The sequence below is a fragment of the Schistocerca cancellata genome, chromosome 8 (assembly GCF_023864275.1).
Source record: "Schistocerca cancellata isolate TAMUIC-IGC-003103 chromosome 8, iqSchCanc2.1, whole genome shotgun sequence".
Taxonomy (NCBI): Eukaryota; Metazoa; Arthropoda; class Insecta; order Orthoptera; family Acrididae; genus Schistocerca; species Schistocerca cancellata.
The window spans coordinates 446,088,411-446,160,499 of record NC_064633.1 but is presented as its reverse complement, the minus strand read 5'-3'; positions in this window follow the sequence as shown (position 1 = coordinate 446,160,499).

The window sequence follows — 72,089 nt, the reverse complement described above, 5'->3', positions numbered from 1 at the left end:
AATGTAATTTATTTCTAATCCATCGTTACGTCATTTTAATCATCGTTTAAAGTTGGATTTACTCTCATTTTTTCCTGTCAGTCTTTTACCATTTGGAATCTGTCCTCCTGGATTCAATTATTTTTATTTATCTATAATATTTAAACATTTGAAATTGCTGATCTATCGCTTAAAAACAAAAGACTAAATAATGTATATTGACTGTGCAGTAGTATGGAAAATGAATTTTTCGTCACAAGATACAAATTTTTTTCGATGGTGATCGTCATACACACATTTAAAACATAAATTCTTATTGCACTATGGGCAAAGTAACGCAGAGGAAGATTTAAACGAAAGAGGTGATAAGTGAAATAAAATGCAAACAAAATAAAGAATACATACAATGAATGCAGTAATATGGATGAAAATATAAGATGCTATAACGGAAGATATTAAATCGAGGAAAATACGTAATAATAATAGAACAAAATTCCAAATAATAGAAGAATCAAAAGAAGAGAACATGAGACCAATTCAAAAAGTTAATGCGATGGTTAAAATGACTTTGGTAAAGATTAGAAATAAAAATATTTAAACTAATTAACTGAATAAAAATAACCATCTAAATAATTTCGATAAAGAGTAAAGAATTTCAAATCACTTGACGTGATTCGAACCCACAACGCTTTGCATATTGGGAATCCACCTCCACCATTAAGCTGCACCGTCAGTATGTGCGCAGTTATTCTTTTTACTATCTCTAAAGGTCACACGAAATTACATTTTTTTTCCCCTGTTACTCACAAACTAGAGCCTACTGTACTGAATGGCTGCAGGGTGTGATCTTGGGACTCTAATCTGCACAGTCGTACAGATGGTCTAAAAAGTCGATCCCCCTTTGGGGACCACTCCTTGTAAACTCAGTTTTTGTGTTCATTCCGGCCATTGACTTACAGACAGCGGAAACGAAAAAAATCAGTAGTCTTCGTGTTCCGTTGACGTAAACGCGATACGAAATTTGATTAAATACTCCTCTAACTCCAGTAGCATAACAACTTATTTTCACTACACCAATTTCGTTACGACCGCTTCATAATGCCATGGAGTCGACAGCTGTAATGAAAATGAATAAGTTTTCAATCAACTGCTATTTAATCAGTTTAGCAAAAAAAGTTGCGGGTGCATGTATGTAATAACAAGATTCGAAATGCTGACAGATACAGTACAGTCACAAACTCCCAGATTTGCAACATCGCTCAGTCGCGCTGTCACACTCGCCGCCTCCGTCAAGTATCGATTTGCGACGCGTCGACTCGGCAGCGCGGGCGACGCGGTTAACCCCGGCACGTCGAGATGCGGATGGCTGTGCAATGGGCTTGAAAAAGACAGTCTCGGCCCGAATCGACATCTCTTTCGATAGACGCGGCAGCCCGCGAGCTCGCGTTGTTTGAAACATGCTAGCTTCATCCAATTCAACAGGTTCCACTGCAATCGAGAAAGGAAGCAACGGCGAAGCCTTATTAAACTAATAATTTCGATAATTAATTTTGGATATAGGCAGTGGAAGGAGAAAGCATGAAAAATACAACTGAGGAAAAATGCTACAATCGTCACCACTAGAGTCTGATTTTTCTCACACATTGTTTGCGTCGATAGGCCTACATGCGCATAGTCTCCGATGCAGCGTAGGGAGTGGATGAAACTAGACAAGACTTTTTAGTATTGTTATCAGTTTGACCTTTTGTGATTCCAGTTTCAGCACGTTAGTCTTCTTCACTTAGATGATATCAAGTCTTATTAATGTCCTCGTCTGTTTAATAGATTTCCGTAGATATATTAAGCGGAGCAGAGCGGTTTCCCAACCCCAACCGCCTTTCTCTCATCATATCTAGACGCCCCGTTTTCGACTATGCCAGACTAACGTAACCTTGGCTGTACGTATGTCTCTTTTCTCTGAAATCGAAAACGATCCTGTACCCAACACGAAGTCGTTCTTCCAATAGCTGACGAAGTAGGATATGTCTGTTACGGTCAACTTCCATTCTGTTGCTAAGCATATAGTTCACATTCCCGTTATGAGATTGTGACAGCACCTTTCAACGCTAAAGAAATACTGAGCATCTCTGAGATGTCTTGCCAATAGAAAATCTGAAGCTGAAACAAGTGTTATTGGTATTGGTAGCGGAACTTTCGAAGATTTAGGTCGTTAGATAAAGGTTTGAAATTAAATAAATATACACAATGTTTCCTGGAAACTGATTTCTGTGGAAGTTGTGAAGCACTCATTGTGTTCATTGGTGCACAAATAAATTAAGGACAATTTTCATTACTGATCGTATTACAAAGGCGAGAAGAGAGGACATTTTTCATGTAATCAGCTATCCAGTGCATACATACTGTATAACAGTTATGAGCTGCTTCATTTTAAATGTAAGACAGTTTTCGTCAACCTGACATTGCCGGCGCGTAACTGTTTATTATTTATCTCACATGTAGTATTAGCTTATGGTAGATTCACGAGGGAACTTAAAATTTTTCTCACCCGAAGAGCATTGCGCAACAAGTGCCGCGTTGTCAGAAGAGATATCTTGATCTTTGATTTCTACAGAGACAGTTCTGCGACGGGGCGGATAACACGTACGTCACAGTGTGGGAGTGAAATAGCGTGTCAAAAGTACGCGGGACACTGAGATTCTTTCGGACAAACCATTTAAATTGCAAACAGATTCACCATGAAATTCTGGCGGTATGTGGACGACATGCAGTCTTATTCCCAGTGGTAGTGAAATAGTGCTAACGGTTTGACGAAGGCTGCATTTACTCGGTTGGTGCTGGTCGGGAAGGGAGGTTGTCGACATAGACCACAGACGATAATCTTCAGGCAGTCGAGAAACTAATTCGCAGCATTTCCAAATTTTCCTACGACGAGGATGTTGACGGAACTGTTTTCGAATGGTTCCGTGATTAAGGAACTGATTTCTATCCTTCGGTAGCAGAAAGATTGATAGAACGTTCTGCCCGTTGTTTACGGAGACATCCACAATTTATTGGAAAAAGGTGTCATGAATCAAGCATAGTACCGCATTCAAAAAAGTTAGTCACCCTGTCGAAATAACTTGTAATTTTGTAGGAATTCCATTGTAAATCGTCTCGCCAGTGAAATGAAATAGCAAATGTGTAACATTGCAGTGATCGTGGAACGTAAGCTGACCAGGCGTATAGGGCATAAGACTTGAGTGTAGATGCACGGCGCCCAAGAAACAAATTTGTAAGAGGCTAACCGAACAGCCTACTCTTACCCTTCAAGGTTCGCATTCCATCAGTGAATGATGTTGCCGTAGACGTATTCTGTATATTTGATCTTGGAATTACGAAATAATTAATCTTAGATTAGATAGTGTCAGATAAGGAGCTATCGAACGTTGAATTATTGTATAGTTGATGATAAAGTCCAGATGACATAGAGTTCAGAACATGACCGTATTTTTTCTTCATTATACTGTAATAGGATTTCCTGGTATTAACAGAAGTAACTTCGCAGCAGATCATGATAAATTAATGCTGTTACATTCGGAGAAAAATCTGGAGCAGTAAATCAAAAGTAAGAAATTAGTACCTGCAACTGAACACCCTTGACCAATAAAGCTGGACGTAGGCGACTGCGTCGTGCGTCTCTCACGACCAATCACTTGAGACGATTTTAAATGACAGTGGCAGCGTCTGTGTTGGGTATGTAGTGTTAGCATGTCTGACTGTCAATCATTGTTGCGGCAGCCATTTGAACGTTCACGGTTGAAAGCTGACAATTGGAATTTGCTGGTAGCTGTCAGGTATCTTATTTCGGCGCAATAATACAGGATTTACTCTTCTAAAAGGTGGTGAAGTTGATATTACGTATTTTTCTCTGCACGGATTGTAGTGTCACTCTTCACCGTCGGTGACCAGTCTTGATAGTCGGGAAAGATGGATTTGGGTTTAAAGACATTAATTGCAGTACAGCTTTGATTTACAATGTACGATTACCACCCTTCAAACCTGACGCGAAGTGAACAGCACGGAATGCGAATTGTACGCTGTCCAACCGATTCTCCAGCACAGAGAATTAGCCACGAGTAACGTGGCAGAGACCCCCGATGCTGGTAGCCGTATCTCATTTCGACATCATGATCCAACTGGGCTAGTGCTCCATCGCTAATGACCTTGATGTCTATGAGGAGCTAAACCCATGACCATCTTTCCTCTTCCAAAGGAAAAAGGAAGAGAAGAAAATCAGTTCCTAAATTTTTCTACGGTTTCTTTACATTGTTACATCACTTTTGTGTGACTTTCCCATTTTCTCCAAATTGAACCAAGGTGCTGGCTACACCTTAAAATACTTCGCTGCACCTGTAGCACTAGCAATTACGATAATCACGGACGCATCTAAACTAGTGTGTCCTTTTTCCTAGTAGAAAGGTCCACCTCCCACAACAGAGACCCAGAATTTAAGTAAAAATTGCAGCTCGACTACCTTGTCAGGGAGCAGTCGCTTACGCCCCCATAGTGTGTACTCAGATCTGTCGCGATTGATTCTTTGGACCGAAAGATTCAGTAAACCCCGTGATGTTTTCCACCTATTCCTCGTTGTGCTCGAAGCATTTCCCGGTTCAGAAGCGATACACATTGGCGGCTCAGCGGTTGATGGACGAACCGGTTTTGCGTGCATACATGAAAGGTGCAGGGTGAACCACGTCCTTGGCGAATGGATGCAGTGTCTTCACTGGTGAATTGGTGACCATCAAATGAGCACTTAGCTATGCTTGTTCTTGCACCGGCAAGAAGCTTCTAATCCGCAGGGACTCCCTGCGCAGCCTTCAGGCTATAGACCAGTGCTCGTGACTCAGTAGTCACGACTATCCAGTATCTTCAACCATTTACATCAAGCTGGACGGCCAGTCTTCTGTTTCTATCCGTGGACACGTTGGGATCACAGAGAGTGAACGTGCCGACGACTCAGCAAATTTGGCTACCAGGATGCCGATTTTGGAAATGGGGCCACGGAACTGGACCTTCAGTCGACTCTACACCATCATTTGTTGGCTATCTGAACTCTGAATTGTTCGTCCTGCACTCCCGAAACGAATTGACCGGCAGCAGTGCCCTCGAGTAAGGTCGCTAAGTTTGATCTTCATACCGAAGTCTCCCTCTCCATAACCAAACTGATTTCTCGATGCCTCGTGTTGTCCTGTCAACGGAACCGAACTTTGCTCCTGCATTACGTTCCGATAAATATTCGATGGCAAGTGGCTATTGCGAGGGCCACGCACGCCTGACAGTATCGGAAATGGCATACCATTCATTCGTAGGGGAAGATGACAGTTTTGCCATGTGTAGCTGTTTTGTGTGAGCGTGGCACGGGCATGTCGCTGGGCATTGGTTGCGGCCGGCGGGTAGTCAGAATTGCCACTGTGGCGCGCGCAGCGACGGACGTCCCGCCGGAAGTGTTCGTTAATGGCAGCGGCGCGGCGCGAGGCGGCGCAACGACCCACTTTGCGGCCGGGCAGGTCGAGCCCGTGTATGCGGTTCCAGCTGGACGCGGCTTGTCTTCACCCTTCACCTGCACCGCAACTTGCCAAAGACGAAAGCCGCCTTTCGGTAACAGATTTGTTCCTCTCACGGCAACATCCGAGGCCTGAACGGATTTCGCTAGCCCAATCAAATATCGAGCGTCCATTATTTTATACGAATTGTCTATATATCAACACTACCACGGAATGAGGTCATCAGAAGCGTCATAATTTTTAAGAAAGGAAAAGCGCGATTTTCATATGGATGTCAGTGAATCTTCTTCTCCCTAGGCTAAAGCCTGTTTCCTTCAATACGGGAAGGTGTCGTCGTTGAGTGACTGTAGGAGGATACAAGATGACTCGCACAGGATTTGTGATTGGTGTAAAGAATGGCCGCTAACTCTAAATATGGATAAATATAAATTAATGCAGATTAAAAGGAAAAAGAATCCTGTAATGTTTGAATACTCCATTAGTAGTGTAGCGCTTGACACAGTCAAGTCGATTAAATATTTGGGCGTAACATTGCAGAGCGATATGAAGTGGGACAAGCATGTAATGGCAGTTGTAGGGAAAGCGGATAGTCGTCTTCGATACATTGGTAGAATTTTGGGAAGATGTGGTTCATCTGTAAAGGAGACGTCGTATAAAACACTAATACGACCTATTCTTGAGTACTGCTCGAGCGTTTGGGATCCCTATCAGGTCGGTTTGAGGGAGGACATTGAAGCAATTCAGAGGCGGGTTGCTAGATTTGTTCTGGTAGGTTTGATCATCACGCGAGTGTTACGGAAATGCTTCAGGAACTCGGGTGGGAGTCTCTAGAGTAAAGGCGGCGTTCTTTTCGTGAATCACTACTGAGGAAATTGAGACAACCAGCATTTGAGGCTGACTGCAGTACAGTTTTACTGCGGCCAACTTATATTTCGCGGAAAAACCACAAAGATAAGTTATGAGAGACTAGTGCTCGTACAGAGGCATATAGGCAGTCATTTTTCCCTCGTTCTGTTTGGTAGTGGAACAGGGAGAGATGATGATAGTTGTGGTACGAGATACCCTCCGCCACGCACTGTTTGGTGGATTGCGGAGTACGTATGTAGATGTAGAATACCCCTCAGTGTATCATAAGGTTGTCGCTCCAACTTTTTCCTTGGACGGCCAGTATTTCTTTTACGAGCTGATAATATATTTCTTAAGATTTTCAGTTTTCAGATCATCCATCCTGTCTTTGTGTTCGGTCATTCATGCTTTCTGTTACGTACCTACTCATTAATGGAGTCCACTTTACATCCTTTTCTAATATTTTCACTTCTCTATCTCGTAGTGTATTCCCTTTAATATTAAGGAATATATATAATTTTCCGTTAGAGCACGGTTTGTTGTCTGTTAGAGCATGGTATTTCGGAGGGGAAATAAAATTCCCCCATAGACAAGGAAAAAGGAAAGTACTCATCTCTGATGACTGGAGGTCTTACTTTCTGTTCAGAATTGTTACGAACATGTAACCTTACGGCAAATAGATGTTTCATTTATCTGCAACTGGTTTAACATAAGCTCATCTTCACACAACAATGCATTCCGCGTGCAGTACCGTATTGTTTCTCAAGCGGATATACCACGTATGTTCTGAGGAAAACAGGACAAAACTTGAAACTTCCTGGCAGATTAAAACTGTGTGCCGGACCGAGACTCGAACTCGGGACCTATGCCTTTCGCGGGCAAGTGCTCTACCAACTGAGCTACCCAAGCACGACTCACGCCCCGTCCTCACAGCTTTAATTCCGCCAGTACTTAGTCTCCTACCTTCCAAACTGCACAGAAGCTCTCCTGCGAACCTTGCAGAACTAGGACAAAACTTGCGAGAATGACGTACAGAGGTAGTTTCAGGAACGCCAAGCTTCGACCGTACGAGAATCGCATTTAACTTACAAGAGGAATGATCACAAATTAGGTACTCCTAAATCAAGCATTCATTCGATGAGTAGGAGTTCCATTAACCTGTTATTAAAGGGAAGTAAATCTTGGGTTAGAATGTGAGATGTTCCGAATTCGAAGAATCCTCCCACATATGGAACACGATCTTCAGCGTAATAATACCAGATCAGTTACAAGTGCTGCTAGACCTGCAATAATCCGACGCCATCGATCATCCTCCTCACAGTCCCGACTTGGCGCCATCCTCGTTTCATCTGTCCCCAAAATTTAAAGAACGCCTTCCTGGACTACACTTTGATAATGATGGAGCGGTTCAAGCAGAGGTGAGGTTATGGCCCCGTCAAGTGTGTTAATATTCTGCAGTGACTGTATCAACAAACTGGTCTCTTGTTGGGACAGATGTGTTCGTCATAAGGGCGTCTGTATTGAGAAATATGTAGACACGAAGAATAAAGATGTAGTGTGTTAGTAACGTCTGTTTTGTTTAAGAAGCTTTAAGAGTTTTGACGTGGGTTCGGAAGCATTACTCTTCAGCACGCCCTCGTAGGTACGCAACAGTCGTGCAGATACGAGAGTGACATACGAGCGTCGAGAACGGCAACAAATCAGTGGTTGGACTAACTGCAGCAGCAGCAGCAACAACAACAACAATAGTACTACTACTACTACTAATAATAATAATAATAATAATAATAATAATAATAATAATAATAATAATAATAAATTTTAATTTGTCAGTCTATTGCATCACACCATCTGCTGTCAGTAGTATACGAAGGAACGATTTAGGTTCCCTTCTGTACTCCTAAGTGGCATACATACCTAAGCGGTGAATTACTTAAGAAAGATGAGAATAAATAACGGTGCGTGCCGGAAGAGTCGCACGAGCTGAGATATTATTCATAAAAGCTAACTACTACAGTAAAATTTAACTAGTTAATACCTCTTAGTACGGCCCTCGCTCGGGGGGAGTCTGCTGGTGCAGGTGGATGCGATGGAAAGAGTCGCCACAATACATTCCTTTCTCTTGAGAGATTGAAATCTTGACTTTCTATTTTGTGTAGTGGCAGAGTTCATAGACAGAGAATGTCTCGACTGAGATAGTGTTCAGTTTGCAGTTAATGGAAAATTGTACAATACGCTTCCTCTGCTCATTTGATTTCGTATTGAGGTCCGAAAGGTATTTGGTAATACTATGGATTTAACGTGCTGAACTGTCAAGTGTTTTTAATTTTTTATGCAATAACCACATCGTCATCGTCAGAAGCAAATTTATATTATTGTGCTACTGGCAATGTCACATCTTTGTAGACTGACTGGAGGATCCGGTGTACACCCTTGAGGGAAGTCGTTCAACTGTACAATACACTTTAATGTTTTTCAGTGTGTATTTTCTTTCCCAGTGTCTGCGTGAGAACTCTGTAAACTAAACACATTTTAGTCTAGTACTGCGACGGCACTGACCTTTCCAGCCGTATGGTTTAACGTGTTTCTCATAGAAGGCTCCAAAATATTTTACGTAAATTTCCTCAAAGTTGTTTTCTTGCTCCATATTTACCCACTGAGCAGCGTCTCTAATTAACATGTTGCCGATACAGCTGGAATAAAAGAGTGCACGGTAGGAAACTCACTGTCGGTTGAATTTGACACTCGTTATTCTCGTGTCGACTAAGCCCGTCGGAGCATCGCCGCGGCGCGCCGGAGAGCCAGTGTTCGGCGTGTGGTCTCCGTAATTGCTGGCCTGATTGCAGAGCTGAACTTTCCCAGGCCCGGCCTGTCACAGGCATAGCTCTCCGTCCGCGAATTGCAGGTCTGCGCCTCTGACGCTTACGAAATACGAGGAAGGCCTGCGCCTCTACTCGTGAAAACCGACCCCCACTCTTCGCCGGCAGTTTACCACAGCTTCCCACGCGGTGCGTGGCTCCAGTTAGAAGGGTGCCAACCATCCCGTTACTGCACGGAGACAACTCTCACTGTATTTATTTTCCCGTCAGTACGACATAATTCATTGCACTCTGTCACGCGAGTTTGACATGGAAGAATGATAAGCGGCTAAACGTTGTATGAAAGGAGCGTATGCAACGGTATTCCGCACTGTTTATGCTCGTGAATGACCGATTAGTGATAAAGGATGTGTCAGCAATGGGTGTCAGATGGAAACCGTACGGCAATCGGATTTTTGTATTGTTAGTATTCTTTAAAGGAAACCTTATAGGACTAATTTGTCTCTGTCCTTTCGACTGTTGAAACCTCTTTCTCAGTAAGGGAGGACGTATTGAGTTGAAATTTATGCCACATACTAAAATCTGTGGTCCCTTGGTAGTGTAAAAAACAGAAGCTTCTAAGTCAATGCAATCAAAAGATACGGCCATTAATTTCGCATATTTTGGTATCTTGCCAGTATTGATATCGATAACAGCAAAAATCGGTGAAATTCTCGATTCCTGGAATTGATGAACTGTCCATATGCATAATTAGTTTGAACGAAACCCTCGGTGCGCGAATCCTACTCCTACGTACCCTGATTTACTTTATCTGCGTTGCGTGAAATTCTACCAAAGCAGGTAGATGAAAAAAAATCTCGCGAGATAGTCGATTGGAAGTTTCTCGAGTGTCTTCAGTATACTAATTCAAGGTCATTGTTCCTAAGCGACAATGTGGCTCTGTGATAGAATGCTCGCCTGTCACTTCAGCGGCCTGGGCTCGATTCTGGGAAGGAAAAAATTTTAATCAAAGGCCGAAGTTCTACTAGCATTTCCGCGAAAGCGTGAAATACGTGAAGTTGAAAAAGTTCATTTTGTAATATTTTTTAAATTTCAACAATCATCAAGAGCGGTACTTAGGAATCTCTGCAATGAATGCTGAAATGTTGTGTATGTTGTGTAACTGGAAATAACAAGACGTGAATTTTTTTTGTTACAATGACAGCTATGCGCTAAACGGAACATAATTGACGAATTTAATGTTTAAATGGCGTACGTAGTCGAACTGAACGCAAAAATAGTAACTGAAGCTAAACTCGATCCAGCGATTACCAGCCTCGCGTGCTGCCGGTTTTTTCCATCTAACCTGTATTTATAGGTTCACGGTAATGCCGGAATAATACGCACCACTGTTCAAAAACCTGCTTCGTGTGACAATCGAACCTGAACCACCCACTAGACAGGTGAAAATTGCCACAGAGCCACGCTGCCCGTCGAAAAATGGACCGTACTTTCGGGTGTTATACGTGCTCGGAAAATGTAAAAGTCACTTATCTCCATGATTGAGAGTTGCATCGAGATCTTTTGAACTTTTCTCGTATCATATACATTAAAAAATTTACAAAAATCAGAGTGCCTTATAGTCTGCGTGCTGGTTTTGTGGGCTAGCTCAGTGGAGGAGTGTCTGATTGCACATCAGAAAATTCTACCTTGGACCCATAATCTGGTGTGAGATTCTTTTCCTGACACATTTATTTATCAGTGTGCAGAATGCGAAGTGGTTTGGAGTCCCCATTAAACTGAAGGTCGCCCTGTAGCTGGTTAGGCAAGTGTGTTGAAAAGTTGGAGGAACACAAGGGCTTGGCTCCTCAAACGGAATCGTGCCTAGTAAAGCTTAAACGTGCCTTTGGGTTGAGATACAGCGTTGCGGTTAATTGAAAGCTGTGTCATGTTTCGAGGTTGCAGCCGATCGTAATTTACTTCCGTGTTTAATAGTTCACTTGGTCATCCGTCAGTCATCTTTAGGTAAATCGTTCAATACTTAAAGTTTCCCGTGTCGTACATCGTTATAAAATCAGTAGAATTTAAATGCAGTCGTGTGAGTGAGTGATTTGGTATTATAATGATGTACATGCTATTGTAACTTTCATAAGGCCAAGGACAAATCTTCACTGCATCGCTTAAGTTTACGGGACGGTGTGACCGAGTTACAAACTAGAAAATAAGCAAAATATGTGTAATTTGAAATGAAAAATAAAAGTGAATTGTTCGCAGCGAAAATAGTTTTTATTGAACTGTAAACGTGAAAATACCTAATTATTTCGTAAAAATGACATGTGAATTGGCGTTTTTTCTTCTTTCTGTTCTCTCCTTAAAGCATGTGTTCAGTTTCTAATCCGATGAACTGCCGGTGTTACGTCTGTAAAACGATGAACCATATGTAGTACCCAATCACAGCGATACACCAGTTGCCGTCATACCGTCTTTCCTTCGCTTTGATCACTTGATGAAGGCGTTCACCTTGTACCTCGCAAGCATCACGCAAATTTTCGGGATGGGAGTATTCCGGTTGCTGAAAAAGTATATCTTGAGCCGCAGCAAACAGCCTAACTACAACTCTTCTCAAAACAAGAACAGTGCGTCACCTTTTTGCTATCTGAGATCACAATAAGTCTCTAGTTGAGTGTATAGATTCCAAACGTCGGATCTAACAGTTTTAGTGTGTCAGGGCCGACAAACACACCACGTGTAAATTTCATTTGTGATAAACCAGAAAATTTCTCAGAGAGTTACTGGAACATACTGAATCTTTGGGTAATATTTCCACAGACTCCTGGATTATGCCGAACTTAAGGTGTCGAGCTGAATCAAATACGTTCTCTCCTGCCACTAGAGCGAAAGAGGTTGTCGCAGTAGTTCCGATGTATACTAACCAATACAGAAGCTTTATCATATTAATAACGGAAATAATATTTAAATTACAATTAAAATTTGCAAAATGTTTTTAAATGCCGTGTGGTGATTGGAAAAAATAGTGATACGATTTCTTAATGTTAGGACACACTACACTTAACTACAGTAATAATACATATTCGTCCCTTCTTCGATATCCTATATTCTCGGAGTGTGTCAGTTACACAAATACATTCGCAAAATGTAAAATGTCTAATACTTCGCAGTCGATTATGTCAATGGATACGTCTAGCAGTTTAGTAAAACGGGATCACTTAGACCAGAAGAAGAAAGCATTGTCGGAATAATTCGTTGCGGCCACGTCATCAAGTTGAGTACATTTCTCTTTTTGTCAGTGAAATGGATAAGTAGCAGTAGTACAGTCCACAAAAGATAAGTAGCATATGTACACATCGGACGTCAAAGAGTAGCCGGCGGGTTGCTGGAATAGACGGTATAGGGAATGGGTAAACGCTTTAACGTGGCATCACTGGACACGAGTGCTTGTGAAGTCCAGAGAAGATGGATGGTATAGTTTTCTCGAGAAAGAACGAGGGCACTCGCTAAGATTTTTGTGTAAGCCGTCGACTGCAGGAAAGAGCTAAGAGAGTGTTGTGACGTCGGACGGCGACACAGATGCAGGGAGGCGAGCAGTCGGCATGCAGAAGGCCTCAGCACTGGCAGCGGTCCTGGTGGCCAGCCTTGGGACGCGTTTAGCAGCTGTGGTCCGGGTGGCGGGAAGGGAAGGGGAGGGAAGGAAGGGTAACAAGAGAGCGGCGCGGGCAGGTGTCGGCGGCCGAGCTGCCGTGTGTCTGCGCACCTGGCCGCTGCCTGCGCGGCTCCATCACGGCTGCTGCTGCTGACCGACCACACACACTCACGGTCACTTTTTTAGCCTAATCTGCTGTCATCACGTATACGCGCCACATAAATACAGGAAGACGAAAGCCGAATTTCGCTCCCGTGTAAACGCGTGTTGGGGTTGAATTGAATTTCCAATACGGATCAAACACCGTTTTCCCCAGTGTCTTTTGTTTTACACAGATGTGCAAATCAGCTGTCCCGATTCCGTCAACACGATGAATTGACGTCATCCTAACATCTTATATAAAGACAGGTCGTTGTTCAACGTTGTTACCAAAAATCTAGAAAAGTTCTTCATCGATTGACTTCAAATATTGACACGATGCTTTAGTAAACGTCGGAACGGACAGAACAAACACTGGTAGCAGTTACTTCTGTAAAATATCTGGGAGTATGCGTACGGAACGATTTGAAGTGGAAAGATCATATAAAATTGTTGGTAAGGCGGGTGCCAGGTTGAGATTCATTGGGAGAGTCCTTAGAAAATGTAGTGCATCAACAAAGGAGGTGGCGTACAAAACACTCGTTGGACCTATACTTAAGTATTGCTCATCAGTGTGGGATCCGTACCAGGTCGGGTTGACGGAGGAGATAGAGAACATCCTAAGAAGAGCGGCGCGTTTCGTCACAGGGTTATTTGGTAAGCTAGATAGCGTTACGGAGATGGTTAGGAAACTCAAGTGGCAGATTCTGCAAGAGAGGCGCTCTGTATCGCGGTGTAGCTTGCTGTCCAGGTTTGGAGAGGGTGCGTTTATGTATGGGGTATGGAATATATTGCTCCCCCTTACTTATACCTCCAGAGGAGATCACGAATGTAAAATTCGAGGGATTCGAGCGCGCACGGAGGCTTTCCGGCAGTCGTTCTTCCCGCGAACCATACGCGAGTGCAACAGGAAAGGGAGGTAATGACAGTGGCACGTAAAGTGCCGTCCGCCACACACCGTTGGGTGGCTTGCCGAGTATAAATGTAAATGTAGATGTAGATACGTTCTTAGCAAAACTTTCCAATTTCTTGACCAAATTGTTCCAAACTTTTACAAAATATACAGTTGAACGCAATAGGCAACATTTTTTTTAAACAACATGACTAATTCTTCTTGGCCTGTGACCGCATTGTCAGTATATGAAGCAGCTTCCGCCCATTCCGCCACTGTTGGAAGTGGTCTTCCTCAGGATGACTGTGACAATGGACGCGGAAATGTATGATTACATTTAACGATGTACAGGTTTTCTGATAAAAACCAACTGCTAGGAAGATAAAGCTGCGCTCTGAAAATGCGGGCTTTCGTTTTCTTTCTCGCAGTTTTAACCTTAAGACAAATTCTCTCTCAAATTATCCTTCTCCTTACACGCGACTTAAAACAAAAATTGTCTGCACAACTGCGTACTGTTTTGTCTCCTTTCTCGCAGTCGGTTTTAACAGAAAAGAGGAAAGTTCTATTTGTGGTGCCGGCCGGTGTGGCCGATCGGTTCTAGGCGCTTCAGTCTGGAACCGCATGACCGCTACGGTCGCAGGTTCGAATCCTGCCTCGGGCATGGATGTGTGTCGTGTCCTTAGGTTAGATTTAAGTAGTTCTAAGTTCTAGGGGACTGATGACCTCAGATGTTAAGTCCCATAGTGCTCAGGGCCGTTTGAACCATTTGTATTTGTGTTTTATAGGTTTGTGATAGAACACTGCTGCGGAATCTGAATCTTTCGAAACTCGATAGCTCTAACAGTTTGCATATTAAAACTGTGTGCAGTGCTGTCATTGCACCTACTATCGTCACAGATCCAATAATAGGAGGGGCCTCTTACACCCCGTACACAATGATCCCAACCGATTTACCCGTTCATTTATGCGATATCACTTCTCAATCAACGGTTCGTTGGCAATAACAATAATCAAGGCTTAGGGTCAGAAAGAGGAGAGAAGCTGGTGGGAGGGGGAGGGGGGATGAACAGAGCGAGGAGGAGATTAGGACATTCAGCGTAGCCAATCCCCATACATATCTAGCAACTGCGAAGCATTACCGGATTCGCTTGTATTTTCTAGAAAGAGATTGTACGATTTCTTTACGAATGCCTGTGAGCGCGTACGGAGTAGCACGAACAGCCTGTACAAGAAGAGATGTTTAAATATCTTACTCAAACCAATTAATGCAATTCCAAACTAGTTCATTGCACCCATCACCACCATCCGCATTGTAGAAAAGAGCCAACGATAAAATAGGTGGAATAATATTACACTGCATTGTTTTGGAGCCTTGGAATATGTAGAACAATTTCTAATGAGTGAAGACACACACTTAATTCTTTGTCTAGACATTCTTAATGCCTTACTGCAACGCATTGATCGTGCACGGGACGCTTTGTCTTTGAATACGAAGATGGGTGTACAACGCAGGGTATACGATAGTAGCCAAGCAGTTTGGTTTTGTTGATCTGTTATGTTTCAGCATTTTTATGTATCTCCTGCTAGCGAATAAAATGTGGTTTTAGTCAGTTAAATAAAGGGCATTAATAAATCCTTGGCTAGTTTGTATTTACTGTTCTTCACGGCTCACAAAATAACTACCAACGAGATCCATTGTTTTAAGAAGAAAGTAGCAACCTGAAAAACCCAGTCACGACTGTGTGTGTGTGTGTGTGTGTGTGTGTGTGTGTGTGTGTGTGTGTGTGTGGAGCCGAAAGCAGATTTTTTGAAGCTTGAATCTGACAACTAGAATCTAAATGGGAGTGTTTATATGGGTTTCCTGTAGCCTGTGCCCAGTGAAATCTGCTCCCAGAAAAAGTCGAGGGAAGGTCCACTAATCCCTCCGTCTGAACTTCGAAACTCCACTGACCAGCAGAGCCGAGATATCTTAAACGGTGTTTCACTTGGTAACTACTGCTCATGAGCACTGGAGATGCTTGAAAAAAAAGTGTAATTCCAGTACTTCTACTGTCAGAAGTGATAATTTCTCGTACAGCCATCTTCGCTTGTTTTTGCCCAAGGCTAATGTACTTTCAAGCCAGCGTCATCCGGAGCTCCACCCTCATCTGAAGCGCCACATAACACAAAAGGCCCACGAACTGAATTTTAGTTGCACTAAGTGTGAGCCTTTAAGCTGTCAGACAAGGAAACTCGGATTGCAGGTATACCGTAACTCGTAAGGTTTGTGTACGATGGACGAAGACATTTTCGGTGCAGATAGACCTGACTTCGTGAACAGGCCGTTTCCAGGAGTACTGGACGCAAATTTCACAGATAATTGCATGGTTACAAATTTTACTGGGCGCAGTTTCCTTCTGTCCGTTTTCTTGACCAGCCAGAGGGCGGAATTATGAAATCGTATTACAAAAAACCGAGACTTTTAGCCCATTAAATGTAGTACGTTACACAAATCGTAGACATGTACATTGTAAAACGAAAAGTAATTTCTTTACGTGTTTATAAAACTAAAAGATCAATATAAATTAATCTTACGAATTCACTATGGTATTAGCACAATACTAGCATACAAACAGCCAAAGGACGGAAGTTTTGACTCGCATTAGGGAGGCTGACAGTTACTAAAATAGACGCCCTGTCATCCAGGTTTACCATGTTTTCCACCATTCCTCATTGCTGAAGGCAAATATCCCGGGTGGTTTTTTGAAAATTACAGGTCCAATTTTCATTTGAATGCTTCTTCAAATCCGTCCTCGTTGTTCGTCTTAAATGACTCGTCGTCTGCGGATATAAAAGCAACCACTGTCGAATCTGGTGATAGGCACCAGTGTTGTTATCGTCTGAGAAATGTTTCATTATTTACTAGCGGGATGATAGTCTCTCTCTCTCTATGTAATTAATTCCTAATAACTGACAGGGAATCTCATTCTGGGTAAGTGCTAAAGACGAGTTGGAAATATGATTCATGTCCATGCATCAACCAACCCTAACTGAAGATAAGTTGGAGTAACGAATTACGGCTGATGCTGAATCGTACCGAATCAGGTTTTCCTAAGAATTTTTTTTCCTTACCTTTTTTTCCGCCAAGACTGTCGCGGTATGGGTATTTTTCCCTCTCTGTGTTAGTGTATACACCTTTATACGAGGGTTGGAACTTACATAGTGGCAAATATTTATTCACAACCCATACAAAAGAGCTACATGTTTGCACCTGTTACTGCCCTTCAAAGTAGTCACCAGCGTTGTGTAGAACCCGTTGCCAGCGATGTGGAAGGCATAGTATACCGGAAGCAGAGCCAGTTCTGTTGATAATGCGAATGCAGCGGCCTACTTCCTATCGAATCTCTGGAACAGAACGAAGTGGTTACTGCATCTTCGGAATCAAATCAAAGTCACAAGGAGTATGGTGGATGGTACAGTACTTCCCAGTCCCGTCGACCGAACAGAGCGGCCACAGCTTGCGTTGTATGCGCCCGCCCGCGCATTGTCGTGCAACATGATAGGTGGGTTGCGCAGAAAGTGTCGCCGCTTCCTTCGCAAAGCTGGTCGCAGGTAATGCTCAAAAAAACGAACAGTAATAAGATTTAAGGCCTTGTGACTGATTCCATTCCGAAGATGAAGTAACCACTTCATGGCATTAGCTTCGGAACTGTTACAGAGATTCGATAATAAGTAGACCGCTCGATTCGCACCATCAACAGAACAGGCTCTGCTAACGGTATACTACGCCTTACGCATCGCTGGAAACTGGTTCTACACAACGCTGGTGACTACGTTGAAGGACAGTAAGAGGTGCAAACATGTAACTCTTTTGTATCGCTTGTGAATAAGTAGTTGCCAATATTTAAGTCCCAACCCTCGTATTATGTTGCCACACTGCGGTCCATAAAACGCCAGGTGGACTGTAAAAACTTCTCAACTGCAAACCGGGTTGCATTAGCGAGTGTCTTACTGTGCTGTGACAGCGATTGTGTGGATATCGTGTGATCTGCATATGCAGCTACTACTATTACGTAGTCTTCATTAGTTATTGATGTGAGTTCGCTTCGTTGTGTAAAAACACTTCATTGAGGCCATCTCAAGAGATGGAAGTTAAAAAATGTAAATGATTAGAGGCGAGCAGAAGTTAGGACTTACAGCGACATTTGGAATCCTCAGAGTTCCAGGCTTGGACAATGTAAGGAAAAAAAAAAGTAATAGACAGTGCTCCGGCGACCTGTCACGATATGAAAGTTACTTGATTGATTCATTAGCCACAGCGGATTTATGGCTTCGTGTGGAGTGGAACTGTACTTTGATGATGAGCGGCGACAGCTCTCTGTAAAAAAAGGCTCGTGCTTATCAGCGTCATTAGACAGTTGCGACACAGCGATTATGTAGCTCCTACGTGGGCTAATTAGCTCTTTTTGTGTGTGATAAGTGAGAGATACGAGTCAGCGACTATTTTGGCGAAGATGAAGCTTCCAGCTCAGAGTATCAGATTTAATAAAGAACTTTCGTCTAAGATAAGACGTTGTGTGTAGGAGTCAACTCTGGCGTTAGATATTGTTCGGGAGTACTATTCACGATATACTAGTACAGAGTTACAAATTATTTACTAAAGTACTTCTTGTTAGTCGAAGAAGGCTGTTATACTAAGGACAGCGTTTAATAGTTACTGGATAAAGTATTTATTAATGGAACTCGCCTGTTCCGAGGTCAGTGCTCTGTTAGATCATAATGCTGTTCCCTTCAGGGATAACCACACACAGAGGTTATATTTATGGTGCTGTATGACAGCTTCTTTACTGTAAGCACTTGAAGTTTGTGACATTCTTTTGAGGATTTGCGATTGTAATTATGGGGTGAGCGGTGTGTGGTAGAAGGATTTCGCAGACGTAATCCGTAAACATGATAGCGAAACTTAAGTCATATAACTTGAATGGCAGTATAAAGAGAAGAAATAAGAGTCTCGGATGGGGAAATTGCCTGAGCTGTTAACCGAGGTAATGGTTGAATGAAAGTGCTAAGAATCAGGCTATTAACGTAGTGTTTCTTTCCGTCTCTCAGATTTGATTAGAACAAATTTCATTTGTTGAACATAGTTACCACACAACAGAATCCATGAAAATTCAACCAAGTCGTTCTGTTAGTAGACACAGTAGACAATGTTATTAGGTATTATTACGATAGATCGAAAGTTACTGCCTCTCCAAACTCAACAGCTGCGATGCTGCAAATTGCCGTTCCGTTAGTATTTTTCAGCATCGGATATCCTCTGTGTTGTTCTTCCCTTTTCGCCCAGAATACCTTCACCATTTTACTTGTTTGCTCTGTCTTTCAGGATCTCCATTTAAAGTTTTTACTTCCTTTCTTCGAATGCATCTCTTCGTAAATAAGTCCACCCTCTCTCACTCCCCCCTCCCGTCCCTACAATACAGTTTGTTTCAAAATATTATTGATCTTATAAAACCGAGCTGTCAGTAATTATTCTTTTCAAATTAATGGAATATATGTTTAGTCTGTCATTCATTCACATCATACCCAAGCATTTGATACAGCTCAGTTTCCGTGTACTGTGGATATCATACCTTAATTCCAAAATTCTACCCATGTTATTACCTCACGAACTTGATTTATTACTCTTACTTTATTCCTCACCTGCATAATGACGTTGCTCCACCCTCATTAATTTACTCATTTTTGTAATTTTCGTTGCTTTATTACCTTTTTATGTTAATTTTCTTGAGACGCAATTATGCATATTCGTCCAACTTAACAATCAGGGATAACTGACGCTTTTCGTGTGTATGGAAAAGTGAGAAAATACGTTCAGGGGTCAGCCCACACAAAGTTTCCCAGTTTTAGGAATCATCCCCCAACCAGTAGTAATGTGACATATTCGGATCACACAGAAGCACAAAGTTTTGTGCTTTCCATACTTTTAAAAATTCCCAGAGGGAGTTCTTACTCTTTATTGTCTGCATGATGTCGAAGTTGAGCAAAGTCAAACGCGATAATTGTTAAAGCACTTTGTGGCTGCAGTAATTTGTAAACAAAGTAAGTATATGGAGAGAAGGTCCTTGTTCTGCTAAACTACATCAAATATTTGTATTATAGAAAACATTAATATGTAAACATGCAACTACATTTTTATCAAATTTATACAAATTTTGCTGTGTTGCTAGATATTATCAGCAACTATTTTCAATATTCAAATTTCAATAGAAATAGCAGTTTTTGCACTACAAAAGTTCTTTTTTTGGCGACCATAGTCAAGTCGTTGTTAACGTTATGACCAGAAATCTTGAAGAGTCCTTGGCCAATTTACTTCAAATTTTTACACAATGCCCTTATTAATATTAAGTCGGACATAGGCTACGTATCTTCCTAAACAATAATGTACAGGTTCCCTGTTAAAACACTGTCCTAGGCTTTGCTGTGAAAATGAACAGTTTACTTTCGATTTTTGCTGTGGGCTTTAACCATATAAGTCGTTAAACAAATTTTTAACCATGTGTTTTCTCCTGTACACAAATAACGGCTCTTTTGTTTCCTTCCTCGCAGCCGGTTTTAAGGGGCTCCGGAACGCCCTATACTTGCAATGTTAAAATAACGCTTATAAATTACATCTTTCCTCACAAAATATTTGAGGTAGGAAGTTGAAATTTTTACAGATTATTTATTGGAATATGGGCTACAACTTAACACAGGGATTTTACAAAATTTTAGTTCAGTTATTAAAGATGATTTTTTCAATTGTAATGAAAATTCACAACATTTTTTGCAATTTTTTATTTATATATTCAAAAATATACGGTTTTTTGGAAAAAAGGCTGTGTTAAATTATGCAGAACGTACTGTGTAACATTTACTGAAAGTTTGAAACAAATATGTTTGGAAGATCCTTAGAAAACATGTAATTAGTATGAGAAAATAAAAGTTTTGGGAATCGAGCGACAAAGATTGGATTAACTTTTTAGTGCATTCCAGATCCATAGGATGGATTATCTTCATCCTCTGCAAACTCCTCCTCCAGCTTCCTCTTGTTCCTCCTCCTGTTTACTCTTGCTTGTATTTCTAGACTCTTTACAGCCCTGTCTGCAGCCCGAAGGCGTTCCTTGGCTAAAGCAAGCATCGCTCGTACCATGTTAGAACCTATCTTCATTCCCATATTTCTAAATACCTTGCACCTTACAATGTTGCCATCATTAAAAGTCGCAACAGCATCATACACACCAAAGTGAAGTGTTTCTATTCCAACAAATACAGTCTTGGGGATTCTCGACCATATAACACTATTTACACTTTCATTGGGGTTTTGAGTTTTTCTGTGAATACACTTTTTCAACAGTTCAGTTATTATTATTATTAAAAATTATTAATAATTGGTTAATAATAACACCATTTGACAGCAGTTTAACAGCGCCACAGTGGGTCACGCCCATGTAGAACACATTTCAAAAAAAATTTAAAAATAGTTGTAGTCTTCGGAATTGAAGAAATTATATATCTATTAAAAGGTAATAGTCTTCAGATTCCAAACACGCAAAAAAGTAAAAATTGAACTTTTCATGATTTTGAGCCTTTCCGGAGCCCCTTAACACAAAAGTAGGAAAGACGGATTCACGCCTAACGGCGTATGATTAGAATACTACTGCGGAATCCGAATCATTCGTAACTTCATAATCCTACAAGTTTGCAGGTTAAAACTATGCCAAATACTGCCAGTGAAGCTACTGACCTCACAAGATCCAGCAACAAGGCAGGTCTCGTATTCCCCATACACAGTCACCCCAACCTATTTAATCATTTAAGTTATTTTTAGACAGTTTACTTCCCTATCAAGGATTAGTTGGCAGTAAAAATAAACAAAGCTCAGGGTCAGAGAGAGGGGTGAAGAGGAGATTGACAGATTGGAGGGCGGTGGAGGGGGACAGAGAGAGGAAGGAGATTCGGACGTACATCCAGGTACCACACATAATTAACAATTGCGAAGCATTGCTGGGTTCGCAAGACCGACTATAAAGGACAGCTTATGCCTAAAGTTTTTGCGCATAGCCATTCCGTCAATGCGTTGTACCACCGGGAACGTGGCTAGATGTCAACCGAAGGGGCCTGGATTCGAATCCGGGCCGGGTCGGGGATATTCCCTGCACGGAGACTGGGTGTTGCGCTGTCCTCATCATCGCGGACATAAAAGTCGCCGAAATGGCGTCAACTAGAAAAAGAAGGTACCTGGTGACGGCAAGCCGCCACGAGACGGGGGGGGGGGGGGGGGGGGGGAGGAGGAGAGAGAGAGAGAGAGAGAGAGAGAGAGAGAGAGAGGGAGGGAGGGAGGGATATTTTCCACTGTATTCGTTGTTCTTTTTGAAAGATAAAGCTCCTTCTTTATTAATGTATTGGAAATAAATTTTTATTTTTTTTTTACGCCATGCTAATATAAGGTTCTACTGGTCGTAGTCTTTCAATCATTCTGAACTGTAATGTGAGAAGTCACTCACAGGTATTCCCCAACGTTTTGGACCAAGGGCTTACATTTACAAATCTCAGCATTTCAAAGAAATAAGTTTTCTTTTGCTTCAATCCACTCAACAAGTCGTCAGTATTAACGGAATACGGGCTTTGCTGTTCACGAGAACTGTTAAAATTTGTTTTTAAAATTTCCTTTAAAAATTTAACAGAAACCATTCTGTACCAGTTACAGAAATGAGCAATTGTCTCACAGAATTTTAACGCAGGAAACATCTGTCACTAGCCAAGCTCCATAAACACAAAACCAAACAGTTATTGGGAAGTACGGGATCCTTTTGCGAGGCGGGGTGATGTATCGCGCGTGCGGCAGCTCTGTCGCGCAGTGAGCAAGGAAGTTGTCGCATAGCACAATTACATAAGGAGGACGCAATTTACGTCAGGCAGTTGCGTCACCATCGAATCGCAGACCTCTCCGTTGGGCTACGCCGCCAGGGCGGTGTGGAAAAGCGCGAGCATTCTTGATGGTGGCCCTTGGAAGATCGCCCAGCATTCAGCGCGGCGGTACATCAGTGCTGGGCGAAAACAGTCCCAAGCGTGTAATGCAGCGTCTCCATCAACACGGATGTTATCAGGCGCTGCGTGCTGTGGCACGATCCAGATAGTGTTCCCAGGGCGGCAAAACTGGAATCCTCTGGGAAATTTTTATGGGTAAAGTTAACGAATTCAGAGAGATTATACAGAGATTGATAACTATGGTGCGAGAAAGAAAGGTTCAGAGCCCTTCTGTTAAAAACACACTGAAATCGTGTTCAGAAACAACAGGTTGAGGAGGGACGTAAGGAAAGGTCAAGGTGGTTGAATTATTGTTGCTCAACCGTGGCGGCGACCTCCGGCGCGCCCGCCGACACAGAATTTTCGCTATTGTCTCTGATTTCTTGGGCCCTGGATTCGTTACCTGTTGCACCATTGTGACTAACGCGAATGTGAGTTAGACGTCGTCACGAGAATTTTTCGCGTAGCTGTGAATTCGTCTTTCGCACTGAAGCGAATGGTTTTTCCTTCTTAAATTTTTACGCGAGGTCTTTTATTACGGTTTCATAATGGAACAAGCAGTTAAGTTTAGTTACTTTTACTAATCTCTGTTCAAACTCCGTGTGTGGCTATTTTCGCGTAGTGTCATCCGTAAATTCAACAACAAACCACAGCGTGAAGAGCGTCCCATTTGAACATACAGCGTCGTTACTATCAGTCTGTTGATACGAGTAGTCTCTTCCAGTTACTTAAATCCCGGGCGTATTACTGCGAGAATTTCTGCTTTGCACATTTCTCAAGTATTCGAAGTTATCCGACAGTTACATTGCATGACCCGTGACGCTGGCGGTCGGCTTGCAGAATCTTTGCTTACTAATATTATGAATGCGAAAGTAACTTTGTCCGCTACGCATTTAAGACTAAAACGCGGAACAGATTTTGATGAAATCTAGTATAGATATCGATTCAACGCTGAGGAATGACATTGGCTGCTTTCGAAAAAGTGTAACACAAGGTATTTACTGATTCGAAGAAAATAACGCGAAATATGGACACACATTTTCATCACGAAAAAGATTTGCTCATTGACTATTGAATATATCATAATTGTGACAATGTTCTACATAATGATTCAATGTAGGGGATACAACGCTAACGAAAATCTCTACGTGTCCAGTCTATATATCCATACTTTAGGCGCTGAGCGTCACACGTCTCTTGTAGCATGAACACTCAAAAACAACGCCTCCGTTTAAATGCTGTACGATAAAAAAGAGACGCCTTGCCTTTTCGTGTAGAACGTGGGAAGCTTTTAGTGAGGCTACATTTGATGATACGTGAGTGTACCCGTGGGTAACGGACATTTGAGGGCATCTGGCCTTATTGCACGTACAAATAATATAAAATTTGCGCTGCATCGAACTACAAATCATTGATTTTATTTCATCAGTTAAACGCTATTTAATAATTTTAGAAATTCCACATTATTATAGTGGTGTCACATTAACTGCTGATACGTCAACGTATCTTGGTCTAGTGGTGCAGTCGAAATCTCATCGCAAATATAAGTGGCTGACACACTGCGATATTATTTATTATTGCAGTCGTGTTTCATTACGGTAAGTTAAATGCGGGGGAATCTGCCCACCATTCCAGTTCTTCTTCTTCTTCTTCTCTCTCTCTCTTTTTTTTTTTTTTTTTTTTTTTTTTTTTTTTTTTTTTTTTTTTTCCCCCGCCACCAGTACATCTACTTTTCAGGAATTACTCATCGACAGACTGCAGCAGAGATTGGCGAAATACTCGTCAAAAATTCCTGCCCTCTGATAAGTCGATTTGGTTCGATGTACTCTGAGGAGGTTCAAATTAAATTGAAGATGCACTACACCAATTTAACATCAGATTGTCTCTGTAGGATTCATTTCTTTAGATCAAAAAGCAGTTTGGCCGCGGACGAGAAAGAAATTTGACTTTAATTACCAGAAGGAGCCCTACCGCCATCGCCTTTAAAGTCATTTTCGAACAGGTCTGGCTCCTGTTCCCAGTCTCAAAGCATGGGTCGTATGCAAGAAATCTTAGATTATCATGTTACCTACAACAGCAACAATTAGCAGTAATCATGCGACAGAAAATGTGTTTAGCGTTCCCATAAGTTTGCATTGACGAAGAGGGACTTCTTTCCGATTTTCATCATGAGGTTAATGTGAAAATTCAACCTATGAAAAACATCGAAATCGCAAAGTAAGTTTTTCAATGAAACAATCGCCATCCTGGTTTTGGAAGCAGGAAACAGTTTCGCCCAGTTGTCTAGAATTTCACAATGCAAGTGGTGGATTGCTCGATTCGTGAACTTGCAGAGCGCGCCTTGAAAAAGGACCAGACTTCATGTTGAGGGGGGAAAAAGATACTTCAGTGAAATCTGTGTTCCTGAAAGACTGTCCAGAGATGGAGACAGAGTTGCAAGTTGCCTGTCTAACGGCTTCCAGGGGCAACAAACGTCTGATTATCAGTTTTCATATAGATAGTGTCAGAATTAAAAAAAAGTGAAATGCTGTCGTAACTACTTGTTATGAGTCACAATCTTAAGTCAGAGTTCAACGCAGTAAGTATTACAGTCATAAACTGCAAGTACCTCGTGAGGCAATGTCACCCACGGCGTGCAAATACTCAGTCTATATACGTCAATTAATTGTGAATGAGAGCGCTTGGCGACTTCTAATTAACTTTACACTTAACCTCAACTTGGCGAATTTTTCTCGCCAACTCGCCCCCCCCCCCTCCCCACCACCACCACATACACACAAAATGATGAAAAGAAAAAAATCTTCGGTTACTGTTCATGTAGTAAAACTGCCGCATCAGGCACGACGTTTTAATTTGTTCTTTCTTTAAGCTAGCTGTATTCGCAACACATTCTGTAGGCAGTATCAGCATACACCACTGAATGTACCTGCAGAATTGGTCACCCCATGTCACGCAGCACAGGGAGACTATACTCATCCAGTGTTAAATGTTGAGACGAATTTCAGCCAATTTTAAACAAATTTCAAACCTTTACTGGCATAGAAGATCAACGTTAAATATTTAACACGGTAACTTATTTGTAATCAGACTTTTGAAACCGGTTGATACAAGGAAGCCGATTTGTGTGTGTGTGTGTGTGTGTGTGTGTGTGTGTGTGTGTGTGTGTGTGTGTGTGTGTGTGTGTGTGTGTGTGTCTCACGTTCACTTGTTCCTATCTATATATACATGTGACGTATGTTCTTTCGGACATGGCCGAAGAAAAAGCACACACCATTATGAATTAAGACAAAAAGGAATTACAGAAATTGGCTGCCAGTGGGCATTAATTGAAAACGAAGGGGAAAGTTGAAAATTTATGCCTGATCGGGAGTCGAACCGGTTACCCCTGCTTACTAGTTGATGCTCTGACCACTGAGCCATCAGGATATCAGTGGTCACTGCAGCTGCACGGACTATCCAAGCACATTTCTCTTAATATCCAAATTCTCAACTACCTTATTAGTGTGTGGATAAGTTAAGAATTTGGGTCTGATGGGAGACGTGCTAGGGTAGTCCGTGCATTTACATTGACCACTGTGTCCATATGGCTCAGCAGTCACTGCAGTGCATGTACCTAGTAAGTAGGAGACCCGGGTTGAAATCGTGGTCCGGCACAAATTTTCAACTTCCCCATTGATCTCAATCAATGCACACCCCACCCATCATCTATAATTCCTTCGTGTCTTGTTGCCCCTTCAGTTAACGCACACACCAGCTGACCCGTGTCTTAGCACGATGGCGTCCAGTGTGCAGGGAGTTCATATAAGGCGCCCAGAACGGCGCTGAATGTGGAAGATGGGAGATAAGTACTTCAGTACTGGGGAAAGGATGTAAATTACACAATAGTCGCTCAAACCACTGGCTGTCTCGCTCGGAGCTTGTGAACAGGGATATAAGGTAAACGTTACTAACACAAGTGATGGTCGCATTTGCGAGTGACAAGGCTCATAATGTTGGGTAATAATGCAAGTCCTGGTCATGCATGCGGTCACGAAAACAGTTATTTAGGGATAACATTTCCGGTCTGCAGGTATAACTTCTGGAAGTTATGGTCGAAACAAAATCTTCACGAGCAGGAATTGCTTCTGGCTAAAATTATTTCCTTGCAATTCTGAATTTTCAACTTTCTGATGGCACACAACATACGATCATGCATCACTGCCAACGCTTGAAGCACTAGACTTGGGCCCGAATACTATGCGCTAATCTTGGGAGGCAATAGCGTGCATATTTAATCAGGGAGGACTGTAAATTTGGTAACTTTGCCAACGCACGTTCAGGCTCTTACCCTAATAATAAGTAGCGTCTAATACACAATAGACGTCAGGAAATTTGACTTCGGAAATACGAAAAAAGTGCACCGGCGCGCAAACAGAAGTGGGTGAAATTTGCGTCAGCTGCCTGTTCACGGCCACGGGCTACCTGCACCCCAAGAGTTTTCGTCCACCAGGAACGATCCCTGAGAGAGACGATCTACGTACAATCCGAAAGTCCTCCCGGCAGAATTGTCCGGAAACATTGCGGTCACACGAATTGCAGCCACGTGTACGACAAGGGTAACATTGCCGGCCACCGTTGCCCAACGATGTTTGCGGCAAAACAGTTCCGAGCCAAAAGTGTTCAAATGATCTACACTACGCTCGCGGATTGAACGAAAGCAGGTTAGTGAAAAGTGAGTGCGGCTCTCGTGCATTCGAGTTGGACAGCGAAAAAAGTTAACGAGAAAAAGAGAAAGCTTCGTGACTGTGATCTTTTTTAAGTATGCAGATTGCTTCCGATACTATAACTGGTGAACTGATGAATATACCCTTCCTGTAGAAAGCAAAAATAAGGTTTTGAATGCATCGTGTAAAAGTAATTCGTCCGAGAAACGTTAAGACCAATACCAGTAATATGAATGACTGTAAGAGTTTGAACCCTCCAGTTTTTGGTTAGTGGTGGTTGATACTAACGTTTGGCATGGTTATTGGTACAAGACGTTTGCAACGCTTTGGTTGAATTACTCATAAAGTAGTCTGAAATAAGTTAAATATTTGTTCATATTTTGAGGTACACCAGTACCGCGAGGAAACTACAAATTTAATACATGTGATACATCTATGATCAGAATTATGCGTCGTGAAAAGCAACCTATACCGGCACTACAATACAAGGAAAATTTGGCAAATTGCTGCCCATTACACTGATAAGTCAGTCGTTCCGTTTTAAAGTGCAGTGAAACATTATTTTACACAAGACGCTTTTCAGTTTTGTATACAAACACACTACTATGGCCACTGGTGGTTTTTGTTTGCCGTTTGTATATTCTGCTTAACAATGCTTTTTCATTTTTGCAGAATATGTAAACAAGAGGCAAACAGAACAATGACCAAAGAAGTTACTTCGTAAATAAAAGCGAAACACGTCTGGTGTAAAATACTGTTTAATTGTAGTAAACTGGAGGCGGAAAAACCACTACTAATAGACTATAACAGCTGTTGTGGAAGACGGCCACGCAAACAAAAAATATCACGTGACGAAGCTTGAAAAAAGTTTAGACGTCTAATAACGTTTTCGCGTGTAGAATAAAATCATGATTCACAACTGCAGATCTACTGAGAATGTGTTCCATGGCGCCAGTCGATGCGCTTGTCACCTTCATGTATTTCATGGTTGTCTGGTTCGCCCACTTCTCCATTCCTGTAGACAGCACACGCGTAGTGCTGCTACGTCCTCCCACCCGCCAACCTTCGAAGAGAAGTAAAACGAAGTTTTTCCTTCATTTGTGTGGCCATAGTGTCCGTAGTTGCTTTATAATTCTTGAGGGTATCTTTGGTCTGTCATTGCAACTAAAAAAATGTAGTTGCAACGACAGACCAAAAATACCCCAAGAATGAAATTATTTCAAGTGACCTACCTCTGCAGCTCTGTCCGTGTCGGAAAGACCATTAGCAGCATTGCCCAGCCATACAGCGAATTGCCATGGATTGTTGCCATATTACAGCAATATTACGGTTATATATATATTGCGTGAAATACGGTCCGTATCAGCATGCTTGGAGCCATCGGCTCTTCTGCCTGTCTGCTAGTTGAGACCTCACGGGAAGGTTAGTGATTTTATGGACACCTTGGCTACGTGCTTAGTGCGTTTATTGTATCCAAAATTGTGGACTATTAGATACAGTACAAAACTTTAATGAGTGTTTACAGCAAGCCGCTTTACATTCATGGTTTGCCTTCAGTGCTTCATAAGAGAAGTTGCTGTATATGGTTTGCTCTCTTTCCAATATTACGGTTTCTCACATTCGTTTAGGATGTGGGTGTGTCATCAGCTTGGATGTTTAGGATCAGTGATATATTTAGGCCGTCAGGATCTTTGACTGTGAAATAAGCTGAAAATCACTCGTTTAGGCAGTTTGACGTGTCAGAGTTAAAATGATGGAGACTATTGGTTCTCGCCTGCGAATTTGATTTCGTCAAGAGATGATGAATACGTGAGCGAATTGCTGCAAAGAATTTTAGTTCAACCGAACACCCGAGAACATCTGACTTCTTTGTCATCCATTTAACAGTATTGAGTCGTCCGATGTACAAGGAGTTGAATAAAACTTCCATATACAAAGTATCTAGTTAATGCCACATCGGATCGCGTCTCTCTCAAGTTATTACGTCATTATGTCGCCATGAAACTAGACCCGTCCTTCAGAAACTTACTTGGTTACGGTTTTCATTGAGACAGATAGTCTGCTGCTGGTAGAAAGGTGAAAATGAAACATGGACGGTAAATAGCACAGGCGAGAACTGTGTTGCAGTTTTTGAAATATGATGCTACCCGACCCGCAGTCCCTGTTATATAAACATACATCAAGCAGATCCATCTGAGTGATGTCAGTTCTTTCGAAGGAACAGACACCATGCATTGAAATAATCATAATGAAGTGCCTGGCAGAGGGCTCGCCGAAACATCTTAAAGCTAGTTCTGTAGCGTTCGGCTCTGACGGGAAAAGCGAACAATTAAACCTTTCTGTGCGAGCTCAGATTTCTCTTACTTTTATTATGATGATCATTCCTACCTTTGCAGGTTGGCGCCAGCAGAATATTTTCACACTCTGAGGAGAGAGTAGATGATTTAAATTTCATGAAAAGATGCTGTCACAACGAAAAGCGCCTTTGTTGTAATGTTTGAAACCCCAATTCACATATCATATCAATTGCGCTGTCTCCCTTATTTCGCGATAGTACAAAACGCGCTGCCATTCGAACTTTTTCGATGTCTTCCATCAATCTTATCCGATGCGGATTCTACATCGCGCAGCAATACTCCAGAAGGAGGTCCACAAGTGTAGTGTAAGCAGTCTCTTCAGTAGACCTGTTGCACTTCGCAAGTGTTCGGCCCATAAATCGCATTCTTTGGTTTGCTTTCCCCACAACGTTATCGAAGTGATGGTTCAAATTTAAGTTACTCGAAATGGTAACCCATAAGTATTTAGTTGATTTTACAGCCTTTAGATTTGTGTGATTTATCGTGTAACCGAAATTTAGCGAATTCCTTTTGGTACTCATGTCAGTGACTTGACATTTGACTCTAAATAATGTGTTGACTCTAATGCCGCTTTTCACGCCATACAGATACCTCGTCTAAATCATTTTACAATTAGTTTCTATCTTCTGATGATTTCACAGGACGGTAAATGAGAGAATCGTCTGCAAAAAATACAGGACGGCTGCTCACATTGTCTCCTAGCTCATTTATGTAGATTAGAAACAGCAGAGGGCCTCTAACACTTTCCTGCGGAATGCTAGATATCACTTCAGTTTTACTCGACGAGTTTCGGTCAGTTACTGCGAACAGTGTCCTTCCTGACAGGAAATGACGGATGCAGTGCGCAACTGAGACGAAAGTCCAGAGGCACGTAGTATGATGGAAGACGGTGTCAAAAGCCTCCTGGAAATCAAAAATATATGGAATCGGTTTGACGTGATGTTCCAAAATCCTATTGCAAATCGACGGTAGCAATGTGGACCTGTAATTCAGCGGATTACTTCTGTTTCCATTCTTGGATATTGGTGTGACTTGTGCAACTTTCCAAAGTACGGACCTTTCAAGGAGCGAGCAGTTGTATATGGCTGCTAAATATGGAGCTGTTGCATCTGCTTGGTGGCCGAGCAGTTCTAGGCGCTACAGTCTGGAACCGCGCGACCGCTACGTTCGCAGGTTCGAATCCTGCCTGGGGCATGGATGTGTGTGATGTCCTTAGGTTAGTTAGGTTTAAGTAGTTCTAAGTTCTAGGAGACTGATGACCTCAGATGTTAAGTCCCATAATGCTCAGAGCCATTTTTGTTGCATCTGCTTGCTCAGAGAGGAACCTGGCTGGTATACAATCAGGACCGGAAGCCTTCTATTTTGAAGTGATTTAAGATGCTTCGCTACTCCATCGATATCCATTTCCAAGCACTCATGTCGGCAGTTATTTTTATAGTGTGGTGATTATCTGGAAACGGAGAAATTGATTTGCTACTTGCGTTTTTGCTTGTTACCGCGCAACAATGAATGTTGGCGCCGGAGGCGTATTTATTTGCTTGTGGTAACTGAAGGCACTGTGCTACGAAGGGCGTAAGTGGACTTGCTTGGGCGTTGGGGAAGGCGCGGAGCGGCAGGCGGGGTCCCCCGGCGCGAGGAGCGCATTTGCATGCCCCTCGGTGGCCTGCAGCTGCTCGTCCAGGCCGTTGGCTCGGCTCGGCTCGGCTGCGCTGCGCTACCCGTCCGCGCCCGCATCGGTTGCCGCGATCGCAATCCTACTAATGCATGCGCTGCCCGCCCTCCGTCTCAGGGGCTATTACTTCGCCAGACCTGCCTGCCGCCGTATACGCTAAATACATCCCGCTTCGGGCGACAGTGAATTTGCTGCTGGGCACAAAAAGATAGATTCCAGCGATTGCGCAAGCTGTTGCTAATATTCAATACATAACCGCCAGAGGCTTCTTACAAGATGTTGATACCAACTCCAGAAAAAAATCACGCACGTCTATTTGAGCTGTATAATGAAATAACTGTTCTGGTTCTCTGTCTCAAAACCGGTTCGCCGCAGATCTCCACGGTAGTCTGTCCTGTAAAAGTCTCTTCATCCTCTAAGATCTACTGAAACCCACATCCATTTGAGCCTCCCTTACTGTACTTGTGCCGTTCCGGAACTAAATTGATGATTCTTTATGGTTCAGGATTTGTCTTATCACGGTCAAATTGGAGCACGATTTTTTTATTCTCTTCTTGTCTATTTGCTCTCCGCGTCTTCCTCCCGTACAATCCTCACCCATGACAAGTAGCTTCGGAAACGCTTTTCTCGCTTTTAAAGGTCTCCGTTTTCTACCGCTACTGCGGCCTTCGTCAGTTTATAATTTTAGGTAACATTATCGGAAACGGCGATCTGTCATTAACGTGAAATTAGTAAAAAAGTCTCGATCGCACAGTCATTTATTAAAAATACGACCGCCTTCGGCCATCTTCAGACAGTGCATCATTCGGCTGACCGCAGTTTCGCAGCTGGGTCAGCACAGCCTTTCCAAGCCTCGTCATCGTCAGCCAGATGCTGCATTATCTTAAGATGGCCTGTTACTACAGGTCGAAACCGGTCATATTTTAATAAATAACTGTGTGATCGTAACTGTTCTTTACTAGTTTTACATCAATTAATTTGCTGACCAAATAACAGCTGCTTTTCGTGTCATTTCTTAATCTAATTTCCTAAATTCAGTTTGTGTTCATTGTGACCTTGTTTTATTTCTGTTGATCTTCATTCTTATATCTTCTTTCCGAGAACCCATCCATTAATTTCAACTGCTCTTCAAAGTCCTGTGCCAACTGTGACAGTTACATCATTAGCAAACCTGAAACGTTTTAGTTCTTCTCTCTGAATTGTAGTTTCTTTCCCAGATTTCCCCTTTGCTTCCTTCACGATTTGCTCAGTGTACAGTTCGAAAACTAACACCTATTACAACCTAGTATCAGCCCAGTTTATGCATACAACAAACATCTCAGATTAGATTAGTACTTGTTCCATAGATCATGAATACGACACACCGTATTGATGTGGAACGTGTCAGGTTGATAAAAGGTGTCTATACAAGATATTACATTACACAAAATATTACATGACACTTAATTTTTTAATTATTTGGGGGGGGGGAGGGAAATTACCCACTTACTATATCCAAAAATTCATGTAATGAGTAGGAGTAGTTGGCATTAAGAAATTATTTTAATTTTCTTTTAAATGCTATATGGCTATCTGTCAGACTTTTGATGCTATTAGGTAAGTGACCAAAGTCTTAAGTGGCAGCATAATTTACAGATTTAACCTTGCGTAGTGAAGATCATCCTTTCTCCTAAGGTTGTAGCCATGTACACTATTACTTTTGAAATCGTTCGGATTGTTAATAACAAATTTCATAAGTGAATGTATATATTGTGAGGCTACAGTGAAGATCTCAAGCTCTTTAAATAAGTGTCTGCAGGATGATCTTGGATGAGCTCCAGCAATTATTCTGATTACACTCTTTTGTTAGCCCACGGTTACCTGTCACTGAATATCTTGCTTCTGCCTTAACTCATTCCTTACGTGAAGTGCCCATGTAAAGCGTATGTACTGTTACCGTTTGTTTATGAATGCAGTCAATAATTGTTGGAGCGCTGCTTCAGTTTCCAGTTTTGCGAAGTAGCTGTTCTCGATTATCGTCAGTGCTTAAAGCTGCCTTCGCACGGATCGTGAAAAAACTTTCGGGGACGACGAGCTGGTAGGTATGAGACGTTGAAGTCATGGAAATTCGTGTTCCACAGCAGTCTGCGCGAAAGATTGAATGAAAGATTTTTGTTCCGCGGAGAGGAAAGTGGCCAGGACTTCAGATATGCCGTATGGATTTCATCGTTTTCAATTGAAGCCTATATTTGAAGAGTTTTATATCATAACTTATGCTCTATGAATATACGCAGTTTCAAAGCACCAGCTAATTGTGGATCTCTACAAAACACGTATTTGGTATGATGTTTTAATGAAATAAAGAACCGTCGTAGGCAGTTAAATTTTTTTCGATCGGGTGTTTCCGTATTATAAACGTGCATGCTATGAAAGTGGGTCGTATGAACGCAATAGCGCATTGAAGATTTATCAAAAATTCATCATTGTTGGTACGATTTGTTATAGTTAAATGTCCGATAGCAACGTCGGTGGTTAAAACCTTTAGTATATTATAGGAGCAAACACGTAATTATTTTTTTTGCGAAAGCTCGCCTTAGTTTAGTAGCTGACATGTCGACTTGTGAAGTCAGATGTCTGCTAACATTCGACTGTCGTTACTTATCGGGTACGGAACTTTGCTTTTTGCATTGTATCACGTTCATGGATATTCAAGACTTCATGAATGTGTAGCCTACCACACACAGAACAAAATGGCTATTACAGGGACACGGGAGGAAATGTGCGTGTTAATATAGCTAACGGAGCAATTTTACTCGCGTCAATTTTCGTAGAACAGTGAGATACATCCGGCAATTGCCGCTGGAGTGCGCTGCGAACACAGGTCAGTGAGGAAGAACACGTTCCGTATGATGCACCAGCTAATTTCCAAGCGTGCACCAGACATCATGGAAACAGTATGGCGCACTTAGCGACGAGAAATGTGTCCCCTACAAGGACGACGTAAGGTACCGTGTGCTTGTGATAGGTGTTTCTCATGTACGCTGTAAATGCTGTACATTGTTCTGTGGGTGTCACGCCTTTGCGACGACAGTCACAATGATCATAAGAGTACGTACAGACAGGTCCTGACTAGCCGTGAAATCTTTCTGAAAGAGAGGCGAGCAGCTGTGCGCCGCGGTGCTTATCACCGTGTGTGAAGCCCCGCGTGTTACGCAACAGTTGACAGGACATCAGCCGCAAGCTCAAGGTTTAACTCGTGCTGTTTGACCGGAACGGTGCGCCAGCAACGTCTATACCCATGGAAAGTCGCCAGTTGTTTAACGTGTATTCCAAAAGAACATTTCCGAGGCAGGGTAAACGGGCCTGTACAGCTTGACGTATGCTATTTCAATCGGTACGGTAATAATGGTCCGAATACTTCTGGATACATATTCGACTGATACTGCGTGTTGTAGGGCACAAGTGTGTTCAAACGGTTTTTTTTATAAATAGCTGTGTATGTGTATCATAAAAATCTTTACCAGTGCGTCTCTAGATGTCGTTTCATATCCAGATGAATACAGCTAGGTTTTACGCGACTGGTAATTCTGAAATGTTCGTGGTCTCTGGTGGCAAGCCGATGTCTGGGCTCGATTCCGAACCACGACATTTCGTATGTACATTCTACACAGCTTACTACACGAAGATAATACATTCAAACAGGAGATGAAATTAGTGAAAAATCAGTGCAGCAAGCTGCACGTCGTATATAGTCAACATACATTTGTTAATGGCTTACATCTTCTCTAGATTATGCACCTATATTTTTGACTTGCGTAATTAGCAAGTTCTTGAACGAAAAGGGATTTGCGACCAGAGATATTGCAAGATAGGCATTATTCGTCAAACAAACGTGACTAAGGTCAACCCTTCTTCCCTTACATTCGTGTTTTGTGGTGCAGTAACTAGCGAAAGACTCCCCTGACAGGCACATATAATAGACATTCCACATGACAATTATGATGGACAGCCACAGCGTGATTTGCCTTCACTACTTTTTGTAATTCTTGCATCCATGGAAAACTAGGTTTCTTCACATATAATGAAACGCATGCCGAACGTATGTAAACATCGACAGAGCTGCTGCGATATCGCACTAAGTCTGAAATACATCTCAGAAATAAACTGCTTGCCAATGAGACTCAGTTTTATTATTTGAAACTTCATAAAATTTCACACCCGGCATACATTTACAGTTTCTATGTTGTTTCACTTCAGTAAATGCTGCCGTAAACCAACAGCTGTTTCTCTGTGGAGGGATGGCGAAAGGAAAGGCTTGTAAGACAACGCGGCTGTTGCTGTAAACTTTACGCTGTACACATCAATTGCTCTGCTGTTAATACGACCATGTGGCCAGCTGACTGAGGCTGTTTGATTTTGTTTTGGGGATTAACAGCTTGTTAAAACTCCTTTGTCTCAGGAATGAGTAGAATTATCGACTTCAAATAATACACTATACACTACTGTCCCTTGGCGGTGTAAAACATTTAAGCTTCTAAATCAGTGCAATCAAATGATACGTCCATTTGTGTCTCACATTTTGACACTCGCAAACTCACTTATCAAAAAGTATAGGAAATTTCCGTTGGCTTAGGCTCATGAAATGTGGCGAGAACCAAGTTTCCACAGTACAAGTATAGGAAAAAATCCTGGAAGCGTTAATTTGTAATTCTACATCACGAAAAAATCTTCTGTCATTTGTTATCCGACTTCAAATTTAAATTTAAAACATTCTCTGGAGTCTTGGAATTCTCGGCAGCGATAACTTGCAGTATCCGTGTAGATAAGACAGAAATCATAGAGATTCTCGATTTTTGGGATGGATGAACTGTCTATATATATATTGTACTGGACTCTGAGCTTCGGAGCACAAGTACTTTTCGCACCTGGCCAATTTCTTAAAATTTTTGTCGTCCATATGGAATCTAGAGCCGTCTCGCAATACACGAAAGCCGAAAACAGCGTATTGTACAAGATAAATTCTAACGTCAAGCCCCCCCCCCCCCCCCCCCGCCCGCCCTCGCTCAACAGGCACACGCGCGCGTGCCCTTGCGTTAGAATGTAGGGTTTAAAAAGTTTTCAAATTATGCCATTATTTGCTCACAGGAAAAGTTAACTATGTATTAGTGTGTCAGCACACCTTAGTAGTTACGGATGTTTGTCGCAGTTGCGTTAAACACTTCTCTACTCTGCAGTAAAGTAGTCATTTCTTATGATATCAGAGGACTCCCGATAAAGTGACCGGCGCCTCCCTTTGCAAGTAGACGATGCAATCCATTGTTGCCTGCAAAGCGAAAGTGGAACATTGTCATGAGGAAAGTTGATTGGTACAAAGGTCTTGATCGAATTCTTGCGATAATTTACGCATAGTTGCGCCCCCTATTTTGGTGAAAGGCGTAGTTTGCCGTGTTCCGGCTGTTTCTGATTTACTGCCATAGTTACTCTAGTTTGTGTAGTAGGTCCACATAGGGAATGCGGTCGTCGTATTGTCCCTTCGCACGCGTGTTAGCAGCCTCATTTCATTCCCTGTACGAACTTGGCAGATGAGCTATAGCACTGTCGCCACACAGCAAAGCGCCACCTGGCCACTGGACAGGAGCGCCAGGTGTGTACGTGCGAGAAGGCACGGGAGGCGGCGGGGAACCCTCTCTGCCGGTCAGTGGCCGAGCGGTTCTAGGCGCTACAGTCTGGAACCGCGCGACCGCTAAGGTCGGAGGTTCGATTCCTGCCACGGGCATGGATGTGTTTGATGTCTTTAGGTTTAAGTAGTTCTAAGTTGTAGGGGACTGATGACCTCAGAAGTTAAGTCCCATTGTGCTCAGAGCCATTTTTGAACCCTGTCTCAGCGCACACGCTTTGTGCGGAAGTAAATCGAGCGGAGAGGGAAAACCAGTCAAACGCTTGAGACGTTGCGTTACGCAAGGGGGCCGACAATTAAGTTACAGGTGGGATAACGAAGTTCGTTCCCTGCGGAGTGAACTACGAAAGAAGTCTGTGGAGAAAACTGACGAGAATAAGGGACAGGGTCATAGGACTTTTAAAGACATCAGGGAATAAATTCGCCTTTACTGGAGGGTGCTACTGTAAAAAATAAAAAAAATAAAAAAATTAAAACATAAGGAAAATACACATTAGTCATTACTGCTTTGTGGATCTACGTCCTCCATATATGAGTAGCATATCTTCCTTCCATCGTTGGTACATTGTGCTCACATGTGCCTTCAAGTGAAGACGGGTGACTGAATGAACGACTTCCTCAAAATCTAGAAAGTGCTGTAAATCTAGATATAACATTTCTTCAGCTTAACTGCTGAGATAAGTTTTACTGTCAGTATTGTCTCACAAGTTTCCAAAATTTCTCCCTAACCTAAACTTATCTTCTCGGAGAAAAGCTCTCACATTGAAACGTTCGTTTCGAACGTACTTCGAAGCTTACCACGCGTTGCGCAAGAACACATTCGGCGCGCGATGTAAATACTGCTTCAAGGATTTAATCGGAAGCGTTTACGGCGAACCTGGATTATTTCTCCGCACTGCTGCACATGTAAAATCAGCTCAAATGAGCACCAGCCTCTCTTTGACGTGCGAGTCAGAGTTAAACTTTACAACTATAAAGTAAGTAATTGAAAGTCCTGAGCTACCTGTCAGGTACGAATAAGAGATCCGACCACTGGACTGAAGTATATTCACCAGTAACAGTTCTGAACACGGCATCCAACTACTTACTAGCAACACGGGCCAATAGCCGGAAGAAAAAGACTCACACATTCACTTGAATTAAACCTAGCCAAACCGGCCACTTGTTTCTTTACATGACCTCCGGCTAGCTAATTGCTACACAAAATGTTCTGAGGACTTTTTACGACGAACTCTACCCTCACTAATTCCCAATGCTCGAAGAGGAAAAATAGAAAGTGCCTAAGCACAATACGACTCATGCGCATTGCAGCACAATTCCGAAAGCTTGTTGTGCTTTCCTCGCAGAAAAACCAACTTCAGCGTTTAGAAATACAAGCGATTAAAAAAAATAAAAAAATATCAGCCCCAGAGATCGCACGACTTTCAACCACAACCCCAAAAGTACTGCCAACGTCTAGATTTTTCCAGTTTCAAACTATTCCGCGAAATCACTTAACATAGAAACCTTTGAGTCCTTCCAATCAGACCATTTCCGGCAACTGCAAACAGCACTTCGCTAAGGTGTTAACTCCTCGAAGGACATCAAGAAACGATTGTGTAACGGGAATTGGAGACTTCGGGAAAATGTTTCTGACCAACCCATTTATGGGGATTAGGGAAGGCCCAACAGACCTGTAGCCGGTCACTGGCCCGTGCGACTGCTAGAGCGAACCATTGGCGGGTAGGAAACGATATATTAAACCATACCATTGTACTTGTAAAAGGCATACTATTACTACTACTGCAAAGGGCGATCAAAAAATTTCCGTTCAAAGGATGTCCAGTCCAGAGTCGGTATGTAAATCCGGCGAAATCTCCGTGAGCACCGAGGCAATCATCCCACCAACCCACCAGGTTGAAGGTACCCGTTTGGTATAATACATTGACCTGCTGCCTGCGGAAGTCCGTAACTGCCTGCTGCGCATCCTGGACTCTCAGGAATTGTCTGCTCTTCAAGCCCTTTTCTAAGGATCGAAGAGGAGGATCACAAGGGGCGATATTGGGACTATAAAGCGGGTGCCAGAGCGTCTTTCACTTGAGCTGTCATAACTTTGCATTACAACATTGGTGGTGTGGGGACGTGCTTCATAATGAAGCAGCAGTAACTCTTCGCGCACGATTCCACAACGGTGGTTTTAGACAGATCTGCTGCCCCATACGCGTTCTCCAGTAGATGTTTACTGGAGAAGGAGTCACGTTACATTGCGCATGTGCTGCAGCACCACTCAAAGAGATTTCTTGCCCCCTGCTCCAACTACCGTCTTCTCCTCCTCTTCCCACTTGCAGTCTCCTCCTCATCCTCCTCCTCCTCCCACTTGCTGTCTCCTCCTCCTCCCACTTGCTGTCTCCTCCTCCTCCCACTTGCTGTCTCCTCCTCCTCCCACCTGCTGTCTCCTCCTCCTCCCACCTGCTGTCTCCTCCTCCTCCCACCTGCTGTCTCCTCCTCCTCCCACCTGCTGTCTCCTCCTCCTCCCACCTGCTGTCTCCTCCTCCTCCCACCTGCTGTCTCCTCCTCCTCCCACCTGCTGTCTCCTCCTCCTCCCACCTGCTGTCTCCTCCTCCTCCCACCTGCTGTCTCCTCCTCCTCCCACCTGCTGTCTCCTCCTCCTCCCACCTGCTGTCTCCTCCTCCTCCCACCTGCTGTCTCCTCCTCCTCCCACCTGCTGTCTCCTCCTCCTCCCACCTGCTGTCTCCTCCTCCTCCCACCTGCTGTCTCCTCCTCCTCCCACCTGCTGTCTCCTCCTCCTCCCACCTGCTGTCTCCTCCTCCTCCCACCTGCTGTCTCCTCCTCCTCCCACCTGCTGTCTCCTCCTCCTCCCACCTGCTGTCTCCTCCTCCTCCCACCTGCTGTCTCCTCCTCCTCCCACCTGCTGTCTCCTCCTCCTCCCACCTGCTGTCTCCTCCTCCTCCCACCTGCTGTCTCCTCCTCCTCCCACCTGCTGTCTCCTCCTCCTCCCACCTGCTGTCTCCTCCTCCTCCCACCTGCTGTCTCCTCCTCCTCCCACCTGCTGTCTCCTCCTCCTCCCACCTGCTGTCTCCTCCTCCTCCCACCTGCTGTCTCCTCCTCCTCCCACCTGCTGTCTCCTCCTCCTCCCACCTGCTGTCTCCTCCTCCTCCCACCTGCTGTCTCCTCCTCCTCCTCCTCCCACCTGCTGTCTCCTCCTCCTCCTCCTCCCACCTGCTGTCTCCTCCTCCTCCTCCTCCCACCTGCTGTCTCCTCCTCCTCCCACCTGCTGTCTCCTCCTCCTCCCACCTGCTGTCTCCTCCTCCTCCCACCTGCTGTCTCCTCCTCCTCCCACCTGCTGTCTCCTCCTCCTCCCACCTGCTGTCTCCTCCTCCTCCTCCTCCCACCTGCTGTCTCCTCCTCCTCCCCCTCCCACCTGCTGTCTCCTCCTCCTCCCCCTCCCACCTGCTGTCTCCTCCTCCTCCCCCTCCCACCTGCTGTCTCCTCCTCCTCCTCCTCCCACCTGCTGTCTCCTCCTCCTCCTCCTCCCACCTGCTGTCTCCTCCTCCTCTTCCCACCTGCTGTCTCCTCCTCCTCTTCCCACCTGCTGTCTCCTCCTCCTCTTCCCACCTGCTGTCTCCTCCTCCTCTTCCCACCTGCTGTCTCCTCCTCCTCTTCCCACCTGCTGTCTCCTCCTCCTCTTCCCACCTGCTGTCTCCTCCTCCTCCTCCCACCTGCTGTCTCCTCCTCCTCCTCCCACCTGCTGTCTCCTCCTCCTCCTCCTCCTCCTCCCACCTGCTGTCTCCTCCTCCTCCTCCTCCTCCTCCTCCCACCTGCTGTCTCCTCCTCCTCCTCCTCCTCCCACCTGCTGTCTCCTCCTCCTCCTCCTCCTCCCACCTGCTGTCTCCTCCTCCTCCTCCTGTCTCCTCCCACCTGCTGTCTCCTCCTCCTCCTCCTGTCTCCTCCCACCTGCTGTCTCCTCCTCCTCTTCCTCTTTTTCCTCCTACCACCACCAGCACCACACCACCTATATACATCAGACGTTGGTTGAGTTTAGATTGTATACGGTTAGTGTTGGTTCCCTGAAAGAAATACCGTAGTGTGTGGAAATTTGCATGCATATTGTCGGCAGTTAGAATTGTTATAGTGTAAGGAGGTCGACTTTAGAAAGAGTTCCATTGGATGTGGAGCATATTATAACGAGCGTACGAAGAACATTGTACTATAATTTGTTTTATGATGATACCGTTCGGATAGTATTCAGTGTTGACTCGCTGGTCGTGTTGGCGAGCACTGGTTCTCCGTGCAGACGAGTTCGCCGCGCCGCGCCGTTCCGCGACAAGGGAGCTGGCAGCTGTTTCGCGGAGCTCCATTGATTAGGCTGGGCCGCCGCCAAGTAAATTAAACGCACTCGCACTCGCGCTGTGCTGGGCTGGGCGGGCTGAAATTTTAATTCCGAGCTGCTCTGTTCGTCTGCAACACAAGGCGCTGTGGGCTGCTGGCGGCTGCCCCCGATTTGTTTGAACAACCGGTAACACACACGGGGCGCCACCAAGTTACCCGTTGTGAACGGACGGTACTCGCTCGCTGCGCGGTTTATCTAAGTGGAGCGAAACTTGCGATGGCGAAGTTCGATAGTCGCAGATTTATCGCGGGGGGGACGGAGTGGAATTTTGGTACGGAACACTAACTTGCTAATAGCACAGAAGTATAGGGACATGCATGAAGCTTAGAACTAAAGGTGGTTTTAGAATGCAAATGAAAACGTGCAGGAGCGGTCTGACATCACAGCTGTGTCTGAGCAGACAATGGCAAAAGAGTCTTGCCTGGTAGCTACAGTTACGAAAAAAAAAATCGCAACACAAAATATGTAATGTATAATAATGAAATTTCGGGAATACATTTGTAACGTATTTAAGTGATTAACATTGCATGATCCAGGTTAATATAAGCGCTAGATAAGCCAATGTAAATGCAAAATGCTGATACATTAGTAACCGGTGTAGCCGCCACAATGTTGAATTCAAACAAGTATACTTGCATGCACTTGTTATAGAGGTACAGAATGTCAGTTTGTGGGGTGGATTCCCAATCCTGTTGCACTAGGACGGTCAATACAGGGAAAGTTGATTCTGTTTTAGGATGACGATGTTCCATACGTCCTCTATTGGTGACAGAACCGGTGATCGAGCAGGCCAAGCAGCATATCCACACTACGTAGATCATGCTGGGTTACAACAGCGGTAAGTAGGCGAGCCTTGTCCTCCTGGAAAACAGTTCTTGGAATGCTGTTGATGAATGACAGCTCAGCAGCTCGAATCGCCAGACTGACGTACAGATTTGCAGTCAGGGTGTGGTGTAATCACGAGAGTGCTCCTGCTGTCATAAGAAATCGCATCCCAGACCACAGCTCAAAGTGTAGGTCCAGTGTGCCTAGCGCGCACACAAGGTGGTTGCAGGCCCCCAACTGGCCTACTCCTAAGCAACACCCGACCATCACTGGCACCGAGGTGGAAACAGCTTTCATCCGAAGACACTGCAGTCTCCACCCATCCCTTCAGTTAGCTCACGCTTAACATCACTAAAGTCCTAAACAGCAGTGGTTTGGGGTGCGTGGAACGCACTCTACACTGCATCTGGCTCCGATCTGTCCGTGAAGTGAGCTACTTGTACCAGTTCGTTGTGCGACTGTGATGCCAACTGGTGCTCAGATTGCTGCTGCAGATGCATTGTGACGCGCCCAGAGCCATATTACGAACACAGTGGTCTTTCCTCTGTGTAGTGCCACGTGCCGGTCTTCTTGCGACCGTACATTCTCCTGACCACCACTGCCAGCAATGATGTACAGCAGCTACATTATTGTGAAGTTCTTCTGCAACATCGTAGAAGGAACATCCAGCTTCTCGTAGCCCTGTTACACGACATATTTCAAACTCAATTTGTCTTTGTCGCCTTACGGGCATTCTTGACTAAAGTCAACTCGCAGTGTCCAGTCTCAAAGATAACTGACGCTAACGACCGTTGCATCGTTTATTTAAAGCAAACCTGATTTGCGTCCTGGTAGTGGAGTTACTAGCGCCACTCTTACGCGAAATTAAAATTGGAATGTAGAATCACGCCAATCTCCTCCTTGATGGTAGGATTATTTGTCAGTGAGTGTAAAACATACTTTTTCTGATCTACCTGCTACAGCATGAACTAAGTAGCAACTGAGGAAAAAGTCTGCAAATAGAAGCAATATTGCATAGCATATCTTCAAGCGACTCACCGTTGTGCGTTTGATACATGTCCTGAGGTACCTTGGATCGCTGAGTTGTCACTTACAAGGGAACCTCCCCATCGCACCCCCCTCAGATTTAGTTATAAGTTTGCACAGTGGATAGGCCTTGAAAAACTGAACACAGATCAATCGAGAAAACAGGAAGAAGTTGTGTGGAACTATGAAAAAATAAGCAAAATATGCAAACTGAGTAGTCCGTGCGCAAGATAGGCAACATCAAGGAAAATGTGAGCCAAGGAGCGCCGTGGTCCCGTGGTTAGCGTGAGCAGCTGCGGAACGAGAGGTCCTTGGCTCAAGTCTTCCCTCGAGTGAAAAGTTTAATTTTTTGTATAATCAACTTCGCTCTCCAAAATTCCAGGACATGTTCAGATTTGCTTGGACATATGCAGGATTTGACGGTCTACACACGGAAAAATTTGAAAACGTTAAAAACATATGTTTTGACAGAGCACAGGGAAAACTGTGCGACTGTGAAACTGTTGCATTCATTTGTTGGAGTTAATGTGACAAACTCTCAGGTTTTCATCACTTTTTTGGGAGTGATTATCACATCCACAAGAAAACCTAAATCGGGCAAGGTGAAAGAATCTTTTTACCCATTCGCCAAGTGTACAAGTTAGGTGGGTCGACAACATATTCCTGTCATGTGACGCACATGCCGTCACCAGCGACGTATATAATATATCAGACGTGTTTTCCTGTGGAGGAATCGGTTGGCCTATGACCTTGCGGTCAAATCTTTTCGGTTCCCATTGTAGAGGCACGTCCTTTCGTCTACTAATCGCACGGTTTTGCGGTGCGGTCGCAAAACACAGACACTAAAGTTATTACAGTGAACAGAGACGTCAATGAACGAACGGACAGATCATAAATTTGCGAAAATAAACTTTTCACTCGAGGGAAGACTTGAACCTAGGACCTCTTGTTCCGCAGCTGCTCATGCTAACCACGGGACCACGGCGCTCCTGGGCTCACATCCTTGATGTTGCCTATCTACTCAGTTTGCATATTTTGCTTATTTTTTCATAGTTCCACGCAACTTCTTCCTGTTTTCTCGATTGATCTGTGTTCAGTTTTTCAAGGCCTATCCACTGTGACAAATTACAACTAAATCTGAGGGGGGTGCGATGGGGAGGCTCCCTTATCAGTACATTCAGGAAAATGATACACTTCGTTCACTTCTCTCAGAACTAAAACAAAAAGTATTCAGCAGTGTGATCTCTCCAGCCTCTATAAGTACAAGCAAAAAATTATGTAACCAAACTCGTGGAAAATTAGATTTCTGGTTTGTGTCTCAAGCTAGCGCGAGACGATATTGAAAACGTGTTAATAAGAACTGTTAAGAGCGTAAGAAATACCGTTTGATGCAAAGCGTTATTTCCGAGGACGCTATCCTTGAGAAATAATACGCTCGAGACAGATACTGTCATTCCAGAGTTCTGCCGTCAGCATGAGGCATGACGATATTATTTCTTTGTTGTTCAGATGAGCTCTATAATACGTTGCATTAATAACTTATTGCACATTAATAACTTATTGCACATAAATAATGTGCGATTGATAAATTTATTTCCTAAACGCTTTTTCGGATATTTCAGAGTTCATGATACCCTTCATCTGTTTGTACGTCTGCTCCTTCCACCTAATTATTTTTGTGTGCGTTACTGTAATAGAATTTTGTAGAGGTGATTTTCTCTAGCGGCAAACTTTCACTATAAGGAGAACTGTAAACTGATAGTCATCCAGTTAAGAAGAAAATAAAGTTCACTGTTATAGGGAATCTGTAGGCAAGACTGAATTAAAGTTGAATTTACGGAGCGCAGTTGTGTTAGTGAATTTTAAATGTGAATGACAATATAAAGCTGGCACATTTCAGAGAATAGTATCCTCGTTGGCTGTAGCCTTTCTCGAATAAATTCATGTAAGGAGGCGTAAGTCACAACGGCATGTACAGCTTTAACCGCCGGGACATACACAGTAGAGTCTAGCGCTTCCGAAAACAGTCACCTCTCTCTCTCTCTCTCTCTCTCTCTCTCTCTCTCACACACACACACACACGTCACAAAAGACACGTGCGACAGAAAATGCTAATGAGCAGGACCCTTGCCTGGTGAACATAATACGGGTCGCCTTACCTTCATATATGCCTTCGTAGCGTGAGTGCCAAGTGATAATGCTTGTTGCTGGGGTTGGACATGCTGGAACATACTAGAATTGCGATTGCTTAGGTTCTTCTCTTGTGGGGCTAAATAAGCCTGATTTTTTTTAATGATCTGGATAGTTCCGAGATCTTCCTCCAAAGAGATCTGTTTTCCGCAAAACACACACAAAATATGAATTCCCCGTGGGGAAATTTGCAGGAATCGGACTTCAACTGGCACTGAGAAAAGTCAGATTCTCGACTAGTCGATTACTGTTTAGTCTTTCGTAAAAGCTATGTAGTTAGCGCTGGCTCACAACTACAAAATTTGCTCTAGAGACTACCAGTTGCTCTGTGTAACTAAAACAGCGGATTTCTCTCACCTGAAATCACGTAACAGTATGCGGCTGATTGCCCCTAGGCTACTCGAGCCACATTTCTTCATGTAATGTTTGCTGGCAAACTATGCGGATTCCGTGAAGTATTGGGATTGCAGCCGGGTGACTTCGAGATCTCGCCACGATATTTCGGCTGAGAACCATTAAGCCTTCTTCATTTGAGGGCTAAAAGATTGTTAGCCGAAACATCGTGGCAACATGTTGGCATCATCCGGCTGCAATCTAGAAATGTAGTATATTCATTACTATGGGAAAACTTAAAGAATCACTTCAAAATAATGGGAAGTTGAACTGTTCACTGATGACATCGACAAAACATTTCATCGCGAGTTCTTACAATGAATGCATATTAGGTATTTGCTGTGCAGCGAATGAAGCCGGTAGCCGTTTCCTGTTCAGATTGACGGAGGTTTGGGAAGGCGGGTTCCTGTTTACATTGGTACGCCGCTGATCTTGCCTCCAATAGTAACAGAGCTGCTGCTGACTCTGAGCGTACCATAACGCTGACCACTGAGTTTGCGGCTCTAACATTTAATTGCAGTGCTTCAGTGCTGCGGAATAAAAATGCATTTCTTTTCTCGTTCAACTTATATATTACACGAGGACCGATCATCAGCTTGTTGCAGAAAGAACTTACGAAAAAACCTTTTCAGTACAAATTATATTTATCAAAATATAATTAATGCATTTTTGCTTGCGTTCGAACCAATCCTGCTAAAGCTTTTTCTACTCCGACGATGTGATAATGACCTCAGAAATAAGGCTTGTGACAATTCAGCAGTTTGTTGAGGGGATGAAAAGGGCTTTAACGCATGCTTTCTGTTTAATGTGAGGGAACAAAAAGAAGCAAAGCGATAAATCACGTATATGAAAGAAGTGACATGAATTAGGAGTTTCCTCTGTTAAGTAATCGTTCGACGTGCTGTGTTAACAGGTGTCGTTCCTTATAAATATTTTTACACATGACTTTTCAAAGGAGAAAATCAATTTAAAATCATTAAAAGCTAACTACGGAAAGACACCAGGAGTTCTGCGATAAAAATGAGTGTGAAATTTGGCTGAACTTACAGAAAAGATCAAGAAACGCTGCTCTAGAACCGCTGCTCGCGGCATGTCCAGTGTATACGAGAAACGAGCGATAATGTTCTTGGACGTGCTTCGGAAACAAACTACTTTTGTTCGTTTCGGTTTATCTTCTAACACCAATGCAGTCCCCTGCTTCTTAGTTCCTGACACGTGCGAGTATGTCAGAGGTCCATCCGGTGTTACGATTTTGCATAAAGATTATACATTTACCCAGTAGAATTATTATTTATGTTTTAAACATTTCCTAACGCCTGTTGTCAATACCGCTATTTTGAGTTTCGGGCGAATGATATTGAATGGGTCGTGAACAGAGGTTTGCACAGTTCATTGTTCATGCCAGAGAATGTACGGGAATATTCGGTATGCCCAAGGGTACCTCTACATCTCAAGAAAGTCACAAGGTGATCCTTTTCAACCAAGTTGAGCACAGCACTGATCTCTTGATCATCCGATTTTTGTCGACCGTGTAGAAATTTTATCACTGACGGTAGCAATACCGCATAGAAATTCTGCAAATTCATTTAGACAATGTTTTTTCTGCGTGATTGATAAACAGAAGTTAAAAGAAGCGATTCGAGGCATTTAGAAGGGTCTTTAAGAAAATCATAAAAAATTGTCCTCTGAAAATCATGTAGATTTTCATGCATAATACTATCATTTAAAACGCTCGGTCAGTTTGTGTTTTTATTGCTTTAACTAATGACAAATTTAAAAACTGCCATTAGCGCCATCTAGTGGCAGTTTGTAGAAAGTTAGGGCGGGTCTCGTTAATGCAGAGATCATAATACAGTCAACGTGTACAACGATAACTTACACATCTTCATCTAAACTCTGTCATCTCACTGTGTGTGGTGGAGTGTACTTAGTGTACCAGTCTCGCTTACCCATTTCCCTGCTCCAGTCGCGAGTCGTCGGTGGAAAGAACGATTACTGTCAAGCCTCCGCGAGAGCTCTAATATCTCTAATTGTACGTACATGGTGTCTTCGTGAGATAAACGTAGGAGGAAATAATACAGTCTGGGAATGTACACACCAACAATTTTAACAGTAAACTACACCATGACGCTTTCGCGGTGAGTAAATGAACCTGTAACGAAACGTACTGCTCTAATTTGGATCTTCTCTCCTTCATCTGTGAATCCTATCCGGTGCGAATCCCAGTATGATGAGCATTATTCAAGTATTGGTCGATCGAGTGTTCCTTCGTTGACGGACTACGTTTCTTGAGTATTCTTCCAATGAGTCTGGCATCTGCCTTACGAGCGATTAATTTTATGTGGTCGTTCCACTTCAAATCTCTCCGTACGGGCACTCCAAGGGTATTTCATGGAAGTAGCTGCTTCCGGTGATTGTTCTGCGTTCGTGTAATTGTACAGTAAAGGTTCTTTCTGCTTGTTTATGCGCGATACATTTATGCTGGCGGTCGATTGCCAATCCATGCACCATGCTTCGAGCCTCTGCAGGCCTTCCGGAATTTTGCTTCAGTTTTCTAGCTTTGCGACTTCGCTGTATTCGTCAGCATCATCGTGAAAAGCTTCATGGAACTTCCGACGTTATTCAGGAACTGATTTTATATATATGAAGTTAATTTCAAGTCTGAGGAATAACATGCTGTGTTCTGTTCGCTAGAAACTGTTCAGTCCAGTGACGCGGCTGGTCTCTTACTCTATACGCTTTTTGTTCATTATGCGGCCGTACGGAACTGTATCGAATTCCTTCCGGAAGTCAACGAACACAGCATCTACCTGCACGCCGGCACCTAGGGCTTCCTGTGTCCCCTGGACGAACAAAGCTTACTAGATTTCATACGATGGCTGTTTTCTAACCTTTTTTGATTTCTACAGAGCATACTTTAGGCCTCCAGGAGAAGAAAACGCGTTCTAAAGTTCTAAAACTGACGGACGTCAGAGATACAGGTCTATAGTTTCGCGCGTCTGCCTACGATCGCTCTTGGAAACGGGAAAGACCGTCATCTTCCAATCATGAGTAACTTATCGCTCCTCCGGCGGCCGCTGCTAGAAGAGGAACAACTTGTTTCCCGTAAACACACACACACACACACACACACACACACACACACACACACACACACACACACACACACACAGCGACAGGTCGCAGCACTACATTCTGTAAACACAAACATGTAGATGACAATGAAAAGTGCAAGTGATGTGTGGAGCCTGAGGACCGAATTAGCACATCTCCAGGACCACATATACGGACTAACAACGCTGGAAATCGTAACACCAGACGACAATTTAACATCACGATATTAGTGCTACAAAAGTTGTTTTTAATCTGAAAAACAAGAGAAAAACATGACAATATGGAACATAGTAACATATTGTAACTACTACGTACATTTAATGTATGTATAAAAGAAACATCTATTACAGGCCACTGAAGATACTTCACAAATAAAAAAGCGAAACCCGTATGGCAAAAAGCAATTGCCTTTCATTTAGTTGCATAAGTAGAACACATATCTATGAATTTTTAAGGAACGATGGAAAACGAAGTAATGACGGTAATTATTATATGAATAAAAGTGTCATTTATATTAGTTTCATTGCATATTTCGTTGCTACCTTTTTACTACAATGTAGCAGCTCTTACTGTTTATGGTCAAAATTTCATCTCGCGATGGTACTTGGCAGTGAAACACCATGCGGAAGTTTGTTTCTTCCTCAAGTTTTGCAATCCAGTGTATAATACTCATGAAGTTTGTCCTTCGATTCTCAACATTGATAGCACTGGGGATGAAATTATCATGTTGACCGCTCAGATAATCTGGTATCTGTATCTTGTCGTTCTTGATAATCAGTGATGTCTTCCCGCCTCGGCGTTTACAACAGCATTCAATTACGCTTTACGGCCTTATGACCCCTGTTCTCTGTTCTACACCTAGTCGAAAACGTCGGACTTGTAGGTGACCAGTAAGTTTGTTTTGGTATTTTGACGAATAGGTTCTCTGATTATCTGATCAATTTTCAGCGCAAATTTCCATCTGTCGATTAGGTACGCAGAAGAGCCACTGCGTAAATGGTGGTGGGGTGGAGGGGGGGGGGGTGTTAAGAGAGAATTTGTGAATTGTGGCTGGAATCAGATCTAGATACTATGAGGTAATAAAGTGCTTCACAACTCGATGCAGGCGTTTTACCAGGAGGTCGGTTTGGTAGCAAGTGTGTGTGACCTGTAGATAAATTTATATCCTGAAACGAAACAAAATTTTGTTCTCATATTGTGATGGTTCAAATGGCTCTGAGCACTATGGGACTTAACTACTGAGGTCATCAGTCCCTTAGAACTTAGAACTACTTAAACCTAACTAACCTAAGGACATCATACACATCCATGCCCGAGGCAGGATTCGAACCTGCGACCGTAGTGGTAACGCGGTTCCAAACTCAAGCGCTTAGAACCGCACGGCCACACCGGCCGGCTCACATTGTGATGGTGTGTTTGTGTTAAAGCCCAGTACGACATGAAAAATAGAGGGGAATACAACAACAGTATTTTTAAACTATTTGTGGATCAGTATGCACAATGCGATTTTTTCCTTATTCTTGTTCTTCTGTGTGTTTTGTCCAGCGAAGAAAGTACAGCAGACTATAAAGCTTTTCAGTATACTAGCGAAAGGTTACGGTTAGCATTGTCTACGGCCCGACTAGTTCGCTGGCAGAGCTGTAATAAATTACCTTCCTTGTCATTCAGTCTATTCATTGGTGAAAGCCGTATCAAAATCTCTACAGTTCTTCCTGAGTTTAGCCTTGAGGCACATACGGAAAAGAACGGCCCGGGACTTCGATTTAGTAATGTGTACTGTATAGATGTTCCGTCTCCTACTCGTAGCGAAACACAAATATTTGCGTTTCTTCTTAACACATAGGTTTTATCATTTTTCGGCAGACTCTTCTGTTGGTCTGGCTGCAGTCTATGTGCCACTGTTAAGCCTCGAAGATGCTGAGAGATTAATAAAACCTTAGACGCACAAAAAAAAGCGAAGAGTTACTACTTTTATTCATAGCTGTAATATTCAGCAAGTGTAGTATTATTTTTCCAGGATACAATTCATTCATCAGTTGTAAACGTGATTTAGTTAGTGTAAAATGTCAATCGATGTTCAAACTAATAACATACAATATGTACATTTTTCGACACGTCATCATACCATGGCTTTATGCTTCAGTGAAGAAGATACTGACACCTTCTAAACCAACACGAAGCTTCTGAGGGTAACAGATTAATTTTTCGAAACCGGTAAATCATAATATTTAGTTGCAACTTAAGATTGAATTTTATCCTGGAAAAAGAAGCAAATAGTTGCTTGGTTTTGGGAGTGTGTTTAGGAACGTAAGCAATGATATACTGCGTAAACGTTGTTGCTGATGGTGGTAAAATTCAACACAATGAAATACTGTAGGTGTGTACGAGTGGGAGGTGAGCGATAAGCAGCAGCTCCGCTCAGGTGAAGAGCGGAAACGTCTTTGTTCGTCAAATAGGTGGGGCCGCGGGGGGCTGATACTGAACTAAACAGGACGTACTACTGCGTTTGTTGACATTACCTAACATAATACAGTGTGAAATGGTGATCGTTGCTGTTTTCACTGCGAAGAATGGTTTGAAGCATGTCTCCACGCTAGTCAGTGGAATGCAATTGTCTGAATAACTGCATATATATGCATTTGAACCTCCTTATTGTAGTCAAATAATCGTCTCCCCTAAATTTTTATTTCATCTTCATACTCCTCCATTACCAAAATTAAACTAGTATTTGATATTTTGGGGTGTGTCCTATCAGCCTATCGCTTCTTTTAGTCTGTGCCCTTACCGTTCTTCCTTCCTTCCTTCGTTCCCGATTCGATTCAGTACCTCTTTCGTGGTTACTTGATTTACACATCCTTTTTTTTTCCTTTGTCGTATGTTTTTCTGTTCCACATATGGCTTAGCACTGGACATTTATGTCTACCACTTCTGCTGTAGTCTTATTTTTTACTAAAAGTAGAGCTAGTTTACTATTTTCGACCTCATTTTCTAACCCGATTCATCTGATGTCATTCCACTGCACTTGATTACTCTTTATTTTACGCTCGTTGTTCATGTTATAACCTCGTATGAGAACAAGGATAAACGTACCGTATTTTGTAAAGTAGTAGAACGTGAAATATGGAATAAGATAGATGCACCTTCGGGGGTGCTCAAAATATAATAGGCCAGGGGCACCGGAATTTTCCACAATATTACTAACACTCTGCAAGGTTGTCCAACCCATTATTCATGTGTCATTGCAAATAAACCATACGGCAGTGTGGTGGACATCAGTGTTCGAGCTTTCGAGCTAATTTGATTCGACTTGAACACAGCAGCTTTAATGTATGTTTTAAACTGTTGCTACGTCACGTTTGGTACTCTGTACGTTTATATGGACAGACCTCTGTTTGTGGCCACTTCATCCGATTTAGTATCTTCATGCACTTGAAGAGAAGTCGCGGTATTTCACGACAGTAGCAGAAGCAACAAAAATCGCTAGGCAGTGCAAAATTTTGGACCGATAGCCATTTATTCGGAGTAGCGAACTAACCTTAGCCCAATATAGAACGTAGCCACGATCGAGTGTAGTGTTTGGCCTACTGAGTTCTGCTTAGTCTATAGTTCGTTACCCCTGCGTTCCATGTCTCCCAAAAGCAGACGACGGGCAACTAGGATGGCAATACTGGAAAAGTGTCAGTGTCAGTCGTGTTCCTTCTATTTTTATCGGTAAGTCCACGAGTCATCGCGCAGAGTGTCTTAAAAAAGTGGGGGAATATCATATTATCTCTCTATTCACACTAGCTTTCTCTAGACACATTCTGATCGTACAAGGATGAATAAGGTATCGTTAGAAAGTTTTATAACTGGCTTCTGACATTACATGCCGATTTCGCTCTAAAATTTACTGTAATAGCCTAAAAGGGTGCCCAGCGTATTACCTATTTTTTACGAAGCCAACTTATTAACCACTAATAAGAAACTCGCTTTCATATTATCTTGTTAGAACTACCATTTTATTTGTTTTAAAGTGTTTATTAACTGTGTGATTTGTATACAGCGTTGTCGTAGGTAACAACCGGGACCACTGCTGTAGTCCGTGATGTCAGTCGTAAAAGTTGACTGTACCACACGAATATACTTTCGTAAACGACATATTTGCCATTGCCGCCTTGATTTGTAATGTACCCATGCTATTACTGCAGTTGAATTTTGTTAAAATTATATGGATGGAAAAATATTAATACAAGGCTGTATCATAAATTCATGATTTTCACGTCGTTCGGTTCGTTTTTAAAGATGTTTCCATTTCATTCCTCTCCCAACGACTACACTTATTCCAAGAACTGTACTCAAAACTTGTAGTGCGGAACTTTCGCACGGGTCCCCTGGTTATATGAACAAGCGACCGCTACACTCCACATTTCGTATTGTAGGTATCTTGACTGCGCAGAGGGGAAGTTTTCAATCTTGAGTTACTCAGCACACGAACGCTGCACATGCTGACAATTTTTCACGGAAAGTTGAGTAACGGCAGTCACGACACGGACAAGCAGTGCTGGTGGTAGCGAGGCCTTCGCGACGGTCAGCGAGCGCAGCAGCTCTCGCTGTGCGGGAGGCTGTAGGTAGCGCACGGTTTCGAAACAGCCTGTCACGTGTAGGTCGGATGCCGACTTCCGTAAACAGTTTGACGCGCCGCTGCCGCCGCTCTCCCAACAAGGACCACTTGTACACCGGCGGAACCCTCGGTCCTGTTCTTGCTTGCCGCGCGCCCTTCCACAGCTTGGAATATCCGAGGTTGTTTTTATACAACTGCTTCCTGAAGAGACGCATCCATATTTGGAGCAAGAAAGTGACACACGTTAAAAACGGCCTTTTTTAGTTTACATCGCGGAAAAATACGGGTGAAGTTCCACAGCATGAACGAAAATACAATGAAATTTACTGCGAACAAAACTTACTTCGAAAGTTAAAGGAAGCTTCTAGTACTTCAAATTAAGTTTCATACATTTCATTAAGACGAGTCCCGTATTGCATTTTTGAGTTATCACTGTTCCTGCCGGTGTGCGATATGCACAATGTAATGGAAACTACCTGTAATGCCATGTGAGGTTACAAACTATTTTCACTAATATATTGACAATTCCTTCAGAAAAACGTTTTTCAGCATGTGTAATCGAATTTCTGACTGAAGCGATAAATTCTAGACGGGACTCGGGACTTCATCCTGCATCCATAGTCATCTAGACACGCTTGACGCCCAGGGGAGTGTGATCGGCAATTGCAGATAATTTTACGTTAACCGGGGACCTAGAAACGACGGAGAGGCTCCGTCCCCGCCGCAGCAGCTGTGGTCCGAAACCCCACGACGACTACCGCAGTCCACTTCGCCCCTCCGCCGCCCCACACCGAACCCAGGGTTACTGTGCTGTTCGGCCCCCGGTGGACCCACCCGGGAACGTCTCACACCAGGCGAGTGTAACCCCTATGTTTGCTTGGCTGAGTAATGGTGGTGTACGTGTACGCGTACGTGGAGAACTTGTTGGCGCAGCAATCGTCGACATAGCGTAGCTGAGGCGGAATAAGGGGAACCAGCCCGCATTCGCCGAGGCAGATGGAAAACTGCCTAAAAACCATCCACAAACTGGCCGGCTCATCGGATCTCGACACACATCCGCCGGGTGGATTCGTGCCGAGGACCGACGCTCCTTCCCGCCCGGAAAGCCGTGCGTTAGACCGCACGGCCAACCGGGCAGCGGTTCATGTTACATTGTAATGACTTGGCGGAAAACAATTTCATCAGTTTTTTCTCAGATGATGCAGTTATTTGTGAGGAAATAGTGTTTGTTCTAAGAATGTAACAGTACCCTGACATATCTCAACAAAATGTCTGGTGCAAAGACTGGCCACTAGCTCATCATGTACAGAAATGCGAAGTTCGGCACTTCATGAAAAGTAAAAGCGTGCTATTCTGTGACCACAGGATCAGTGGGTCGCAACTAGGCAAAAATGAGGTACAAATTTTTGAAAGAAGCATTGTGTAGAGGTAGGAGGAACGATTACCCACGTTCAGTGTAGCAACAGTCAATTGCCGGCTAGGACTAACTGGTAGGATACTGGGAGGCTGCGATTTGTGAACAGAAACGATGGCGTATGAAACATGTGTACCGTTCAAGTAGAAGAGACTCAAATCGGAGCGGATCAAAGGATTGCATTGAGCATATACCAATAAAACTCTGTGAATGCTGTGGCAGACTAGATTGGATAGAGGATGGAACAGAAATAGTGAAAAAAATCGTACAGCGTATTTCCTAGCGTGTTTATGTAGGATCTACGTGTTAAATCTTGCGTGAACTCGTCTGAGAAATTCCAAAAGCGTCTTTCAGGATGAGAACTACGGATATTGTATACTCTTCTACGTATTTACCCCATAGATACCATGCAGGTCAAGTATCGCAGTTTTTTAGAGCTCGCATCGAGGCGTAAAAGGCAGCATTTTTCCAAACCTACAACCCCGAACACAACGAAAGAAACCTTAATACGCGAGGCGATGAAAAGTACCCGCTCTTGTGGGATTGCCTGTGATTACCATGGAATAGATGCAGATTTAAAAACATTCGAACGAATGTTTGGATTGCATGCGCTAGGTATCATGGTAAATTTTTACTTCACACTGGCACAGAATATGCTGATTATATTACTCTTTTATTTACAAATAAAATGAAAAACCAAGAAATCCTTCTGGAAATATTTACGTAAACTTGGGTTGAGTTACTGTACTAATTGGCTGGCACCTCATTCGTGTATCCTCCAGCAGCAGTGAACAAGACACTATTTATAATAGGTGGGAAAGTAACTATAAACTGTGGTTAACGCTAGAGCTATGTTGGAAGCATGTAAGAGTGAAGAGTGTATTGCGAGCTGTCATTGCCCTTCAGTGTTCCTACTATGGAGGTATAAACAATGGAGTTGTATGACGTAAGACTTGAATCCGACGTCCGCCATGTTGGATGCCCCAAACATCAGCCCCTGGTGGAAGTGTTTCGTCCAAAAATGCCAGCTTGCGTCGTTTACGGGTGTACTAATCAGTCAGATTACGAGCTAAAGTGTAAAGGCACTGGATTTATTTCTTTCATTCTTCTTTTGATTTCCTATCCACCCAACTCGAAAAACTCGAGCGCTGTGGAAAGGACCAACGAACATAGTAAAATAGATCTAGTCAGTATTTTCGGGGAGATGACATGGACCAAACACCACTTTCATCAAGCCGTATTAAGGAAAACGCTGGCTCACGAAAGCAGCGTTTTCACATCACATACTTCTTTCCGTAGTTATTCGCTATTTAAAACAACTCTTCAGTTCACACGACAGAAATTACGAACGAGAAGCAATCGTAAATAGCAGTCTGCTAAGGTTTTGGGGGCATCTAACATGGCACCGCCGGCTTTCAAGCAACATTCAGCGTACACGTCTATGTTAGCTTTACTCGCCAATTAGCTGTTACTCCAGACAACATTCCAGCACCATCAAAGGGTGCGTTATCTGGGCCATGATACTTCACAGGAGTAATGGTTTCCTCTCAGCCGTCTTCTGTTGCTCGGTACCTCGCGATCGCACGCTAAAGAGACAGAATAGTGTGTTACCATTTAGTTCCATTGATTAATATATTGGCACGACTTTATCCCTGACTGTGCCACTTCGTACGTGGGGACATCGGCTAAAACAGAAGTCAGTGACGGGAAACGTTAAAATAATGATAAATGACATGCGGTCCTTATGGAAAGTCGCCAATTTAAATTGCGGTTTACAGTTAGATAAATGTTTCTATCATTTAATTCAGATCATGCAATCAGAAACAAATTATTGACCATTAATTGTAGCCCACGAGTATATTTTAACGGGATGAGCCTACCAAAGTGAAACACAGTTCAGTATTTGTATATTGCGAATTCTTGTTGTGATGTGGTGCTTGGCCGTTTACAAATGTAAAACATTTCTGCCTGTGAAAAATTTGCTTTTGAACTTAATTTTTTTGTTACACAGTGGCTGAACACTTTATTCCTTGCTGTTCGTTGCGCGGATCCTGTTGTCACACACCGTTATGACACAAACATTGCTGACGAAACACATGTCGATAGTGTATTTAAACACACTCAAAGCTTTAGCTTTCAGCTCGTTGAAATACTACGTCTGAAACTCGACTGGCGCGACATATGGGGTTGGTAGTCAACTCTGTGATAACGAGACGACTACTATTCCCTGCGGAACGAAGTTCAATGACATGGATTTTTTTTTAATTTGTAAACGTTTTCACGTCAGTGAAATTAAGACAAAACCGGAACAGAATGAACAAAATGTACAAAGAGAAGTGCCAAATATCAGTTTTCTTCATATCCGAACACATTCTTGTTGATAAAGAGGCTTTACGTGTGGTTTCCATTGGCCACACCATTCCTAATTTCAGACTGTCGTGTTTTGTAGCCTACCTACGAAAGAGGCTTTCGAAATCTGCTGCTGCATGAGCTATAATTTTTGTATTTTTCTTTTCGAATTGGAAAGGGGTCAGGAGGTAGTGTAAAAGAACGTGCAGTCTATAGCCTACTTCGTAATTGAATTTGTGATTCCGTGAAAAACTGACGTGTTGCCTGTTGGGATCTTAGACTGAGGATGTTCCGCTGACTTGTTTAATAATTATTCCGGTATTTCGCCAGAACGTGTGCTTCGCATTGTCAAGATTGCACCGTTCATTGCCGGTTTCGGACTGGAGGGCAAATCTTCGACAGTGTCACTCACCTGTGTTTGTGAAAAGTCAGAAAATAAACAAATCTAAGCTGAAAATCCCGAGACGAAAATAAGCAGGCAATACGTGAACAAGTGGCCACGAAAGACTCGGTAATTTTCTACCCTGAAAAGTTGTGATCGGTTATCACGTTCTGTGTGCCTCTGTGGCATACGAGGGAAAAACTGAATAGTAAAAAAAAAGAACCCACCATTGGCATTACGCACGAAGTAAGACAGTTGTTTCTCTCTCTCCCTCGTGTGTGTGTGTGTGTGTGTGTGTGTGTGTGTGTGTGTGTGTGCGCGCGCGCGCGTGCGTCCGCGGATTGAGATAGTAAATTTGTTGTAGGGAAGAAAACTTATCAGGCGTCTCCTTCCCTAGGTTTCCCAAAAACGAGTTGTTGTTAGTGGCTTTCGGTGACAATTCGGTGCTAACAAGTAAACTGACAGGCAGTTCTGGTTATTACGAAATTGTGTTAACTAGATTGGGTGAGAAATGTTGATGGTGCGATCTCATTGGCAGTATCAAAAGAAATATCGTCCATTGGAATTCCGACAAGGATCCTCGGTAAAAGCAGACGTCTCTCCGCCGTTCTTCTGTCCGTGGAGGTATGTCCGTCCTCTAATGATATCGATTTCAGCGGGGGGGGGGGGGGGGGGGGTTCAGCGAGGAATCGCCGGCCGCCCCTCGCGCTGAGCCGCAGTCGCCCATAGCTGCCGCGGCTGCCAGCTCCCCAACTTGCGCTCATTAGTGAATTGCCGTCGGCCCGTAATTATAATTTAATATGCCCGCCAATAACCACCTCCACTACCTCCTTATGGCGTACCCTTGCGCGCGTTACGGGTGCACTGGTGGAGGCAACGGTTTATTCTTCATCCACTGATACTTTCGCGATGAACTTCTGTGCAATTCTGTGCATTGGCTAAGTGTCCGTATGTTGGAGAAGACGTGTCTGCCTAAGCGACTTTTCCAGAATGTTGTTTTTTTTTTTTTTTTTTTTTAGGCAACGTATTTTTAGACTTTAAAAACGGTTTGTCGATACCTATGCATGCCTTGTATTTCCTCCTTCGAAAGGTTAAGACAGTGTAAATTGGAAGTCAGACAGGACCTATCCGGCTGTTACGACCGAGCGATATGGCGCAATGGTTAGCACACTGGATTCGCATTCGGGAGGACGACGGTTGAGACCTGCTGCCGGCATCCTAATTTAGGTTTTATGTTATTTCCCCAAATCGCTTCAGGCAAATGCTCCTTTGAAAGGGAACGATCGAATTCCTTTCCCCATCCTTCCCTAATACGATAGACCTGATAACCTCACACTCTGATCCCCTCACCCCCAACCAACAAACTGCTATGATTACAGATTTTCTGGACTTCCGAAAAATTGCGGCATGGTATTTTTAACATTAGTGACCCCTTTCTCCGTCCTGAACAAACTTGACTAGATATAAATATCTAATGATTTTCATTAGGATCGGATTCAAAATAACTTTACTTCTATTCCTCCAGACAGTTTATTAGCATGACAGATGTGCGGTTTCAATTTGTTTATTGTCTGTTCTAGCAAGTTGACAAGCTACTTTATCCCGGGAACCTGCACTCTGTTCCAGGACAGGCGAGGCAAAACCACTTGCGTCTTAAGTTTATGTCATTTTTACGTGAGTGATACACTTGATATATTTTTGCGAACGCAGAACACGGCGGATCTATAGGAGAAAACCTTGAAAAAAAAAATCTCACATTCCAAATCCTCAATGCGTCTGTACTCGAGTCGAGCGGCAGCGAGGTCAGCGTCTGTCCATCTAGTAGGTGCGGCTGTATTATATGCTCCAGGAACTGACAATCCCTGGTTCTAAACACCCAGTGGAAACACTGGACCAAAACTTACAAGCTATCATGATTCGTGAGAGTAATGACAGAATTACCCCAGGTGGTAACCAATCCACTCGTCGACAGACGACAACTGGGTTTTCGGATTCTGGGGAACCCGGGCCATCACGATCAGAGTTCTCAAGCAAACTTCGTCCCAAGGTTCCCATGTACATTGGTACCTTTAACATTCAGACCCTAATTCAACCTGGAAAATTACACAACTTAGTAACAGAGCTAGACCAACAAAAAATTAAGATCTTAGCGTTACAAGAAACTAGATTCACGGATGAAAATACAATAGACTATGGAAACTATCGCATCTTCAAGAGCAAGACTGACAAACGAATTGCCAATGGTACGCCACTCCTGGGCATGGCGTTTGCGGTGCACAGAAATATATTAGGCTCAATTAGAGAGGTCTCTTCCATAAATAATCGCCTCATGACCATGCGTATCCAGTGCGCCAACAAGAAATACACATTGATAAATGTTCATGCACCCACAAACATAGACAACAAAAAACGCCAACCACAAACTGAAAAATTCTGGACTAAACTTGAAGATGTCATGGCCAAAATTCCCCGGGATGATATCAAAATCTTAATGGGAGATTTCAATGCACAAATTGGCAGAGAGAAAGAACACCAAAAAACTGTAGGAAAATATCCAGCACACAGATTCACCAACAGAAACGGACTGAGATTTATTGAACTATGCCAACAAAATAATCTAAAAATGTCTACATCTTTGAGAAAAAAACCTAGAAAACAAAAGACCTAGAGGTCCCCCAGACAAGAGATCGGCGAATATCAGATTGACCACATTGCCATCTCCTATTTCGTACAGAAAGAGATCCATGATGTCCAAGTCCGCAGAGGGGCGAAAATTGACTCAGACCACTACTTAACACGCATTAAAGTGAAATTCACCCCAAAAAAATTCTATCCGAAGAAAACACACATGATGAAATTTGACACACGAACAATCAAAGAAACCAATCTGAAGGAGGAGTGGGAAAAGGAACCAGCTGACTCTTGGGAAAAATTTCGAACAAAAATTACAAAGAAGGCAAAAGAACTGATCCCATTGAAAAAGAACACAAAACACCCCTGGTGGGACTCTGGATGTGAAAAAGCGCTGGAAGAAAGAAAGAAAGCCTTTCTGAAGTATAACAGTAAAAAATCCCCAGAAAATCTAGATTACTTCCACAACACCAGAAGACAAGTGGCAAAAACAATCAGACATGTCAAGAGGAAGTACCTCAAGGAACAGTGTGAGTCTATTGAAGAAAATTTCCGTAACTATAATGTACGAGACTTCTGTAAGACCTTTGCTGGGAGAATCAATGGATACGGCTCACGAAATCTATGTTTCAGAAAACCAGATGGAAAACTAGCGCTCACAAATCGGGAAAATTGTGAGGAGCTGGCGAGATACTTTTCCGGACTCCTCAATTGCCCTGAACCTTCTTAAAGATTCCCTCAAGAAACTGCTGTCTACACAAATCCAGAATCCCCACCACCTACACTAGAGGAGATCCAAAGACATATTCATAGACTGAAAAACAACAAGACACCCGGAGAAGATAATATCACTGCAGAACTACTTAAAAATCTTGGACCAAATTCCCTCAAAGAACTCACTCAAATCATCACAGACATTTGGCAGACAGAAAAACTACCAGAAGATTGGAAATGCGCCCTAATTCATCCACTGCATAAAAAGGGAGACATGGCAGATATAAACAACTATCGAGGAATCTCCCTTCTCCAAGTCACTTATAAAATCCTCTCAGCTTGTCTTCTTCAACGAACACAAGAACAACTCGAACACAGTATTGGTGAATACCAAGCTGGCTTTCGCCCTCACCGATCCTGTGCAGAACAAATTTTCAATTTGAAGACAACACTAAAATACAAAGCAGTCAGAAACAGTCCGATCATTTGTTCCTTTGTTGATTTCGCAAAGGCTTATGATTCAATCGATAGGCAATCTCTCTTTATTATCCTTGAGGAGATAGGACTCGATCCGAAAACCCTAAACCTTATCAAAGAAACGCTCACAAACACAACTTCTAAGATAAAATTCCTGGGTGAAATATCAGAGCCCTTCCTGATCAAAACCGGCGTCAGACAAGGTGACGGCTTGTCTCCACTCCTCTTCAACCTTGTCTTAGACAAAGTCATCCGAGAATGGGAAAAAGAACTGAAGAATCAAAATTACTGGAAGCCTATACAACTAGGAAGATCGAAAGATGGTATTAAAATTTCATGCTTGGCATTTGCAGATGACGTGGCCATTCTAGCAGAAAACGAGACCACAGCAATTAAACAGATAGACATTCTCAAAGAATGCGCCGAAAAAGTTGGGCTACAAATTTCCTTCCAAAAAACCAAATTCATCTGCTCAAAATTTGAAACTCAAAAACTGACTACAAAATATGGACAAATTGAGAGTGTTCCATTCTTTAAATACTTAGGCGAGGTCCTAGAACCCACAGGGGGAGAGAAAACTGCACAAAAAGTTCGACTGCAAAAACTGAAAAGAGCATACTGGAAAACCCACAACATCTACAATAAAAAATGTCTCTCCATTCACTCAAAAATACGACACTACAATACAGTAATCAAGCCCGAAGCACTATATGCCAGCGAAACACTCACACTCCATAGAAAAGGCGCCCTGGAAGGCATCCTGAAAGAGGAACGCAAAATTATCAGAAAGATTGTTGACCCAAAAAGAACTGAAGATGGATACAGGTTACAGTCTCGGAAAACTACAGAAAAATTATCTAACCTCGCCGCAGACATTCGGAAAAGAAGACTAAAATTTTACGGTCATATCCACAGACTCCCAACGCCCAGACTCTCCCACAAAATTTTAATGTACATTGAAAAATTGAAAACCATACCCTGGATAAAAGAAACCAAAACAGATCTAGCAAATGCACAAATAAATTCTTCAGAAGTTATAAACAGAAATGTATACAGGCAAAAAATCAATAGTTGGAAAGTACAACCCGAGAATGAAGTTTGCAAGAGACAGGGGACAAAATGGACAGAGGAAAGAAAGAATTCATGGGGAAAGAATGAGAGAAGTTTGGAGAATTAAAAAATTGAATCGGAAAAGCTTTGCGTGATCCGTATGGGTCCAATCGCACATAATAATAATGATAATTTTGCCAACTCCGTGAGGAGAGGAAATGGATTACCGAATGAAAAATACAGGGTGCTATTTAAAGAAGACGTGCTGATGATAATGTCTTGTAACGAACGAAGTTCAAAGAGCGGCAGTCACGCTAGTCGATCTCCCCCTAATAGCTGAACATCATTTGTGCCATACATACTTTATTTTGCTTCAGGGCAGAAAAATACTTCGAGCGTTCAGGACAAAGTGGATACTCTGTATACAGTAAATAGTAATTTCCAGTTGCATGATGTGTGTTTTCATTACTACAGTGTCTGTTTCTTCAGACATGCATGCATATCTGGTAGAACAGACATTAGTGACGATCTGCAGCCGTAGTAATTCTAAGAAATTCTGTAGCAACTGTGAATATGTTTGACATCAGCTGTATTAGGCATTAAAATCATACGTATTGATGACGCGTGAATAATTTGTATCGGAGCGGGTAGCGAACCTGCTTATCGCGGTCGGCTTAACGATGATCGGTGCACATTTCCAGGACCATCAAAACGTCCATATGCCACAGTGTCTACGTAATAATAAATATTACAGCCTAGAAGGGCAAAATGACCATACTAACGTTAAACACATTTGTCTCATTAACTCTCCGCGAATCCAGGTAATCTGCGAGCAATGGGAGCGTCGACACTGTGGCATATGGAGGTTTGGATCGGTGCTGGAAGCGTCCACGGATAACCGAAATTGTTAGGGCGACTGCCTGCGATAAGCGTGAAATCCGGGCTCGAGTTCTGGTCGGGAGCAAACTTTCATGTGTCATGAAGAGTTATGATTTCGTGCCAAACAAAGTTCGTCAAAAATATTCACAGTTGCGATAAAATTGCGGAGATTAGTATTTTGAAGTATCCGTGATTTCCGGTTGTCGTTGCAGACCCGGGTCCGCATTGATCGTGAGTTTCCTGTACTTCGAATGTACATTTGCATTACTTGTCCGGCAAGAGCGAAAGAATTAGCGACGCTATACACCAAAATTGAAAAGCTTCCCCAGAAATTGATTCGTGTGTCGGGAGAGAGGTGGGAAAATGGTACGTGCCATTTCCTTTATCACTGGAGCATCGACTAGTAGTGCAACCCTTCGACCATTTCATGCAGTTCCCAGCTTTACTGAACTGCCAGTGAAAGACAGGTGGAGTGTGCAGCTTAACACAGAGATCGGAATGCAGCGGGCGCTAGTGTAAGCCCGTGCCGTCGAGCGCGTGCGCTGCCGTGTGGTCCAGATAAGCGTCGGGAGGTGTCTCGGAGTCCGTGCCAATCGCCTCCGCCCCCGCCAGCGGCGCCGTAGCAGCCGCGACTAAATTTAAAGAGGTGACTGAGCCGGCCCGCCGCGACCGCCGCTCCAAATAGACGGCGAGCCGAGCCGAGCCGCGGGCACGCCGCTTGTTGCCGTAGGCGACAACCTAGATAAGCGGAGCACTTAGTACTTTCTGTACCTGCCTCTGCCTGGCGACAAGTGTCCACTGCACGCTCCCCACCTCCGCTGTTTCCGTTTTATGAGCATTAGGCCGCGGCCCCAGGCACAGTTTTCTGCATCACGTTTCGTTTCTAAATTCTGGAGGCTATAAAGACTCAAATGGCAGCGGCAGATTTAAAGAGGCTGAGCAAGCCGAACTGTTGACGCGTATCCGTGCGACGCTTGGGTCGTGACCGTATCACATTGCTGCCTAAAACTGAACAACGCCACCATAATAGCAAAGAATGGGCGCTGTTGGCTTCATTTAACACTCGGACACTCTACTTGTCTCGTGTGTCTCCTCGATCTTTCCGGTTAATATTGTTTCTGTGGTTTGGAATTTCTACGTGCTCCGTACAGCCTAATCTATAGTTCGATTAAAATTACCAAATAGTTGACACTAGACGCATTAGAGCTGGTTTCCTCCAGTCAGAGCGTTCAACGGCACGCCCAAATCGTTCGCCGTTGCCAGACTGCTGCAGCAGTTGATCAGTGCACTTAAGAGTTCTTTGTCGGGCTTTCTTTCATGATGTGTTAGGATCCCGAATCCTGGATCTAGCATCTTTATTACGTATTTAATCTCACACACACACACACACACACACACACACACACACACACACACACACACGTTTCATTTTTTCTTTCTTTCCTTTCCTTCCTTCACTTTCCTTTCCTTCCTTCACTTTCCTTCCTTCCCTTCCCTTTCCTTCCTTCTTTCCCTTCCCTTTCCTTCCTTCCTTGCTTCCTTTCTTCCTTTCTTCATCAGTCTTCTGACTGGTTTGATGCGGCTCGTCAGGAATTCCTCTGTTGTGCCAACCTCTTCTTCACAGAGTAGTATTTACATCATACGTCCTCAATTTTGTGCTGGATGTAATCTAATCTCTGTCCTCCTCTATAGATTTTGTTCTCTACGGGTTCTTCAGGTAGCCTGTAAGCTATTCCATGATGCCTTAACAGATGTCCTATCATACTGCCCCCCCCCCCCCCCCCCCCTGCTTGTCAGTGTCTTCCACATGTTACTTTCGTCTCCGATTTTGCGCAGAACCACCTCATTCCTTACCTTATCAGTCCACCTAATTTTCGACATTGGTCTGAGCACCACACCTCGAATGCTTCGATCTTGTCAGTCATTGGTTACTTTGCTGCCTAGGTAGTAGAATTCCTTAACTTCATCTACTTCTTGACCACCAACCCTTATAAGTTTCTCGCTGATCTCATTTCTGCTACTTCTCATTACTTTAGTCTTTTTTTTTCGATGTACTCTATCCACATTCTGTATTCATTAGGCTGTTCATTCCATTCATCAAATCAGATAATTCTTCTTCATTTAAACTAACGGTAGCAATGTCATCAGCGAATCCTATCATTGATATCCTTTCACCTTGAATCTGAATCCGACTCCTGAACCTTTCTTTCACTTCCATCATTGCTTTGTCGATGTACTGATTGAACAGTAGGGGCGAAAAACTACATCCCTGTCATACACCCTTTTTAATCCGAACACTTCGTACTTGGTCGTCCACTGTTGTTATTCTCTCTTGGCTCTTCTACGTACACTGAAGAGCCAGAGAAACTCGTACACCTGTCTAATACCGTGTAGGGCCCCCGAGAGCACGCAGAAGAACCCCAACACGACGTGGCATGGACTCCACTAATATGTAAAGTATTGCTGGAGGGAATTGACACCGTGAATCCTTAAGAGTACGACGTGGTGGAGATCCGTTCTGAACAGCACGTTGCAAGGCATCACTGATGTGCTCGATAATGTGCATACCTTGGGTGTTAGGTTGCCAGCGGAAGTGTTTAATCTCAAAAGAGTGTTCCTGCAGCCACTCTGTAGCAATTCTGGACGAGTGAGGTGTCGCATTGTCGTGCTGGAATTAGCCAAGTCCGTCAGAATGAACAATGGACTTGCGGACGTGTCACTCCACCTCCACACGCCCCACACCATCACAGAGCCTCCAGTAGCGTGAACAGTCCCCTGCTGACATGCAGGCTCCATGGATTCATGAGGTACTCTCCATACCCATACACGTCCATCCGCTCTATACAATTTGAAACGCGACTCCGACCAGGCCAAATGTTTCCACTCAACAGTCCAATGCGGTGTTGATGGGCCAAGGCGAAGCTTTGCGTCGTGCTGTCATCAAGGGTCCACGGCTCTGAATTTATTGCCCATCGAGGCGAATCAGTTTCATGAATGCTTGCTGTCAGTTCTTTCGAATATGTCCGAAAGAACAGTCATCACAAATTCGTATAAGATAAATAAGCCTTGTAGCACCGCCTAATGCCGATAGAACAAAAATCTCCTAGGACGCAAATGCAGGCCGTCAAGTCCTGCGTTGTATGTTCCCCAATTCGTCCATTTTTAATGCCATCCAGTATTCCAACTTGGCTTCTCCTCGTCCTCTTTTTTTTTCCTGCACTTCTCCTTCTACCGCTTTTTGTTGCTGATTATCATACATGCCACAACCGGAAGTCTTGCTAATTATTAACGTTTCCACTAATTTTCTTTCCATTCATAGAATGTTGAATCGTTCCTGATTCCCTCAGTCGACTTCGCTTCCAAGTTGTTTTATTTTATTTTTATTTTTTTCCCCTCCACAATCAGATTCCGAAACGGTCAGGTTACTTTTCTTCTGTCTTTTCTAACTGTCCGTGATTCACTGGCAGATAATACTACACTGTAGGGACTTGGCGAAAATCACCGGTTCAAAATCACTTCTACGCACAGCTTCCACTTTGCCACCAAACTTCGTAAGTAGCTGAAAGATTTACTTGCTAAAAGATCTTTGCTTCGAATGGTTATTCGACGTAACCTTAATGTGAAATGAATTAAATACAGTGAAATGAAACGAAGGGATCCGTGTGGATAAAATATATGAAGAAACGATATCAGTGTAAACCATTCATATATTCTGAGTGTGATATGTAATGAATATAGAATATATAGCGACAATTGAAAATTTGTGCCAGGAGGGCTCGAATCCTTGTCTCACAAATGTTTGGTTGTCATCTCACATTCATCTGGAAGTTTCAGTTTTGCGGGATTTTGTAGTCATTTATTCTCATTCGACATTTGTTTGGACTTCTGTGACTCCTTCAACTATAAACTGTTCTTCTTTTTCTGATTCTGGTAACTCACACTGATTGTCTGCATACTTAATATTGTCTCTATCCTTTCTCCTCCTCCTCCTCCTCCTCCTCCTCCTCCTCCTCCTCCTCCTATCATGACTCATGTTATTTCTAATAGTGTAGCTGTTAGTTTTAGTGTAAGTATTGCAAAGCACGATGACAAGCTATCCGCTTCCTAACATCTCTTCAAATATCCGTGTCGTACATTAATTTATCACCACTCATTAGTAATAATATTTGTCTACAGTTCGTTTATCAGGCTTCTGTGCTTTATATCTAAACGAACGTGTCCTATTTCAGTCCACCTCGGTGAACAAATTAAACTTCTGGCATTTTTTCTCCTATCACCCATAAAATGCTATTACGTCTTTTGATCCTCTTCCTTGCCTGAATTCAGAATAATTTTTTCCACACATGGTCCTCCAATTTTGTTTCAAGTCTTCAGAATGGAAGCCTGCACGGGATCTTTGTGATGAGTAGTGCCCGGATTTTCGTGCACTATCGAATTGTAAAACAAGCATACATTCGTGCAGTATCATATCAGTAATCATGCAAAATGGGACATCAAAACAATAAAAGTACGCAGTATCAAAATTAAGATCTGTACTTACTTCTGGTTTCTTCTAAAACTCGACACAACTAATTTCTCAAAATTTGTCTCCACTTTGGGTCATCCGTTTATCAGACAGAACATTTTTGAACTTAGAAAATGACCTTTCTACGTCACAAGAAGTGAAGGCTGTACACGTAAGGGAAGAAACATCAGACAGAGTGAACATTTTTGGTATAACATCACCAATTCAGAATCAGGGTTTGGTCCGAGAATGTTGTTCACCAGTTTGTTTAACATCCACTACTACGTAACATGACAGCAAAGAATTTTCAACCTCTCCAGTAATCGTCAGACATTCTACCAGTCAACTACGGCTTGCAACATCGTGCGCAAAATTTGATTCATTTGATGTAAATTAGGTCTTGCTACTTTTTTTTTTATGAACGCCACTTCCTCGTCTTCAATGCAAGATACATCCATTGGCTTCGAAACTGTCGACTGCCCAAAACAGAATAAAAATTGGTTGGAACTTAAGGCTTTTCAATAAACAAAGTAAATAATAAGAAATTTGTGGAAATTTAGGGCTCTCACCCAGTTAACTGCATAAAAATTATCATAGTAGAAGATGGCGGCATTTATCCAGGTAAACAGTCTGTTAAAATAGATGAGTGACAAAACTAAACATGGCATTATGTCTCTAAATCGGCAACTCGGAAACTGCTTTCAAGAATACCTTCAGTAGCGAAAAAAGTCAATTTATGACAGAATTATTGCTGGCAGAATTATCAAACGTTCGTATTTTGTGCGTCTATTAATCTCCTTTGTGGAGGTGTTTAGCGTATTCATAGTGCTGCAGAGTATTTGAGACGTACTGTTCCAGGTACACAATGTGTTAAGCATGTACCGTGTTGTAGATAAGGATAAAATATTTTAATTGGTATTTTAATTGCTTTTTCGAACTTCATCCTATACGGGGCAACATAGCTTAGTAACAATATCGCCCTCTTTTTATTTCAGTTTATTGGCGCAAAATACGTATATTGTCTTATACCGATATCTACCGAACCGAACTAGGACGTTTGAGCTCACTGTAAAGTTTACATAAACAAAATCCGCACCGTTGCTTATGTTCTGCACTTTCGGCATATAACTACTGTCATGAAAGCTGTTGCAATACGTGCACTAAGGTCAAAAAAATTATAATGCAGAGTACGTAAATGTGAAATTCATGCTGTGATATCGATGAAATCTTCGAGATATGCATTTACTAATCAAATGGCCAATACATGCAAACATGCATGCAACATGCAGTTACATGGACATCCGAGCTCTAGTAATTCGTTATATAACTCTGTCGTACAATTTTTAAACTCTTAGGTAAAGGGCCTAGAATAGTTCTACATGCCGGCTATCCACGTCAGATATCCTATTAAGGTCATCCAGTCTTCTCGTGCTCTACCAGAAACTAGTGCTGTCGTCTGATTCCAGACCCCGTAGGCACGAGCTACTGATTTGAGGCAAGGAATTTTGAGTTGTCAAACTGTTTTATACCGTCTAGACATATACCGATGTTAAACAGCTAATTTTCAAATCAGCCGGAGTAGTCGTAAGGTTTATACAGCGGATTGGTACAAAAAACATACCGATTCATAGTAGCAACATGTACGGCTTGCCTTAAGTATTAGAATGTGTGCAATTGTTTTTTATAACTAAATTGGTCATATCTGGTATGCAATACTGGCCTTTATTCCGAGTCAATACAAGGTATATGAAAATTACAGTTCAAGGCTCTGTCGGTGTTGGAGCCATAATAGACAGAACTCTCACTTTTTCAGTTGAACAAAAATTGCTAGAGTTGCATGGTGCCGGATCTGATTTCTGATTGAGTTTGCCTGTCAGTCGTTAGTACGTACTTCATACATATGCGCAAGTGAAAGTGAGCATTCGGTCACGATTATGGGTACTTTGCGGATGGGATGCATTGATGGGTTTCTGAGTGTTGCAGAGCCACAATTACGAGGAGTCAGTTTCGCCTCTAGGAACAAGATAAATCTTACTGTTCGTCCTCTTCTGGGATCAGACAAGACAAAATTATATTCCAACAGCCACCCCATCGATCTGCCAATATCCCTTTTCCCTCTTGGGGCATTGTTAATGGTTCGTACTGCGTGCAGAATCCTTTGCATAGGTTCATAACATCATTAATTACTCCTTTTTATTTTGCTGCGAAGTGAATTCACCTAAAGTTCTTGTCGTAAATGAACATTCCGCTATGCCTTTCAGAGTGCGTTGAAACGTGCCTTTAAAAAATTACTGCTCTCAGAATTTTTGGTCTTGCGTTTTTTCCTTTCGCTCCTACATTCATTTCCGTACATAAGAAGTGTACCTGGAATTTATAGAACAATATTGCGTGCATGTATCCTTAAGTCTTCTATATTTGTTAATGCGCCCTCGTACTTGAACATTTGTTTAGGTTTTCATCCAGGTTTGTATTATCGTGTGACTTAAAATAGTGCTTTACCTCACTTATGATATCTTTCACAGTGACCAATTTGTTGGCTCAGTGACGTGGATACTAAGTTGTTAAAGTGTTGTTCGCGGTGCTAATTATTAGTCGTCTACCGTGAAACGCCACGGTGGGAGCTGCTGCGGCTCTTAGCTGAAGAGCTAGCAGCGGTGGTGGGGGAAGTGGTCCTTCCCGGAAGAACGCCACAGCGGCCGTACAGGCGTACCAAGAATTCGCTCCCAGCTTAACAGTGTAGTGCAGCGTGCGATGATGGATGTCGCGTCTGTTCGTCTGCATGTCTTGTTACATCGGTTTTCGCCAGATGTCTGTCAGTCGTGTAACATCTTCGCTGCGTATCGGGTATAGTACATAGTTTCGAACTTCCAGAAAAAAATTGGCCGTAGAAGCTGAGACGAGATGCGGTATTTCTAACAGCATTCTGTCGCTGAATCTATAAATCCGTTACTATTTATTAGACTCTAGTACGCTTTCGTGTTAACGATGCTGTGCAGGGCTTCATCGAAATCCATGTACTGATTCTAGTGTTCCATCTAAAAAAAGTTCGAGACATGACGAATAAATGTTTTTAAACTTCAGAGTGCCGCGTCGCATCTATGTGACAAGACCTTTTTTAATAATAAGAAACAACTTCTGTTTTACTGGAATAATAGAATTGAATATCCGCACGAAATAAAAAGCTCCGTTCAGGAAGAAATAAGACGTTGGTACCCAGCAGTAGCAAAACGCAGGACTTCGTCCTCGGCAGGTTTGCAGCTCAGATCCCCGTCCTGACATCCACATAAGATTCCATAATCATCCTATACCGTTTAAGTGAAATGCTGAGATGGTTGACCTTGAAAGAGCAAGGCCGAATTCCGCTCCGAATCCGAGCTCGTGCTCCGTGTCGAAAGATCGCCTCGTCGATGTGACAAATTCTGCGTTCTTGTTTCAGGATTTTCATGTGTTAAAAGGAATTCGCCTTGTGTTCCGTGTATGTAGCACCGCTGAATTACAGTTCCATATCATTGACATCTGTTTCCAGTATGATTTTGGAACGTAGCTTGGTTCCAACAATACGGAAGCTGTTGCTAGCCGTAAAAACGATTTGCGAGACTATATGTGCAGCCCTGTTAGATTTTAAACGATGCTGTCTTTCACCAGCTAGTAAATACATCAAAGATTAATAACAAATGCAAATTTATATTGGCGAGATAGGTTTGTTGTGAATTTCGAAATTGACCCTAAACAATAAAAAGTATGAGGTCCTCCTTCACATGAGAACTACAAAATCCCGTTACATTTAGATTGCACTATAAACACCACAAATTAAAGGTTCACGATTCTACTAAAAATGAAAACTCTGAACACTTTAGATTG